The 67,883-nt window shown below is 37.1% G+C and overlaps 1 protein-coding gene across 1 annotated transcript; it reads left to right on the top strand.

The window, feature by feature from the left end:
• Positions 1–20,889: 20,889 nt before the first annotated feature.
• Positions 20,890–35,527, top strand: LOC115925133. The gene is made up of 2 exons (XM_030988417.1): positions 20,890–21,571; positions 31,066–35,527. Exon 2 carries the CDS (start codon positions 31,171–31,173, stop codon positions 32,371–32,373), a length of 1,203 nt encoding a protein of 400 aa, XP_030844277.1. The 5' UTR covers positions 20,890–21,571; positions 31,066–31,170; the 3' UTR covers positions 32,374–35,527.
• The last annotated feature ends 32,356 nt before the right edge of the window (positions 35,528–67,883 follow it).

The following is a 67,883-nucleotide window of genomic DNA, read 5'->3' as shown; positions in this document are numbered from 1 at the left end:
TTAGCTTATTGTTAGAGAAGACAAAATATTGAGAGGAAAGAATGTACGAACCTTTCTATTTGATTTCCCTCTTGCCTTTCTAGGCTTTTGGAGACCTGTGCTACATACAAACATACTCTGACGACGCCCTTGTGGAGGGTGGCTGGAGGGGTGGGTATCAAGTTGGAAACTAGAATTTTTAAAATATATTTCAGCTCATTCATTTTACAAGAATGATAGCGCAGTTTGAACTTCGTTTGTAATGAAATTAAATAATGCACCGATGGCACTTAGACATATACAAATTTGATTTATTTTTGAAATAGATCGATTTTTTGGTGACAGTTTTAATTAATAGTTCATCACAAACATCCACAGCGTGATAAATAAAAGTGGGAGAAGGAAGGCGAGTGGTGTTACTTTCCAATAATACGAAATGGAGAACATTATTTTGACGCCCTTGATGAAGAAAAAAGGTACTCAAAAAGTTTTTTATAAGAAAAGAACGAAAAGATGAAAAACATGATCTGGAAAAACGACACCAATATGGCACGCGACCACACGAGGAAGTAGATCACCGTTCGCGTGTGCTATATGCTGGACCTTTCACGGCAGACGATTGACCCCAATAACATTCATTATAATTTCTTTATGCGCACCTTACGATCTTTTTTTTTCTTCGCGCGCTTAGACACGTGGCTCTAATCTGCGATTTTGTTCTAATAAACAGACCAAAACAATACCACGGACGCGCGCGCCTAATCCCCGAGGGATTCCCGACCTAATGCCATGCCGATACCCGATGATAGAGTGGAGCGAGAGAGAGGAAATTATGAAATATGAATTTTATTAGCCAAGTGTAAGGTTAGAAAATTAAAATGGATACACCTTAAGGGTCATGGATAGGTTAGAGAAACAATGCTCCTTTCTTGCCCTCTAGGTTTGTTCTAGTATAACACGCCCGTATCAAGTGGCTTGCATAAAATTCTCACTTTAATCCAGATATTTTGTTCCTTTGATAGGTAAAGATTAAAGAAGAAATAACTGCATTTAAACTGCGAGCAATAAAACATCTTTTTACTTCACATTCCGTTGTTGCTAAGTCACTACCCATAAAACAACATTTTCGTACACCTCAAAACTATAGGCCATGCATCCATCTGCCTAGTATTATCATTTCAATTGATTCATGATACGCTTTCTTAAATCATGGTATTGATTACTCCTTTCATGGTTCACAATTTTAATCGCTATCTTATTTTTATAGTCTACATGTAAAATATAATTCTGTACTTTTTCTAAGTTTGGGTCTGTATATATATTTCGAATTCAGTTGAAGGGATAGTTGAGTTCTGTTTTCAGATCGCAAATGCCTTCAAAGTGCGTGGTTATTGCTCTTATTCTTATCTATGACATTTCTAGTGCCCTTTTAGAACCTAAAATTGCTATGAAGGTAATTTTAGACCCCAAAATGTGTGAAATTTAGCCAATACGAGCATATCAATTCAGCTCCACTTTCAAAAATACATGGTGACCGTTAATTAATTATTTAATTAAAAATAACAATACATAGGCCGGCTGGTTGTGCGTAATATAAGCAACACGAAATTGCCAACAAAAAAGCAAACATCGGCATTCGCTGAAATACGACGTAAAAGGCGTTATTTCGTTTTTTCAACGGTTTTTTTTTTCTCTCAAATTTTTCAAAATACCTAATATTTGTGGTGGTACACAAGTATTAGAAATCGTTATATTTCGATTTTGATCAAACAAAGATGATTTTGTTATTTAAATACTATGTTCTTTCAAATTTGACAGTCAGTTTTTCATTATCTTACAAAAAAAATATTTTGTGTAGCGCCCTCTGCAACAGAACTCAACTATCACTTTAAACCCGATCCTTGATCTAAAATCATGTTTGACACTGCTCGGACTAACTTCCTTTGTCACCCCCGAATATTAGCCGAGCGGTGGGTTTTACATTTTTAGTAGAATACGTACCTAAAAGTAGGCCAGCCCCCTCCTCGATCAAGGCATGTTGTTCAAGTATATATATATTTATTTTCTGTCGTTTAATGAAAGCCCTACGGACATCTGTCACAGAAATTGAGATGCAGTTCATGTTTCATATGTTTGGGGATCATTGTTTGCGTTCTACACCCGTCATTCGTAATTATATCACTTTCTATACTCTATATTCAATGAGATGTATAATTTATTGGTAGAGACGAAAGTAGATTTTAAAAGCAAGGCCGTAGTTGCCTGGTTTCGAGGATTTCACCCTTGAACATCTTGATCATATCCTTGATACATTTCTATCCTCTCTTCTAGTTTTATTGTATCATGTTGTTGGATGGTTTGGTTTTGAGCTTTTGAAGTGTATTGCAATACTAATAACACCAGGTGCTAAAGACAAGGGCAACTTGTCGAATCTAATTAGTTCTTCTCCATAAAGAGCAAGACAGTTTCATTGATTCATGCCTTTAAAAACACCATGCAGGGGCGTCGCTAGAACATTACGAATGGGGGGGGGGGGGTATTTGCGGACAAAAGGATGATTAGGTAAACTGTCAACCTTCATCTTAGAATCCACAGTTATAACATAATATGGTTTGATGAGGATTGCAAGAGAAGACATTGTGTGAAGACATAATCCCAAAGAAGGTACATGCCTAATACTAATAGAAATAAAATGGTTTTCAAAAGTTTCTGAAGCCCGATAATACATGACAAACAAACAAACCAACAAAACAAAGCAAAACAAAAAATGGGGGAGTCAGGTTTGGTAATCACGTCCAGATTCAATGCCCCCGTAACGCCGCTCCTGGTTACCCCAACACCACCATAAGCAAATCGAGAGAAGATGGGTGATTTAGTAATCCTTTTCGATCCCGTGTTTCCAACATGTGTTCTTCAGATCATGTTAATGATGTAAACAAGGATACTGAAATATAGGTTTTCTAAACAAATTGAGCACGCCTGACCTATATCAGTTCCGGTCACCACCATAATTACACCATCCAAACTTCCTCGAGAAATAGCACGATAAAATGAAAGAAAGTATAGCCCTTCCACCGATTGCCCCCCCCCCCCCAAAAAAAAAAAAAAAGAAAAGAAAAAAAAAAAAAAAAAGAAGAAGAAATAATTAAGTAACGACTTTAGTATCCAGAATTCAACGCCGCCACATAGAGCATTATGTGAAATGTTACGATGTCAGTTGTAACAAACTTGTTGTTGAAAGTCACACCAGCATGAACACAGTCATATTACGGTCCACTAGTAGAACACAACGACGTGGGAAGAAACCACACTGTGGTAAAAACTATTAAATAAAGTATTCTTTATGGTGTGGAATATCACTCTGCGGGCATATTGTAAACATAGAACACACTGTTTGTTATACAGCTGTGTATTATGCGTTCACACTCAGCATTCCTTACAGTGTGCACAGAATTGACTGTGTGAATACATGTCATGCACAGTAATTATTTAGCACACCGTAAACACACCATTTTTATATAGTTCGCTGTGGCAACTAATAATGTGACCACAATATACAGTGGTTTTGTCAGTGATGTGGAGTATTCTGTAACACATTGGTCGACCTATACTGGATTGTGTGGTACACCACAACGATCCACGTACCACACTGTGGTAAGATTATCAACACACCGTGCTCCCACGCAGTTAAGAGTTGGCTGATGTGAATACACCGTGTTAACACTGCTATTACGTATTAGCGTGCGAGAATATTACACATTTATTTAACTATTTAATAGCCTATTTGGAATAATATAATAATAAGAGATATCTCACAATAATATCTCAGAATAAATTGATTCAAGTTAACGTTATACTTCTTGCATGCCATTTAAGAAATGACTTTAAAAAGTCCTATGATCGCTAAGAAAGCAACATCTTCTGTTATATCGAGATTTAAATTTTGCTTTGATATTTAAAGAAACAATATTAAAGGTAGATAATATTCAAATAGAATTTTCGAAAACTGCTTGATAACAACAAAAATTAAGGTAGTCTGTAATATTTTTTGTCATTAGGCCCAATAATAATGTACAAGCTGAGCTGAGCTATCTAATAGGTTCCTCAAATTTCACCCTGTATAACCTTCTATTCAATACAATTAATTTCGACGTCTTTTCAAAGAATTAATTATATAATGTGACACTTTTAGTATATTTCATGTTACTAAAAGTACTATGCGTGACGTCATCAATAAAAATGAACTATTTCGATCTAGTCGGCAGGAAACGTCTTTAACAGTCAAACTATTCTTTTTCTTGTTGTGTACACACCTAATGCAGCAATCTTACGATAAGGGATATAATATACAAATATACAATGACACTCGAGGATCTAGCTGAAACTATTCGCATCGAAGGAACATCAATGTTCCTTCGATGCGAATAGTTTCAGCTAGATCCTCGAGTGTCATTGTATATTTGTATATTATGTTCTAATTTTGTCATTTATGTGCAATATTTCCCCCGTGGCTCCTAGAATTCCTAACCATAATAAAGGTGACATATAGAACCGTTCATCGCATTATATACACCAAGGGCAAGCTGGAGCAATACAAGCTAATTATTCGAGTGACTCACACAGCCTAATGATTAAAGTCTTAGAACCCTCTAACCCGGGCTGATACCACTCCGTGAACTTATAAAGGGGGTCAGGTCGATCTGAAGAGGGGCCACCGCCCAAAGATCAGATTTCAGTCGAGTCTTACCCCACAGTCTCCTCTCTAATAATCATACTTTTAATTCCATGGTAAAGTATGTTGCTTTGGAAATCATTACTGATAGATTTTTGCTGCCAATTGGGTCAGGGTTAGAAGTTTCACCTGGTTGAATGTGTATTTTACACTGTCAAATCTTGGCACAGTTAGCTCCATTGCGTTTTCAACGCTTCGCAATTAAAGCTAATACCAAAAGGTGCATTGACACCAAAGAGCATTGTTTCAACCCAATCAATTATGAAATTGCATAATTGAAGTGTATAGGGTTACACAACCTTCATGTAAAGATTCTTTTTTTTAACCATTCACATGATTTTTAATGAATAAATTTACTAATAGACTAAAGCCACAGAAATTCACAACATTGAGACCATAGGACTTTTCTTTTCCTTATCCTTGTTTTCGTCTTTATTTTTTTAAATTTTTTTAATTTGTTTTTTGTTTGCTTGTTTAGGGATATTTTTGTGCAAAAGTGAAGACAAATGTAATCGGCACATTATTTCATGCAGTTATTTCTAATAGCTTTCCTTAAGGTGATATCGGTTATTATATTTTCTATTATTATAATTGCAAACTTCCATAATCATATTTCGTCTGGCTATAATGATGGCATGTTTCGGACGTCGGATTTTACTTTTAAAACAATATTACTGCACTAAAACGACAAGGATTAGTCTTTGACGATGGGAGCAAAACCAAAAACATAGCCAATCACCAAACAAACAAATAACCATATAATCTGAACAAAAGACGAATATTTATTTTGTATATTACACAAATATATAATCATAAAGCAATAGTGCACATAATAATACGCAAAATGTTTATCAAATGAATGAGCGGTGATAGAAAACTTAATCTGTACTTTAAGTTTAAGGTCGTTCGTAGGCAATCATCAACGGTGTTTAGACAGGGTTCTGCCTCATTGATATTGAATTAAAAATTAGGTTAATTGATTGCAGGTGTCTTTCCTTATCTTTCTTTCAAATGTTGGCGTTGCTGAAACTTAATCATTAAATTCTCATCATGCTCTTGGCTAATTGAGGATAATTAGTATCTATAAAAAAAAGTATATACATTAACCTTAATTATAATATAATTAAGGTTAATATAAATTATTCATCATATTATATATATATTAAATATGATATTCCTTAAATGATAAAACGTTGTGAAATATCGTGATAAACTGCAACAGACCTCCTTTAAATCTAATAGTCCTAACTAAAGACTTTTTAAAAAAAGCATAAACTTACGTAAACAAGATTGATAAAAAATAGAAAATGAATACATAACAAGTCATCTTTAAAAAATTATTGTTTATGTTATTGCAAACAAATCATACATTTCGAGGGAACCACTCCCTATCTTGATATTTGATGTGTCTCCCGTAAAATGTGGGTTATAAAAAAAGAAGCAATTATGTTAATGAAATAAATTAATTTCTTACTAAGAAACCTGTATTACAATTTATCTCATCGCGTAGTCCCACCTACTACGATGAGTGATGGTTAACTAAATAACACGTGATGAGTACTCACCGCAACAGGCCTATAGCCTATCTTGAAACAAACTTATTTTCGAGGCTTAGCATTGCATACGTATCGCTTTCTAAAACTTAACGCAGTGTTTATGAAAAGGGATTTGCACTCATCAGACAAAGATGCATCAAATTTCTTTTTCCCGCCATAAGAGAGTGTGCCCTCGCCTTTGATGAATTAAATGCGCGCCAAATCCTCTCCGCAGACGGCTTTCCCAGGGCAGTGATTTTCAGCTTAAGATTCCCACTCAAGACGGTATGGAGGGAAGGCGGGGAGAAACTCTTACGGAATTACCCAAATCCAAAGTTTATTTTACTGATTTTGTCAAAACTAAGAACGTGGGTGAGGGTCATTCCGCAGAGATCAAGAAATTGACATTTTGAGGTAGGACTGTGATCTCAAATAATAACTTTGTGTCATCCAATTTCCCCAAACGTGATGAAAACATGTGTTTGGGGTTTGTGCAGACATGGAAAAGTAACAGTTATGATATCAGATATTCCTCTATAAAGTTTGATATATGTGTATATCTGATAGTATGTTAGCCTTTCAAAGTAAATGCTTTTTAAAATTATTTTGTTGACGTCTACTCTCTGTTATCAATATGACCGATCAAAGGCTACGAATAAAGATTTGAAATGATTAATCCATGTGTACTTGTGAATATTTGTTAAGAGTGCAAGGAAAGGTATGCTTTCAGCCTTCATCCATACGTTCTTTCAATTCAAAATTTTGACCCCTCCAACTGTTTCATAAATTATGAGGGATCAAAATTGAATAATGGAAAACAAATTTTCATCACCTGATTTGGCCTGTCGCTTCCAATAAACCAAGTTTAAGAGACATGTATTTGTAAAAGAGACCAGAATGGAAGAGATTAATTTGAGCTCGAAAATGAAAAGAATGGACTCTCAACAGTTACTGCTCTATGAACAAAGGCTAAGCGGGTGCGTATATTATGCGCATGCGCATGTGTGTGGTGTTGTGGCGTCGTTGGGCAATAGGTGTGAAATGAAAAGGATTGGAGCAACTCAGCGGGAATCTGACATGATGGCTACCACATGATGGCTACCACTTCATAATCTTGTTTTCAACAATCATGGATAATTTAAAACATTTGTGTTACTTATTGAAGATTTTTTGATATTTCGAATGTTTATATTCATGTTAATTTCGCTATTCAACCAATATCCACCAAATTCTGTGAAAACATTATTCAATAAATGAAGAAAAACACAATAATATATGGATGAACAGATGAATTAATAAGCAAATTGATGTATAAAATGAAAGAATTAATATAAACACGAACTATCATTTGAAAAAGTACATCTTCCCTCTATATAATTGTCTAGTGTGTGCTCTAGACTTGCTTACTGCGGCATACAATCTCAAGATTGTTCGCCTTTTACAATACAGCTAGATATGATAGTTTAAAGGCATTTTGTCAAAATAAAATTGTAACTCGTAAGTCTCACCCCCCCCCCCCTCCCTAACGCAACGATCACATTTACGTCATCATTATTCTCCTTCTTTATACCGGTATACACAGTTTATGTTGGTGGACCGGAAGAGACCGTTTGGGTTTTCAGACTAACCTCGGAGTAAATTATTGGCCAAATTTGGTCCACATTGGGCATCCGCCGTAGAGGCAGGATGTGAATATTACGAAGAAGTCAGCAAACAAACGAAAAGATAAAGAATTATGAGTGAAATAATAGAAATTAAAGAATTTTGTTTATGGTAGCTAACAGGACAGGATGTGGTACATGTAAGGTACTTGTTATTCAGGGTGTATGTCTTTGTTTTCGACTTGATTTCAACTCGATATTGGAAGTAATAATGTCTAAATTTTGCAATGTTTTATACGCCCGATTAATTTGCTTCTTTTAATTTGTTACGTGGTATAATTTGCTAGAAATGCTATCATTAAATGACCATAATTTGAAATCAATGTATTACGTTGTATAATAGTAATGCTATAACTGAATTAACCATTTCAAAACCAACTTTTGTAAAAAAAAAAAAATATTCATGTGGCTTTAGGAAATCAATCGCCAGTTTTAAACGAGTTTGGTATTGCTTTCTGTTGCTTTTGATGTTGCTGATGCTGCTGTTGTTGCTGTCGTTATTACGGTAATAGGCTATGTAAGTGGTACGAATTTAACGTTGTTGGTTAATAATTTTTGAAGGCTTATCACTATGAATAAATCATAACATATAGTCATCAACCATTAATGCATATCTTCCGGTTGTACCAATTACGATCAAACATTTGAAATCACCTTAATTATTATTTTTTCCCTTTCTAATTACTTCCCGCTAATCAAAAGTTTAATCCAACTCCACTGACATTGACGTATATATCCCATGTTCGTCCTTGTAAAGATGGCGGAAGAGAGGTCAGTACAAAATTTATGTTACATAATTTTCTATGAAAACTCTGAAATAGCCCTTATTTACCGGAATTGTATAATTAGATATAGTCAGCGCCCCTTGACCAATCAAGAGGTCTCAAGAATTACCTCACAAATCTATTAAAAATATATAGGCCTATAAAAGCTGTGTATGCCATATTTGGACATCTTTTTAGTTCATCTCCCGGCCCCGCCCCTTCCCCCGCCTACGACCCACAGTTAGCATTCTAGAGTATGAAACATGAAAATGCATCCCCTCCGATTTACATTCCTGTTATAAAGACGAAAGTGTCCTACATTATTTTAATATTCACCCTCTTGCACCTCACAACACACGGACTATGGTAGTTTATTGAATCTCCCATTCACCAACTCAAACAATGCGCATGCGCATCATTTAAATAATCATGAATATGTATACAAATTTCAACAGGTATGATTTGTAACACAGTGCCCTCCCCTTATTTGAGAAAATATAGTAACTTTTTTCCCTGTTTGTCAGAGCGACGAGATGGTCGATCTAACTCTGGACCTACTAATCTAACCCAACGGCTTTACTTTATTAGTTTTACAACTTTATTTCTTCTTTTTGTTTTCCGGACTGAATGATATGAATAATACCGCCCTCAAGTTAGTGAGGAGGATGTCACCATCTAAGGTAAGGATTATGGCGGAATCTTGATACAGGGCATGACAAGGGAAGAGACTGAGCAGGTTTTGGTGATAAAGCTTGGATATAAGCGATAAAAAAGATAAAATATAAGAATAAAGAGTGGGGGCGAACAAAGATAGACATAATCATGGATGACTAAAAAAAAATGACACATTTGTAAACAAGTTTATAATACAATAACAACCAGGGTGCTAAATATTCGTTTGATCGATAAATACAAAAATATCATATAAAATATAAAATATGAATAAATGAAGGAGATGAATAGATGGATTGGGAAGTGACGATACAGGGGAAGTGATAGAGAAGAAAAGAAGAGAGATAAAATGAAATAGAGTTAAAGAGAGAGAACGCGGGCAGAAGGGGGAGAGGTGAGACAACAAAACAGGGGGAGAGAGAGAGAGAATGATGAATAAAGGGTGAAGGAGGGAGAGAGACAGAGAGAGAGAGAGAGAGAGAGAGAGGGTGAGAGAGAGAAGAGAAAGAGAGGGAGAGACAGAGAGAGAGAGATTTGAAAAATTGATTTTAACGTTCGGAAAACAAGAGGGGGATTGTTGAATAGACTGATGAAGATGTCATGTAAAGGTTGATGACCTAATTCTGTTTGAAATGGCGTTCATATTCATAACCCAATGCAAAAGAAAATGCATTGAAATAATTATGAGAGAAAGGAGAGAAAAGGGGACCTCTTAAAATAAGAGGAGGAAAATGAAGAAAATAATTCTACATTAGACGAATTGGTCTAAGAACTATTAAGATAGAAAAGGAGGACTGAGAGATTGCGACAGTAACAATCGAGAAAAATCAATTTACCCTACAGTCAATGATTGGGGGGAACCGGCGACAGACCCCTCCAAGGCATGAGGCCAATTATGGACATGGACTTCCCTGCAGCCCTCCCCTAGAGCCCCTGTCTCTAGACTCCAGTGTCCGGGGGAGGAATCTGTTGGGGTACAAGTAAGTTCCGATCATCCTCTTGGAAAAAAAAAGCTGAGCTTTTGTTTTAAAATGCATATTTCTCCTCAGGGCAAAGAACCGCGTTAATTACCACCGAGTAATATTGATCTTATAGGGTAAATTTGAATTGACATGTATCATTTTGTACCAGTGTACGCTCTGTCAATCGTTTCCGAGCACATACCGATTGATGCTATGTCCGGCAAGGCTTAGTCAACGAATTAATACAAGACTGAGAAGGGCTGAAATGAAAGTTATCCTAAAAGATGGTCACAAATAGGAATAGGACAGCCCATTTGTGGGACATTCTATCAAGCAGAAAGACGGAAATTTCAAGATGGTAAAAACTACATTCATTTCATTGTTTATGATATTTAAAATGCAAATTCAGAATGATGATACCAAAGCCAATAAATCAAAAAATATTGCCAAGGGAAATAATGTTCTAAGTATATGAAAATATCTTTTGAAAAGATAATGAGTTTACTAAACCTGTGAACCTATTAAAGAAATTAAAAGGTGGTTTTGCTTGTGCGTAATTTTTGTATATAATTATTAGGCCCCTATCTTGATTAGTAATTTAATTGCCTTAGAAGTTAGACCATATCACAGCTATTTAAAATTGATTAGATGATTTTGGACCTGCAATTTAAGATCAGGTGTACCTAAATTGTGTTTATTAATTAAAACAAAAAGAAAAATCGGTGAGGTATTATATGGTTATAATATTATAATTATAAAATGTTCTTCACAATTTGCAAAATTCAGTGCTGACCTAAACAAATATAATACATAATTGCAGTTAAAAATGAGCGTTTGATTTTTCTTTTGTTCTCTAAAAATCTCAGATTATCATAAAAAAAAATAAAAAAACGTAAATAAATCGTATAATTATCTTTCTTTTTTTTTCTTCATTAATTACTCTATAAAACATTGAATGAATCAGTCCTGACTCCCATGAATTCGCATTTCATTTGCAGAGAGAAAGAACTATGGAATTATGAATAAATAATATGGCTCACGTTTTACGAATTAGAATTTAATGAACGATGATTATTCGCACGTATCACACATCCATATAAGGTAAAATGCACTTTTAACGACGAAGGTGTACACGAAATGAATGGGTGCTGATAGGTCGGTTATGCTGGCAGCATCACCTACACGGGTATTGGGAACGTAATTACTTATTTCGTCACCTATTTATCGTCTCGTCCAAAATCAATTATCAAGGGGGTGACCGTGCAACCACAAGAAAGAGATGAAGGGGAGAAAGTCAGAGGGAATAGGACAGAAAGAGAAGAAAATGACATCAACACGTGTCTGTGCGTGCTAGTCGACATCCAGCGAAAATAAGAAGCAGACAGCGTCATGTTCTATGGGGGTTGCCCCCTCCCTCTTGGGCTACTCCATCCCAGGTACTCGTCTAGTCTCCAATTAAAAACATTTTAAATCTAATGTTTGCTCTCATTTTGTTTTCTTTTATTATGATCATTAAGAACAGGACCAATATCCTGTACGATAAAAGATATATTGTACTTATCTTATACGTTTTCAAAATGGTTTAATTACTATGTGAAATATCAGAACCATCGTTTCGTTCCAATAATTTTCGAACTTCAAAATAAATAAAAAGAGAACCGAACTTTTTCCAAGTAATATTGTATATTCCGTTACCTTTCAATTATTTTAGTTCCATATTAGTTTCATATTGAAACGAATCGGAAAACAAACAACAACAAAAGAAGAAGAAAAAAGAAACATAATGGTAATATACAGTTGACGCGCGCATTTATATTTTTCTTCTTTCATTTCTTATCATGTCGCCCTATCCCATTCACATCACACTCATTTGTAACCATGCCCTATTTCTTAACAATTATGTCATTTACTCTTTCTGCAAACCAACATTATCATGACCATAGCTCCGATAAACACCGTATGCGAGAAGAAGGGCAAGGTCGCAAGAAACATAAATCCAGTGAAATATAGAAATAAATTTAATCACTTTAACAGCGAAGCCGATAATCGTTTTATATGTATACCATCGTCCATTGCCGTGCGTATTTCCTTCAAGGAAGTATTAAGTACTGTAAGTACTGACTTTCATCAATTTAATGTTTATAAAGTGCATACCTATACGGAGTTTTCGTTGAGTACCAATACTGTAAAAATGATCAAAAGCCTGCAGTTATGTTGAGATACATAACAAACAAAAAACTAATTAAAAGTGTTAAATCACGAATTGGAAGGACCGAGGAATAAGATAATTTTCAAAATGATAGAATTTGTTTTAAGAGCCATAGGAGCAATGACTTACACAAATAACACCGAATTTTTCGCCGTTCTGGCACTTACATTGTGTAGCACCTATTAACACTTTTGAAAATGGCGCTCCTTTATCATTTTAAAATGTTTCATTAGTAATATAGTTTTTAGAGAGTAAAATAGGTCTTACATTCAGTGTCTATTCGTCAAGACTAGACTATACTTCCATTTTTCTAGCATTATTGTCGATATTATCACGACATATCACATTTCCTTTGCAAAGGTTTTAGAATCCGCCAAAAATAATTACTCTGGAGCTCCCTGTCGCATTGTCACTTTCGTGTTCGGTCAATTTCACGCCGAGATGAAAGTAGATTTCTCTCGAGAGCGCGCGCGGGTTCGATGCCTTCAGAAAACTTCTGCGATTGGCGGGAGAATTTTATTCAGTTGTAACCTTTCAACTGGGAGGAGTTATGGAGCAGTTGGGAAAGTATCAGCTGAGTTAAAAACGCAGAGAACTTTAGTAGGATATTCTTCTCTGCAGGCGCGTAGCCACGGGGGGGCACGGGGGGCACGTGCCCCCCCTAAAATTTCCAGGATCGGTTGAAATTTTGTAGACCCCTTTTTTTGACCTCGATCGATTACATGTATGTGCCCCCCAAACATCAAACTCTGGCTACGCGCCTGCTTCTCTGCGAGGTCACTTTCGGTCAAACTGATTTGAAAGCGAGATATTGGTATATCTATTGGGAGATGTGGTTAATATTGAGGACAAAAGAAGGGCATGGTTCTTTTAGCTTGTGGCAGTTTTTGCACTTTCCCTTCCTACTTTTTGAGGCCTATTATGACTGAATATGACTAACAATAGAACATGACACATATTCCAATGATAATCTGACATAAAACTTGCAAGAAAATACACAAAATAACAACTTATTCAATGGTAATTAGCAACAGATAATGGTGATAATCTGGCTACCTGCACAAAAGTGCTTATCGTTTTAAAACGAGATAAATGCCAAAGGCTGATATTCCAGTAAATTTCAAATTTTCTTTACCTTTGTAAGATTTTATTCAAACCATGCAAAACTGTGAATATGTCTATGATCGTCTTCTTTTTATCTTTTAAAAGGAAATCAATTAAGATACCGATAATCTAAATTTGAAATTGATTAAAAGTTCGTTATTTCTTTTGTTATTGTTGTTGTTCATCAGTGGTGTGTATTCCATGGCATTTCAGTCTTTTTAAAACGTGAGCAGAAAGTTGCTAAGACCCAACTGGAAAACGATCGTCCCTCATGTAATATTTAGATTAGGTCTTATACTTTTCAGCTGTTGGAAACTAAAATGGGAAATCAATCGTTCTGTCTTCTCATAGGCCTATATTCACGTTTTGGAACTAATCAAATTTCCAGCGATGCGTAAATTTTCTTTTATATTGCAAATAGGTACAAACTACACAAGCGGTGTGTAATTTCTTAGTTTTTCTGTGGATCAAAACTTCTGGTTAATTTCAGGACAAGAGATGTACTAAAATGTGAATAGTAAACAAGTGCCTAATGTTTACGGTTTATATAAACATATAGCTGCTGGTAGCTTGGCGTGATAAGATGTGTCTATTGAGTGTGAAAACAATAGATGTGGGTGATTAACTTAGCGGGGTATCGCCTTGATCTATCGGGGAAATCACGGGTAAGTTGTTTCCTTGTTCTCGATGGCTCGCTTTCTTCTTCCTGGTGTACATATTCGATGATGGCTTCCAGAAGCGAGGGTGTCAATCAATACGATCTAGGAGGAAATAAACAAAAATAGCTCTATTAAAGTTCAGAGAAGGGGCGGGGGGGGGGGGCATACCCATGAAATCAGACTGGGTCTACTTCAAAACATGTTTAAATTACAGGTCTAGTTATAACCTGTACATTATTGTCGTTATCAGAATTATTATTTTATTAGTAGTATTATTATCCTTATTTTCGTTATTATCATTTGATAATAATACAAGTAATCATAAGAATAATTTGTTATTATCATCATCAAAATCATTATTATTATTATTAATATTATCATTATTAATATTATCATTACAATAAACTAAATCTTGTCCGTATTAACTCTAGATCAGCGTTTTAAACGGTGCGCTGCGGCACACTATAGGGGTGCCGCGAGAGAAATTCAATCGCATCAGAAGAAAACAAAATTGGAATAACATCTCACTAGTGAATTTCGTGGAACACCAAATATTAGAAACCGTTTGAGTAGGGCCTATGTAATTTCATGGGGGAATAGCATTATAAGATTTTTTTTTTTTTTTTTTTTGCTCGCTCGTATTATTTAGTAACAGTGTGATTTCAGCATGGACCAACTAAGTTCTTTTTTAATTTCTGACCCCCCCCCCACAACCATGACAACCATAAAATAAAAGGAGAAGGGCAAGGGCAGGGTGAAAGGGGGGCAGGGAGAGACACAGAGAGAGAGAGAGAGAGAGAGAGAGAGAGAGAGAGAGAGAGAGAGAGAGAGATGGAAAGATGCGGGGTATGTGTTTTGCGGGATGCAGACCAAGAATCAGCTGTTTTGGTACAAACACCGCCCGCCCCGCGTGACGTCATGACTTGTATCGGAATAGGAAACGTCTCATTACGCCATTATTATCACGATGCTTGTTAACTAATAGGCATCATTATAAAGTATTACAAAGTAGTATAAAGTACAGCTGGCTGAACCATTCTTCTACTCTGTGAAAGGATCTCTAAAGCAATCACAGAGGACATGTTTGCATGTGAGACAAGTAGCGTCAGGTGTCCAACTTTGTGTAGCAGTTCATTTTAGGTTGTTTTTCCAGCGCAACTTCAACAAATTTAAAAAGAAAACTTGAAGTTCATTATTTATCATTCTCACATTGAACTTTACTTAACCTTCCCTAGTCTCATTAAAGGAGGACACATTGTTGTAGGTTCTACCCCAAGAAATCTAATCTCAATACTGATAGTAAGTCAATAACATTTCGTTTTTAACATTTAGGTCATCTTTTTAGCTTTTTGGAAGGGAATCTGATGGAGAGGCTAACACTTAATATTCTTTAATGTTATAAAGTTAAATTGTTCGATTCCAGTCTACAAATAGGCCTACGTCTACAAAAGAGGTCACAATTTTATTGCTTCATAATGTCAAAATCGGATTTATATGTTTTTAACTTAGTATGGAACGGCATAATTTTAACCATTAGAGTCAACATTTTTTTGAAAATATATTGGATTAAAATGAATACCGGGCATACAAATTTAGCTATGGGACAGAAACCATACATAATGTTGATGGGAACATTGGGTCTCATGCGACATAAAAGAAGACCTTTTTTTCGGAACTTTGGGAAAATGCCCCCGTCGTCGCCACCCCCCTAATTTCCCCTTACTATCAGATATTTCGACACCACAATATGGTGTGCGCGTGTTCTTTTATTGATTTACATGGAGTGATGCCGTGAAGATAACATTGGAGTTCTTCCTATTTTTAGCTCTACCTCATTAAACCAAGAGGTCAATCTGCGTACATTAATAAAATGCTTCCATGCTTTGAATTAAAATGAAGCAGGTTTATATCAACCCTAAACTTGTAAACATCCGCCCTCGATTTCCGGCATAAACAAGTGTCTCTGACGTAAGTTCAGCCACCAATTTAATAACTGAGAGGTCAGCCATGTTTTATTGTACCCAATACATCGAATGCTTCATGTCAACCCAAACGGGAGACTACCTATTGACCCCGCGACCCCTGCACGGGATGTGACGTCAGTAAGGGGCTTTCGTGGCCGCAGTGGTTCTATTTTTAGTACCTCGTTAGGGTCGCTCGTGTCTCGTCGGATTTTTTTTTTTAAGTTTGTCTATTCTACTTTCTCTTTGGTGTACTCTCGCGATTTCAAGGTCTTCGGGATTCTAAAAATAGAGGCGTTTTGTCCGCTGGGAAAGAAGAGGAAACGTAACTTTTTCATTTGTTGTATAGATAGTTCTTTCTTCTCATGTAAGTTCTATGAATCCAAACTGGGTTACGATATGATTTAGTTATACAATTATGTTCCCGTCTTGGTATGATATGAAACAAAATTGTGAATAGTATCTTTATTGATTAAGATAATACCTTTCCTTCGTTATACTAAAGGTATAGTCTTAATCAATTATTCATGCCCTAAAAGAAAGATCCCACATTAAAACAACGAATTGAAATCATAGTCAAGAATTGTTTTTTTCAGAAGTACATAATTTGGTGTGCATTTTTAATTGATTTACCCGTCTTCGCTAAATTGGCAAGAGCTTATTCGCCTTCTTGGTCGTGTATATTATACAAAGATAAAGTTCGTTTTGCTCTAATAGGGCTGAAAATCAAATTAACTAGAAAATAGCAGAGCATGTTGAAATGTGCTCGGCGACAGCCAGAGCAGAGCGCCAATGTCAATGGCTGTCCAGATTTAGCCGTCGGACACAACTATATGTTGGCGATTTAGATCGATTTGATATACATCAATAAGGAAAACACAACTTTAAAAAATCCATAAAATTGACCAACATGATTGTGCATTAACTCAACGTGAAAAATAAATTAATATGATGATGATGCAAACTAAAAGTAAAAGTAATAATCAGGGGCGAATCATGACTGTCGTTTTGAGGAGAAAATGATGTTGCATTTATAACCACATTTATTTTACAATTAGATGTCGTTCTCTAATGAAGAAAATGCGCTTCTAAAATCTGCCATCACTGATTAAACGCGAATCCATGGATTAAGGGAAAGGGATTAAAATGGATTTAGAGTCACGTGACGATTGCCAATTGGGTCGCGACGGACTTTCACCAGACGGTTTGGCGGGAAACAAATATTTTTATCGAGCAATTATTTTCGCTGTCATTATTATTGAAAGAGTATTGGTATGTGTTTTCGCTGTCCCAAATAAGTTAGTTTATAGCCATATAATATTAATAATAATGATGGTACAGTGCATATTGTTAGAGTGAAATAAGTAAATAAAAAAAATTATACCTGGAATTCGTATTTTAACTCAGGAAATATGGGACAAAATATAGGGCAGAATGATCTTTCATTTGCTTTGTTCCTATAACGGAACTTTAATGTCAGTCAATTTTCTTTGACAGTCGTGTTTGGAAAAATGGTGGATTACCTTAAGCACGATGGTTGAACAAAGAGAGAGGTTAATGTAATAATATACCCATTTTCTAATGTGTTTCCAAAATATTTATCTGTTCCTATAAGGAGTCATGCCACAGCTACAGATCTAATAAGAATATTGGTTTCTTTCAATATGTTTATTTCATCAGCATTGCTTTGGGACTCTGGACAGTGGACATAACTCACCAAGAAAAGAATACACAGCACCCTCCCCTCCTCTCAATAAAATACATTCTTCCATTTTCTTTAAACTTGCGGGGCGACTCACCCAGGACTACCATCCCGGACAACTCCCCCCCCCCCCCGGGACAATTATTATCTCTCAGAAAAATTACTCTTTACTTAGAAATTACCTCCATATCAAACCAACCTCGGACAACTTAGATTGCAATGAGAGAATATAGCGGTAGTGTTCCGGGGATAACTGTCCGGGCAGTTTTGCAATATGGTGCATTATTCCGAGGGTATTGTCCGGGGTTGCAGAGGCAGTTGTCCTATGGAATAATTTGTCGGGTGTTCCTATCTGAGAGGATGTTGTCTTAAGTACTTGTATAGCGCATATCACATTATACAACGTCTCTATGCGCTTCCAAAGAGCTTTGGAAATTATTACCCTAACTTTAGCTTCGGCAGCCTTATTAGCGCACATGCACAGTGCATTTCAAGGAATAATCCTACCAGGTCCCATTTACCTCACCTGGGTCGAGTGTGGCGAATGAAGATCAATGTCTTGCCTATAGTGCCGCGGCGGGACTCGAACCGCGGACCTTTTGACATATCCACTCGGCCACCACAGCTCTAGTAAATGTCCTATACAAATATTTTTTTCCGGGAGTAGTTGTCCGGGGTGATCGCCCTGGGGTTAGTTGCCCTTGTTTCACAAATCCAAACATCATCAACTACCAGTCCATACCAGTCCATACTTGCAGGTGAATATTCCACTATGATAAATGCCTAGGGACCACGTGTACTATGTCAATTATCGGCCGCAGCTAATGGTTAGCGCACGTCGATCATTAAAAAGAACTTAATGAAATTAAAGCTTATATTTCAACTCTGCACGTTTTTCTGTTATTTCGAAGGTCGACAAACTATGAAATCTATCAGCGAAATGACAAATGTCACCCTGGCTACAGCGTACTCCATGTCATTAACTCGGCCAGACGTCGATTCAATGAATAAGGGTTTAATTAATGGTATGAAAATCGGAGATGGGGTTTTAATTTGTGCACCCTAACTGGCCAATGGGTAAACCTTTGGGGTGTGTTAAGTGGTAGGGTTTGGAAGTCTCAAAGATCAATCTTTCAACGCCTCAGAGACCAATGCCGGTAAACATAATTATTCCCGTATTGAGAGAAAGTTTGTTTTTAATGTACATTTTAATAGCAATAACAAATACGGAAAAATAAGTTTAATAGACTTATTACTGAATGATAGGGTTAAAAAAAAGGGGGATGTTAAGTGTCTGGAGAGAAAAAGAGGAGAAGAAGAAGAAGAAGAAGAAGAGAGAGAGAGAGAGAGAGAGAGAAAGAGAGCGAGAGCGGGGTTAAATTTGATAGCGAGAAAATGAAGAATATTTGATAATAAAGAACGAATTTAATGAACACTTGTAGTAATTTCTGATCAATCAAATGGATGGGTCACACCCCTTCAAAGTAATAATGACAATAATTGTGTATCAAAGAAAGAAAAAGTAAAGAAACACGGGTTCTCAAGTGTCGGCAGGAAGAACTTCTTGATATCCAGCTGCTGCCCTCTACCTTCAATCTGGTTTTAATAATGCAATTTTCACGCTGTTTGATTGCAGCCTATCTGTAATAATGATATTATATACTACAAACAATAATTATTGTTATTCATTCGTTTTACAATTTCGATAAACTCAAAGCTTTTAACAGTTTATGTTTAAGATCCTATTTGAAAAAGAGATTTATTATTTAGAGGTGAAAATCGTTTAATGATTTGTTTTAACTTTCATGGAAGCAAAGGGTTCCAAAAAGCTAAAGGGAGCAAAATAATCTTGGTCGTGACAACAGTTTGGATTTTCTTTAAAAATATTTACGAGTTTTAGCTGGTTATTCTTAAAGGGAACGGAAAAAATGTTATCAGCAATCAGCAATAAAATGAAATCTATTCTCATCTCCCTGGTAAAACTAAAATTGAGACAAATTACTGCTTTGACAAAATATATCAAATTGTACTCAAGCCTATATGTACATCAAACTAAAAAAACATCAACATTCTAAATCATATTTCTGTAACCTTGTTCACATGGTGTACATTGATTTCTTCTTTCATTTTTTGTTTGTATCCAGTGTCATAGAATGTTACAATAAAACACTAAAGTCCCTTGTCTAATGTAGCAGACACGCTGTACTCCGCTTTGCTCTTTATGTATTTTCATAGGAACTAAATCCGTGTACCACTATAAAACGCTAAATAAGGGGGAAATGTAGGGGGTGATGAAAACATAAACGACCCCCGAATAATCTGGGTAATATAGTAAAGTTTTAAGATATTAGGACACATTGGGTAAAGTAATAAAGTAATCGGGATTCAGAATGAGAAACCCTTAATTGCAAAAACTTATGTTGTCCAAGGGACGTGTTGTTACACGTTCTATAAATAGTCGGAAAAAGAAGGAAAAACATGGAAGGCAGATGGGAAAATGGAGAGAAGGGGGAGGGAATGTGGAGGTGGGATTACTATCAATGTTTCATAATACCTGGGAACATTCTCGTTTTTACTTCCCTGTACCTTTCTTTTTTTTTCTTGAAGAGTTTTCTACCATGGACCTATCAGGTTGGTGTCGGTAGGGTCATGCAAGGGTGTAAGCTCACGCGACTCCAACCAATAAGCGCGCTGGAGCTGTACCAAACAGCTGAGCAGCGCCAACTCGGTTGCGAGTTGGAGAAAAGTCCCGCACTCGACCGACGTTACCGCCTCGCTGATTGGCCCAAAGCGCCCGAGTCTTGGACGAGTTGATTGACACAGCAGCTGATCGGGCACGCGTACGTCGTGAGCTCCGCCCCCTCAGCCCGCTGATACTACGACTCCTACCAGCAGCTGAATGGGACGGTATCGGGGGGATTAGCAGGCAAGCGACTGATATAAAACTCTGGTCGAGGTTGTGCGTAACAGGTAGAAGTCAAACCGAAGTCAAACTGAAGCGTGCGCGGCTCTGAAGCAACAAGTTGTCGTCTGCCAAAACGACTCGCGCGAACAGCACGCGACTAAATACCCCACGACATTCCGAAACAACACATTCCAGTGTACTGTACTGTAATCTGACGAGGAGAGCCGAGTTGGCAAAAATCCACCTTATCTAGTGGAACGATACAAGACTTCGTGATACATGAATGGTGAATACACCTCAACATCCATAGCATCGGAGGACTTGGAACTAACGTATCTTTCAGAACTGAGTTATTCGGGGCAAATGGTCCTGATTTCAGTTAACATTTAAAACACATCTTCAAGGTTATATAACTGGTATCATTATACACCGCACTCGGATTTCGCTGCCTCAGTGTTAGGACCAGAAACCACTTGTTGATACCAACGACTGGAAGAACTTCAGGAAACAAATCCTTGACGAGGACGCGGATGATAGTGTACATTAATTTTGCCTTACCGTAAAAGTAGAGGCAAGTCTCATCTCGTTTTGAATTAGAAGATGCTTCACGTGTTGGGAGTCGAATCTGTGAACAATCTGTGTATTACGGAACGAATCGCTTGAGGAATAACTTCATAAGACCAACGACGCGAGGATCATATTCTCACCTTTATACAGATGATAATGGTATGTACAATTTCATCTTCTGTAATTGAACAGTCTTAATTTTCTTGACAACTTTTTCATACACTTTCTAGCACAAGTAGAGATTTAATCCACATTTAACAAATACTGCAGCTGTAATAAACAGCTGAGGTGAGGGCACAACACGAGCTAACCTGCATCACGGTTATTTTCTCGATTAGTTTTCATGTTCTCTCTCTCCCATGTATAGTGCGATAGTTGTATTCTTAAACTGGATGTAGTTTGTAGTGTGGGTAAACAGTAAGTGATAGTTTTTTTGCCTTTTTTGTTCCAAGTTGGAATGTGTGGTGATGCAGTAAAATTATCATTGGAGTCAATTAAAATCATGCAGTGTATAATAATTATTTCGTCAACACTGTGGATTGATTTACTGAATTATTTGAAAAACTGAGTTACTCCCGAAATGGAATACAATTTGGAAACACTATCAGACACCTGCTTCTGTATGTAACAATTATTGTGACCACCATGACCCTAATAGTATTATATAACTCAACTTTGATGTACAGTAAATAATTGAATAAATTACCATACACTTGATACACTGCTGGAGTATTGCCTAAAAATTTGAAATACTCTCAACACACTTCCCCGGAATGTCGAGAGTCTTATTTCTATCATTAAACTGCCGGTTTAATGAATGCGATTCGCCTCCTATTGATTGTATTACATCGTTATTTAAAATTTCAATAGGTTGAAATATGGAGGGGATTTATAAGTTGCTAAGGGTTTTCTGTCTGGTGTATTAAGATGATGTAATGATGTAGTCTGTAAACTAAAATACTATTCAGTTGTAGCTATGGTGAGGTATCACCTGCATGCAGAATTCAAGCGCATTGTCGTGATGCCTACGCCATGTACAAGGAGGCCATGAAGGCCACCTGTGGGGACATTATACATAAAAATGTCTTCTTCAAACATGAACCTCTTCCAATATCAACAGAGTACATGGTAAAGAAGTAAAGGATCATAAGGGGGTCATGTTGCCCCCTTCCTGGTTATGCAAGAGTGCACCATACAATGTGTTGTCTATATCACTTGTGTGATGTTTTCTGCAACATCCATCTTGCATTGTATTGAAGGTTTCCTTTTTTCTGAGCAGTCAGTACCTTGCGTTTATACGGGGAATAATCTCCTTAAATTAAGATGGGTGCCGGTATTGCCTCTCACCCCCTCCCTCACTCCACATTCTCCTTGGAAACCCTAAACACGTTGTACGACAGAGAAACAGGTGGTTAAGAGTGCCTCCTTCCGATGATGCTGTCTGAAGTGATATGGCATTGAACCTGATGAATCTTCAAGCAGATGCCGCTAATTCTGTTGTTTGTGGTCTCTTGACCTCTTAATAATAACGCTACAAATTGAATCCGTCAATGAGACGAGAGAGGTAGTTGAATGCCCCCTCAATCAAGGAGGCAAAGATGCTGAAGTCCTTTCTTTTAATTTGGGTAACCTTCTTGAAGTTGTCTGGGGCTAAAGAGGTGAAGATGTTTCTGGTGGAGTTGAAGTTTCAGTGAAGGTCGGTTTCTTGAAGGACACATACAGACTTCGACTTACTTGGTGAGGGCAGGACTGGGTTCAAGAACCTAACGTCTTGGATGGTATAGAGACTGACAGGTGGTAGAACAATCGGTTGCCTTCTCGGGCACAACAACGTCATGATGCAGTTGGTAGAGCACAGGATACAGACTTGGAACAGGTGACTTTATGAGATAGTTCAATGTGATCATTGTGAAATGGCGTAAGTTATATCAATCCATTACGAATATTCTTAGTTACATAAATAGTATGGCTGTATTAAATCATGGTCAAAAAACAGTCAACCTATTTGGCAACTAAATTTATATTTCCATGTTCCTGATCGGCTAGACATTTATAAGTCATCTTTGTAGAACAATGCAATATTTCCTTTTTATAAGATCTGTCTCTCTTTCTCTCTCTCTCTCTCTCTCTCTCCCTTTTTTCTTTTTCTTAACATTTTTTTTCTTCATCGTTTTCTTTGCGCAATTCCCGACACAGGAAGAGATCGACAAGTGTTTAGTGACCCCTGGCTCCTTTTCACAGATTTAATGGCCATTACAACATCCCTAAGTCATTATCATACTCAAACATAGGTAGAACAAAACAATTACAAATATGAGTAAAAATAACTTGCACAATCGTATGTAATCTAGGCAAATATTATTACTTCAAGTTCAGTAGAGTGGAAACACGTCGAACAGGCCATACCTGAAGACATGTCAGTCATAATAATTTCAACATGCAGGGGTACTGTTACGATGACAAGTCTTTGATTTCAACATGCGTGTTCGACGAAAATAATAAAAACATCGTTGGTGTCATCGTTATAGTGATGTGCATTGTTATAAGAAATAGGACTCCAGTTGCATGGACCAGACTATTTGATGATCTTTGAAGCATAAATTTGCAATTCTTTACTTGCTCCGATGAAAGTGGAAAGGTCTCGTCAACCGAGGAATGGTAGTGCTGTAACTGTTGTGCTTCATACCCGTTCCTCTTTGCTGTTGCCATGGTTATGCAAGTCATGATCACCGGATTTGACCTTTGACTTCACATGATATCACTCCATCTTTCTCAGGAAAGTCGTAATTACATCTCTTCTTTGAAAACTCTGATCAAATGCAGAAAAAGACAACATAAAACTGTCAGCTTCACCGGAGATGGTATGAATTATTGGTAGCGTCAAATTCAACACTTCAAAGAGAATTCAACATTCATGATAAATGTCCTTGTTTTAGCCCAGTCCAATGCAGGTGAAAAAATAGAACTTGTGATTAATATGTTACATCTTATAATATATGCTAATATCTTACATCTTATAATATATGTTAATATCATCAAATCATAATTATAAAGGCCTAAGCAATACATGAATATTTAGGTTGAAATTATGGTAGCGTAAGTTGGAAGTAGCATTACGTCTGCGCTTAAAATATACAGAGGAATATCAGAGTGTCTTGCATCAATCTAGATCCTCTCATGTCTCAGTTTGTCTGGAAGGAATCCGAAATGACATATATTGCCTGCTGGTAAACATTCGATGTCTACGCTGGAGTTTCTAAAAATGACTTGATTCTTTTCACTTCATAGCATCATGTGTCTTACACTGTAATTACATAATGATGTTGATACCACAATGATGTGCTGTTCACGACAGGTTTTTTTTTCTTCAAATGTATTTTTATCTGTAATTCTATAAGTGCAGCAAGTCCCGTCACTCCTTTCGATCCACTGAATGTTTTTCTAAGAATCAGTTATGTAAACCGATTTTATCTTTATCACTGATACTGGTGACTCCATCACATTTAGGAAAACATTTCTGTCCGTCTGTCCTATTTGAAAATGTGATTTACTGCCTGGTAGAACATTTTTCCTAGATCTGTTTGATTTCTCAAGTGGGGTTGACTACCGTGATAATCGAAGGAGACACGCCGACTCCAGCCGGCTGGACCTTCCCCACGGGAGCGCTGAATCAAAAGCTGTTTTTTTTTTTAAAGAAGTAGAGAACCCTTGCATAGTTCCTGTTCTGTGATTTCTTGTTCATGAATCAATTATCACTTCAGTTGCAGTTTCATTCTTACTTTTGATTAGTAATTAATTATCATTATATTAATTGGGATACTTTGACTTGATTTTCTCGTAAATAATGTTTTACTTCAAATTTCTAATACAATAGTCCTTCTCTCCTCTAAACTCTACCAATGATTTCTAAATGATAAAGCATTATTTGAATAATACATCACTTTATCACACTGAAGTAGATATCTGAAGTACATTATTTTGTTCAGAATGTCTGATTTTGATACAAATTTTGGCAAGCTTTTTGTTGTTGCGATTTCTAATTTTTTCTCTTTATGTATGATAATAGTGATTGGTGATAAAGCATTTTGAAAGAGTATAAAGAGTTTTCAAAGCTCCCTGATATAGCATTCATTATAAGAAATCTTTTCTCAATAATGTGAAACATCAGTATTTCATCATTTGTGGCAGAGCTTACATATAAAATCGGCATAACTGGTAAAACAGGTGATGACATTTAAATGGCCCTTTGTAGGGGAACAGTGGTCACTAGTGGCCTTACAATCGCAATAAAACGGTTGAAATGTTACAATTATCATCGTGAAATTCTTCCAGAGCGCGTGCTGGTTCCAATTCGATTATTCGTCTCTCGTGGTTTAAGATGTAGTAAATCAGTACATGATGAAGATCGTTACAGGGAATGCTGGAAGGGTGTACATCTGCGCCCAGGCCCCTCTCCATAATGACCGGCATGCGATGACAATCAAAAGGGATTAAATGAAATAGGTAGGCAGATAATCGTGCCGCCTTTGAATGGACATAACTTTTACGACTGATGGGATACCTTGTAATGGTTGGTGAATTTGCGAATTATTTTCATTTATGGAACATGGCCTCTGCGCCATGTGGATATAACATCATTTTCAAAGAATTTCCAAGATTTTGTCAGAACTGTATTGAGCATTGTCACAATGCACAAATAGATATAATATGGGATCTTCTGATATTAGAAGCCTCGATGTGGAGCACAGGGATTGGTAAAAAAAAATGAATTACTTGGCAAAAACATGAAAATAATTGCTTTGTTACTTCCATTTGTATTGTTATAGCAAGTTGTCAAGAATGCGATACACATAGGGTGATCATCAACACAAAACAGCTATGTATAGACAATGGCAATTAAACTAATTCCCTCTAATTAGATTAATTAAACGCGACAATTGCTTCATGTTAATGCATTGTAGGCCCGTCTGATTACTGTACGGTTATTAACAATGTCTCTCCCGCTTTCATTTTTGGCGCGGAAATTGTCGCAAGTTTTCGGAAGAGGCCTTGATTAGGGGGACTAATCTCATAGCCGACCGTTTGTCTTTGGTGGGTAATGACTTAATGAAGAATGAAGGTGACAATTGTTCGCCCTCAACTCAACAAATTTGTCGCGCCAAAAATGAAGTGAGGGAGACCATTATTGCACGCGTTGTCTCACTGAAACAATCGAAATTCCAGATAGCCATTGAAATTGGACGACCCTTCTGTAAATTTTGTTTTTATAATGTTTTGTTCATTATGAAGTGTAATGAAAAAACGAAAACCTCCGGAATCATTCCCCTTTGAAAATCAACTTAAGTTGAAAAGGTAATCCACCCCACATGTTGAACTAAATAAATTTAAAAAAATATAGGCCTATATATATATTTTTTTTTCAAATCAAATTTTTGTTCTACTGTGTATACGTGAACTATTCGATTCCATCTGTAAAAAAGGAAAGCACTGAGTTTGGATGATTTGCAGGATATGGGATGGGCTATTCTGTATCAATATAAAGCTATTATATTCCCTGACATGTTCATTCAAGTGTACATGCTGTATTCATTGCATCCTATCCTCTGTCGCGAGTTAAATGAACGAAACTTCCAGGATCGCAGTCAAGACGGATACGTAGGTTCTAGCATGGACCTATATACGTCCATGGATCTCTAGCATGAGAGAAAATGTAAATAATCGTGTATTGCACACATAATTATATATCCCTACTTCCAACTAGAATTCAATGATTAGTCAATAGTGCTTATAGTATATTTTGTGTATTTGACCTATTATTTTACCGTTTTCACTATAAATACTATGAAGTATTACATTCTGCATCATTGCAATTCATCCAAATTTCATGCCATTTTAAGTGCAGCATATTTAGATACAAGAGAAATTTAATCAATTTATTACATATGAATAGGCCTATGATTATATACATTTTTGTCCTTGTGTGTGTGTGTGGGGGGGGGGGTTCATAACAATCCATCATTAATGTATATATGCATTCTAAAAATTATATATATTTGTTCACAATAATAATGATGATAATTCTTATTTATCAGCATTGATATTTATTCATCCCGAGTGCCCTGCAATTACTTGGAACCCATTCCATACACCTGGGTCGAGAGGTACAAAAAGTGGGGAAAATACCCTTTTTGAAGGGTGTAAGCACCAAGCAAGGTGCTATAATAATTAGCACGTATACATACATTATTCGCACACGTAGAGGCACGTATATACCAACCAATTATACCGTTATCACTGTCCATGGGTATACCAGGGATAGTATGTACGTGGATTAACCATGTATCTATACATGTTTCTCGTGATTCGAAGGACCTGGTGGTAACACACCAGGCACTACCAGCGAATAGCCAAGGCAAGCTCAAATTTGGGGGAAGGAGGAAATGGACATTGTGCTCCCGGATGCAACGAGTTTCCGCCATAGTGACCCGGCTATGTGGTTTTCAGCCGACCCCATAAACCCCCCCCCCCCTCCATCATCGTCTTTTCTTTTGAGTCAATGGTAATTAGAAAGTGTTAGTTTGAAGCAGTCATGATTGATTGCTATAACACGACTCAGGTTCATGTTTATGTTGGTTGAAATAGAAACGAAATTGTCATTAAATGATCGTTATCAGAGACGTGTGTGAAACCGTTTCCATGCTGACAAAATCACATATTAGAAAAAGAGTAAAACTGTGATAAACTTGAATTTTGTTTAAACAATTCAAAGTCAATATTTTTACCACAGTTGGAATCGATAAAACATGAATTATTTAGGCCCTCAGATAGTTTCAATATCTATCGACTGGACGTAGTTTATAGTTTGCTTGACGAGAGTATATGGATTTTAGAATATGGTGGCATCAGTTAGTAGAGAGTTTGGCTTTTGAAAATGAACATTGAGGAAATTCTATTCTAGCATTTTAATTAAAACGAGGCAAGATACACATAATTTGGAGGACGGACAGTACCTCGAATAATGTTCCGTGAGAAAAAAGAAGAATAGAAAATAGTGAACTTGCCAAATGTGCAATTCTTACTTATTTTGATCCATTTTAATTCAAAGAAAATAAACAGTATAGCTGGTGGGATTTGTAGCGGGATTGCCAGGGATGAGACGCGCTGCCGACGCATTGATCTCCGTTTAGTCCATGGTTGTAGCAATGGTGTCCGAACGACACACCTGAATGGAAAATTTGATGATAGCAGGGATGGTTTTGAGCATTAATACCCCTTATTCTGATAAAGATATTTGACTGCGTGTTTGTGTCTGTGTGTCTGCTAGGGGAGGGGGGGGGGGGGGTGTAGTACCGCTTCTCATTTTTGCTTTAAATTTTGTTGCCCACTATTTGATTTTAAATTTGGTACGATCATGCATAGACTACATGGAACGAGCTCTGATCTTTACCCAGAACCATGATGCCAAACACTCAAGATATCACCATAAATGATTTCGGAATATCAGCTTCCAATTATGATTTATCAGCACAATCAACCGTTACCAGCAAACCGCAAACAAGGTGTTACTGAGGTAATCGAGTAAAACTAATTCGGACCCAGACTCTTTGATCAGGTTGTTTTTGAGGAGAACATCCCTGCCGCCAGCTGGCCTGATAATCCCTTATCCGCTAGAGTCCGTCTGATATCCACCAAGATTCGGGAGCGGATAAGCTCTTGCATCGAAGCGAAAATGGACCCTTCGTGAATACGGTCCTTTGCGACTTGTTAGCTGGAAAAATAGAAAAAGGGGAAAATGCATGTAGAGTATTGAGGGATATTCATTATTCAGCATTTGGAATCATTACAAACTGTCGAGGACAGATATTTGTGAAGCTTTTTGATGGAGATGGTAAACAAGGTTACCTTGATTTAACAGAAGTGTTGTTTGGATGGGTTAAGAGGGATATGAATTTGTTACGCTCGGCTCGACAAAGACATAACATGTTTCATGATCCAGGGTTGGATTGATCCAGTAGACGCTCTAAATAGGGTGTGTTGGTTTTCTTTTCAAATACATACAGTCATGTTGAACAAGAATCATAATTGTGGACATGTCATTTTTTTTTAAATTATTTTAAAAAAAACCTCTTGGGTAATTTCAGTGACATTCCTCTTAGCAAGCTCTGCATGTGGAAAATATAAGAGGGTATTGTATTGTATTGGTAATACTCATGTTAAGTTGGTTTATTGGTTTACCTGACTGCTAAGAAAGCATATGCTTGTTAATAAGTAACCAAGGGACCGACATCTCTCGGGCACAAAGCGCATCAAAGTAGTTTCGAACCCGGGACCTCCCGGTTACGAGACCACCGCTCTACCACTGCGCCATCGCGCACCACTATTGGTCGTTGGTCTAATCATGTAGGTCCATGGTCTTATGGTCGTTGGTGGTTGGTGTTTATTGATAGGGGATGTGCATAGTTGTTGTATTTCACGATAAGCTCTTCTACAAATGTTTTTCAGCGTGGTTAGAATAATATCCTTTGTACATTTGTACTTTCACGTTCAAATAAAACTACATTGTTGGTCAATGTACTGATGCCTAACAGCTGATTTTTGATCGATTCTGTGAGGTTCGGAAACGACCAAGTCAATGAACTCCTATACGTTTTCAAAGAAAACGACGGAATAGTGTCTGTGAAAACTTGCTTGTTTTGAAAGTCAATACGTTGATTCAGTTTGATAGAAAGTATAGGTCTACTACAAGCTGGGGCGGGCACGCGATTGTGTTTGTTTTCCTGTTAACATCGCATGCTATCATGGTCTGCTTTAATGATCTAATCTAATGTGACTGTCGTGGTAACACAAGTTGATACCATGTCCAAGAGCTTCGAATCCATGTAGGGGACCGGAGTTGGGGTGAGGGTGCTGGAGGGGATGAAGGGGCATCTGAAAAGTGCACTTCATGGGATAAATACACAATAACTGTGTGTGTGTGTGTGGGGGGGGGGGGTGGGGTCATTAATGTGAAGAAGGCATTTTTTGTCCAAAATAGATTCTCCCAAAAGCGTTACTCAGACACTTGGAGTTGAATCTCTTTAGAATACAATCGCTTTCATTTGTATAAGTGTTCGTTTCTGAAAAAGCAGGGTTTTCCAATTTTTTGCGAATTCTCAGTATGAATCGTTAAATGGCATTTATGTCCGCCTCCTTGTGGCATATTCCATTTGTCTTTAAGAAAGCACATTATGCCATAGTTTGTACAAGTGTCGTTGTTTTTTTCTTCTGTCGTCTGGTTATTATTCTCGGGTAATAGCAAGACTTGAGAATCATTGTGGTGTAGGGTTATTATTACAGAGTTTCATGTCGGTTTGTAAACTATATTTTGAAGCAGTATTGTCTCATCTTTGTCTTTTTGAGAAGGAAAGTCTTTGCACATAAACGTATAGCTAGTTTATGAAATACTGATTAACAATAAGATAATTTCGTTAAAAAAAAAAAAAAAAGATTTTAAATGTTTCCTATATAGGCACTGAAGAAAAATTGTTTTCATAATTGTTAAAATTTGAGGTCAGAAACAAGCAGGACCAAATGGTTCGGGTCATATTTAAAGTTTGATCTGGTAACACCACTAATTATTTCTTTTCTTTCTTTCTTTTTGCTCCTCCTTACAGATGTCATAACCCTTCATCGGTTCTCAGTCGTCATCATCGCCAACGACCGGAACAATCGGACCAATCGCACTTCTCCTGACCCGTGACGTCATACCCGTTATCACAATGATTGACATGGCAGCCCCGCCCACCCAGCTTCACACCAGTCACTTCGTTGATATGGCCCCCATGCTGTCGCTTAAACTCGGTCACACCAACTCGGGCTTTTCCGCGATCAGCTCATCGACAGACGTGGATGCTGTAGCGAGATTCAATCCTCTGCCAACCACCAAGGTGCCTAAGCCTCGACCACCTCACATCACCCTCTCTCATCCCGGGAACGTCCCAGCTCGTTTCGATACAACCATGGCCCCGACTCCGAGATGTAACCTAGCCAGCCCTATCGTCCACAGCCCAACGCTACCGGCATCTGATCGAGTCCAAATCAAAATCGACACATCTGATGTCGAGGACTCGCTCTCTCCGACAATCATTGCCGCTCCTCAGATGATGCTAGGCGGTGCCAATCCCGACATGAAGCCAGACATCACCGCAGAGATCGGCTCAACAAATGCCGCTCAGCGAAATCACTTTTCGCCGCAAGTAACATGGACCTTCCCCACTGCGGTGAACCCCGCCTTGGCCAGCCAAGGGCTCTCTGAGCTTCAGCAACAACCTCAGCCCCACCAAGCACCAACCAACCCACATCAGCAGACATTCACCGTACATCCTCGAAGCCAGAAAGTATTTCACCTGCCTCGTCAAGCCATGCACGCACCGGTGCTGGAGCGGGTAGGCTCGGGTAAAGTCGTACGCCGAATCTTCACCAATAGCAGAGAGCGATGGCGGCAGCAGAATGTTAACTCTGCATTTTCCGAGCTTCGCAAGCTTCTACCCTGCCATCCTGTCGACAAGAAATTGAGTAAGAACGAGATCCTTCGCCTCACTATCCGGTATATCAACTTCCTGATGGAGCTCCGTGACGACCAGAGTGACGGCGATGTCGAAGAGCCAGAAGCAGTAGCGGCACCCATGGAGATTTACGAGAACATCGAACCGATGCCGACGATGGTGAAGACCGAACCCGATCCCAACTCACCAATCGAAGTCATGGGGTACCCTCCGATGACATGCGAGCCCGTCCGAAACCGAGCGAGGAGCAGCCGAAGTTCGTCCGAGAGTGGGATCGGCGATTCGGAAAGCATTTGTGGCAGCACGGGAAGCATGTGCGGAAGCGCGAACAGCGTTTATTTTAGCGATGACAACCTCTGTTCCGGTGACACCAGCCCGCCGTGGTACTCATCACCAGCAAGCGATGAGAGCCTTTAAGATACAACCATCTCTTTTGACAGATGAACTTACTAGAACTGAACTTTGTCAGATAATCACACTTGCCTTATGGTTGTTTTGAGATGGTGACGAAAGAAACTGGAAACTTGTAAATTGTGAACATTTATGTATGCATGTTGATTCAGACATTCCTATTCTTCATTCCATATTGTATTAATCTTATTCTGAGGGCGCCGTCGTAGACTTTGAAACAATTGGAGAGACTCGAGTTTTGAAAGATGATAAAAGGAGCTGAAAAATGTAGAAGTTACGATAAAAGTTACGCGCCCTTGCAGTTTTCGACGTAAAGCTGCAAATTATTCTTGTGCGATTGATTGGATATTTTGCTACATCAGCGGACCGTGGGAGGGGGACGTAGCAAACTATTTCCTCTTTGAGACGGGAAACTTCCCGGTGTAATTGACATATTACACCGCCTGGTCTGCTGAGTTAAGGTGACCTGAACAAAAAGGAAGAGGAAAAAGTGATTGAACTCTCTCCCGATTCGCCATAATCCAATCATTTTTCGCCCTCTATCAAGGAGATCATTCCAATCTTCATTCCTTCTTTCTTCTCTCATTCCATTCGTTTTGACGTGATAGAATTCCATCTGGGAATTGCCATTCCAGCGCGCATGCGTAGTAATAACCAGACGGTTACATTCCAAGCTGCCAATCAGCGGCTAGACGTAGTGATGGCAACTATCGAATAATTAAGAAAATTGCATTAAAGCGTGTCACATATTTGTGAAAATGTATAGCGGTAAAGTGTAAGCATCAATTAATGCAAATGTGTTGATATATTTCATGTATAGTCTAATGCTGCCAAGCCGTTCTAAATACGAACGTGTTTTTACATTTCCCTGTTGTTTTAGCCGCAAAGATTATATATTCAGTGCTCTTATGTTCTTTAAAATAAATCAAGATAATGACGATTACAGATGTATTATGTTGACGATGCACTTGATTTATCTTCTGCATTGACTTTACTTTACTTACCTGGTGATAAAATTAACACACAGTCTTTGTTTGATATATTTGCGGCATCAACATCCGGGTAATTAAAATAGAATCCAATTTGTTGTACCACTTTTATCAAAAGATGTCATAATGACTATGAACGTAGAACAGCGGCTTTATTTTAGTATTGTCTCAAATTTGAAACCCCCTTGTTTCGATGGATTCGATAGTTGAATTTGTTTGGAAGTCTATTTCAGAGGTTTATAGAATATTTGTATTCAAATTATTCAAACAAATATTATTCGCTCTGTCCTTTGTGGCATTATTCTTGATTTGGAAATAAGTTATGATTCAAATGATTTATGTTTAAAAAAATCTTTATGTGGCACTTGCAAAATTGATCTGATTACGATATATGTAGTCGGAATATTCCTGGATTTATAAAAATAAATCTTTTTTCTATTCTTTTATGGGTAGTTAAATTCAATACCTCCCATAAAAACATAGAAATCACATTTTCTCTGTGACAAGATTATATTTATATACTTATTGTTATATTCTCATTTCACATAAAAAGTTGTTAGATTGATATGACTGCGTGTAGTCAGCGCTGAATATAAATGCATATTACTATAAGTTGCACAATGTTAAACTGACTTTCTATACAAATATATGAGGCGATCTATTATCTGCCTTTCATTGTAAAACCAACCACTGCGCTTTAGCTGCTGTATTATGGTTTATACCTGTTATAGCGGGATGAAATTATTTGTAACTTCAAAACATTCTATTTTGTATAATCTGAATAATTCCATTAAATCATTGTTACACATTCCTATGTCCAGAAGTCATGGAAATTTGCTGAGAAAATGTATAATAGATAAGATTGATGGGTTATTGAAAAACCTAACATCACTTAACATAATGTGTAATCTTGATCTCTTCACGATAATAATATTTTGAAATAACTTTACTTTGTCTTCTGTCTGTTGGGAACTCACTAAAAGTAATTTTCGCGAACAGTTATTAAAATGATTCTTAAAATCTTCGACAGTGATATACACACCCCCTAAGAAATCTCAAATTTTCTTGTCAAGGTCATTCCATTTCTAATTTGTATGCCTATTTTTTTCGGAGCCAGCACTAAAAACCAAGGTGGACTTACAAACAGGTGGCTTGCCAGAACATCACAGCCGCTAAAGCCAGACAAAAATGGCATAAACAATCCAGCAAAATTGGCTGCTCTGGAGGAGTAAGCAGGTTCAGTGTCTGTACCTTGCCTATTTTAATGTCTGTCATTTTGTTTATTAACGAGTCGAATTTGAAATTGGGGTCAAAATTAAGAATACGAGGTGTTGTACCATATTTTGTACCACTCAACAACAGTCTAGCTATAATTGAAGCTAAAAATCGCATTACGTGGGCCAAATTTCTAAACAGACATAAACATGTTTTGTAACTTGTTACCCAGACTGTTTGAAACTAGAAATTTACAAGTTCAGTCGCACAAATGGCCTACTTTAACAATATTTCTAGTAATGTATTGGGGGAAACGTCTTCCATGTCAATACAGTTTTTAGGAACGGCAATATGACCTATTATGGCATGACATTTAAGCGGATGATTTTAGACATCAATTAGAAGATGTCCATGATGGAAGGTCCTGTTTCACCAATGACGATTGGTGGATCACATTAATTGAGGTAATCATGAATCATTATGTTTCAATAGTGAGTTCCCTTCTCATAACGGTGTTAAAGTTGTATGCATAGTAGCCAGCAGTTACATTCCAAACTATTCATATTTTTCTAATAATTTGACGACTGTTTCTCAAACTGTCTACGAATGCTAAGTTTAACCAAAGAGATACTAATATCTCTTTGGTTTAACACGGGATTTTCAATCATTCCGATATGCTTCTATCATTCTACAAAAATCTAAAAGCATTCCAGTCTCATCAGCTGTAAAAGTGAAAATCAAGTTCTTTTAATCGTTGGGTGGGATGTTGCTGTGTAACGAAATTCACAAAACTTAAACAGTGAGCGGTTCGCTTTTGGAACACTATCATCGTCATAGATCATGTGAATCATTGAGCAAGTAGTGATGTAATTTTATACACGCATGTTCACAAAGTTAAATAGATTGTTCATCCTAGCATTCTTATCATTTGCGGTGGTAAATCATAGAGATATAAAAAGTAGGGGTAATGATGTTCCCCTTTCGGTCCACCACGCCCCCTACATCCCTCTGGTATTGAATCAATGGACTACCCCGAACGCTTGCTCTTTGCTGTTTCAGGGGGTAGTTCTATAATAATTCGTACATCATTAGGAAAAAGGGGGCTCAAAAGGTTTTGATTTACAGACTTTCTATGTTAGAAGGAGGAAAAATATCTGTGATACTCGTAATGTTTCAATACGTACATTTCGATATGTATGCGATATATAAATAATTGAGAAACATATTGATCTGATACATGGGAGAATGGGGGCATACAAATTCATTTCTTGGAATAATAACATTGATTATTCCTTCCAAACGTTATATCAACAGTTCAACTATATTGTTATGTGTATTCAATTATATCTGATTTGTATCTTATTTGCCTTTAGATTGTTTTGCGACTGCTGTATTTGAATCAATTATTAGTTTATAGAAGAGGAAAATTATTCCCTTGTTGATATCCGAGCATTTATTTGAAAGCACAAACCGAAACAAGGTCGTCTAGCCACACTTTACCCGATCTGTCGCGATATTATGTTTATATATAGTTCTACAATTTTATGTTTGTATATTCGTTGTGTTGAAGTTTTATTTTCTATGGTTTGCTGTGACGCGGCTGGTACCGCAATTTTCTTTTCTATTTTGTTTATTTCAGCTACAAGAAGAATTAAATATATTATAAAATTGTCTAGCTGTTTGACACGAAATGAAGGCTGGACGAAAGTTACAAATATTCATTCCTATAACTATTTGCGAAAAGTGTTTATATTATTGTACATTCCTGCTATTATGCTTGCTATTTTGTGTAAAGTAGAAAATATTTTTGCACGTTTTATAATCTATTTAGATAAAAAAAAATGACTAAAGGCAATGACTCGATGAATAGAATATAAGGTCCTTTCACACGGCGAATTTGATATGTAAATCTACCTGCATGTAAAGCTCACGTGTGAAGGGGACCAAACGTGCATGGGAGCAATGCAATTGGCAAGGCAAGTAGATTCAGCGAGCGAAGTTTTCATATCATGTTTTGTAGACTTATGAGAAGATTCCACGTACGTACATTCCTATATTTTCATGTCATAAAAAAGAGAGTGTAAAATATAATAATAAAAAAGATAAATCATTCAAATTGACAGTCTTAGCATTACTGATTCTTTTACAGTAGATAAAATGTTGATGGATGGAGAATGGTCGATGAGAACAAGAGGCTGACGAGTGATAAAATTTAAGAAAGAAAAAAAGCTTAAATAACATATATTAAATAACGATGATAATAATGATTATAACAGAGTTTATCATTATGATGATGATTAATGTTGATAGTGATGATGATGCTGATAATATATTTATATATAATACTGATGGGGAGGATGATTATGATAGAGATGATAATGTTGTTAATGATGACGATGACAGTGTTGGGTTATTGGTAATGATGGAGATGATGATGTTAAGATGCAAACGATGAAGATGGTAATGTTGGTGGTGATGGTTTTGACGATGATGGTGATGATTATGATGACGATGATTATGATGATGATGATGGTTATGACGATGATGATGATGATGATGATGATGATGATGACGATGATGAATCCGGTAATATTGGTGATGATAATAAGGATGGTGATGGTGATGGCCCAAATCTCGACACCTCTGGATGACCGTGAAATGTCCAAATCTCGTCACCACTGGGTGACCGTGAAAGGTCCAAATCTCGTCACCACTATTGGACGAAGCACGGCCCAAATCTCGTCACCCTTGGGTGATGGTTAATTACCCAAATCTCGTCACAACTGAATGATGATGAAAGTCCCATATCTCGTCACCACTGGGTGACGGTGAAAGACCCAAATCTCGTCACAACTAGGGTATAATCAAAAGACCGAGTCTCGTCACCACATTGTGACGGTAAAAGGCCCAAATCTCGTCACCCTTGGGTGATGGCGAAAGATCCAAGATCTCGTCACTACTGACTGATGGTGAAAGGTCCATATCTCGACGCTACTGGGTAACGGTAAAATGCCTATATCTCGTAACCATTGGTTGACATTGAAAGGCCCAAATCTCGTCACCACTAGGGGAGGATCAAAAGACCGAATCTCGTCACCACATGGTGACGGTAAAAGGTCCAATCTCGTCACCACTAGGGAAAGAAGAAAGGCCCATATTTCGACGCGATTGATTAACGTTAAAATGCTAATATCTCGTCACCATTGGTTGACGTTGAAAGGCCCAAATCTGGTCACCACTAGTGGACGAAAAAAGTCCAATATCTCGATGCCATCTCGTGAAGATGAAGGGTCCGATCTTGACACCTAAGAGTGACGGTAAAAGCCCCAAGTTTCGTCACTATTGCATTACGGTGATAGGCCCATATATCGTCAACACTGAAGGCCCAAACGCTCGACACCAGACATCAAAAGTCACCTTAATTGTCTATGGGCTTACTCGACAGCAAGAACTGGTCAGTTCCATAAAAACATATGAAACTAAAAAGTTCCATAACCATTTTAGTCAAAGGCCTCAATATGACTATGCAAGCCGTTTATTGTAGTAACATTTCAAGGAAATTATCACGATTCTTTAAATAGAGCCCGTTGTTTTCATCGACACCCTCATGTCACAGAACAATATATTTCAAAGAATAACAAGTTTTGAAAAATAAAACGTTGACTACTAAGTGAGGCGTTGAACGTTTAAAGGAGTAAACGTACGAGTCTATTCGAATGCTAAGCCGAGCTCAATTGTAAAATCAGGTGACACGACTTGACTCCTTTATCCACTTTTACACCTATGATCCATCTGGAATCAGTCGCAAAAAGAAATATATACAGGTTCTCTTTCGACACCTTCGATTAGTCCGACAACCCCTGAGATTCCAGGTAACGAACTCTTTCCTTTAAAGCGAGGATAGACATGATCTTTTGAAGCTAGAAGTAGAACAAGGAGAAGAGACTGATAGTGAAAGGGATAGCGAATCTTCACCTCGTATTTTACAATGACTTCCTGTATTGCTATACACGACGAATGCTATTTTAATACTGAATTTACAACTTCTTATAGTATGATAGGATATTAATTCATGCTGCAACTGTGACTATTACGTATGCTACTGCTACTAGTACTTAGTACTAATATTTCTGCTGTTGCTGCTGCTGCTTCTACTGCTACTACTACTAAAGAGATAAAGAGAGAGAGAGAGAGAGAGAGAGAGAGAGAGAGAGAGAGAGAGAGAGAGAGAGAGAGAGAGAGAGAGAGAGAGTCAGTTTTTATGACGTCATTGATACGCTTCAATGAAAGTCTTGTGATCTTACTCCTGCATGAACGAAGTCCATGTACATTCTCGATCAAGATCAAAAGGAGGGAACTATTAATACGTCTAACACGTTTCTGCACAAGTCAGAAATGGTTAAATATTATTCCAAGAAATAATTCAATCTTTGCTGAAATAGGACTAAAATAATTGAACGCATGAATGTATATATACAGTCATTATTATTGTCATTATTAATAGTATTATTGCTATTATCATTATCATCATTATTATTATTATCATTATTATCATTATTATTATTACCAAAAGTTTACCTTAATATTATGCAATTTAGAGATAAAATATACATTGGTATACACAACACGCCAATCTTGTTAACGATGTCTCTTCGCTAAAATACTTTAAAGAAACGCTTTTTATTATATAAAAAATGGTTATTAAATCAAATCCCCCCTCTTTCCCCATCTTACTATTATTCATTATGATGCCCATAATTACTCCTCTCCAAAGTAAGACATCGGGAAAGGTCACCAATGAAAGACGATACTTTTGCTCTCGTGATAGGGATATTATCTTCTCCTCGTTAGATGGTAGTAGCAAAATAGTTTGGTTTGTCTACGGTCGTCATTATAAGCACGTGATGGGAAGATAAACGTTCTATTTTCTTGAGGCGAAGACGTTTTTACTTTTTACTTCAGGTAATTACTTAGATTTATCTTTTGAGATGAAGGATGCTAGCGGCACTCATTAATTTCGTCGACGAGAGTCTTGTGAGTGTACTAAAGGGACGGGAATGGATATCCAAGGGAGAGTGAGAGAGGGGCAAGCTAGGAAAAGTCAGGAGAAGTCAGGAGAAGTTCAAAACCCAAGAAGCTCCTCTTACCTCTTTTCAAAACCTTAGAAGCTTGGACATGATGAGGAAATTAAGAGATTTTGTCGAAATAATGAATAGTTAAGAAATAGAGAGGGAGACCGATAGAGAAAGACAAATGCAGAGAAATAAACGTTGGGGTATCGACGTAGAGAGAGGGGAGAGGTAGAGAGAGTTAGGGAGTGAAAGATAGAGCGAGAGAGAGAGAGAGAAAAAGAGAGAGATAGAGAGAGAGGGGGAGAGTGAGTGTGTGAAAAAGGAGGAGGGGTGGCCGGCCGGCGGGGGCGGATTTGACGGAGAAAGGGGGGAAATATAAATAATGCTATAATACGATGGGGGAGATAGAACCCGAGGGCTGTAGTCACAATATGAGAGAGAAAGAAGGAAAAAAAAGAAAGAGAGGGAGATAGAGAGAGAGAGAGAGAGAGAGAGAGAGAGAGAGAGAGAGAGAGAGAGAGAGAGAGAGAATAATCATAAGTCGAAAGAGATTGGTTTCAAATCGCAGAACTCTCATCCAATTTCACACGCCTCTACCCACTACTGCATCTACACCAAATATGAACTGGGTACGTCTGCATTCGATTGGAAATCCAACAGCCTACTAGCTAGAGTATAGATATCGTAATTCATATAAAGCTTATATAATTGTGTTAAGCGGTCTACTCGGTATTGAGATATCCGAGCAGACAGTTGATTTATAAGCCCAAATTGCATTTCAGTTTTCGGAGGAATTTCCTGGAAATTTTATAACATCCGGGACTCTGCGAATCATCGCCACCTGTTTAGCAAATCATTCTGGTTCTTGATCTTTCGCACCAAGATTTCTTTTTTATGGTTTTTTCTTATTTGGAATAGAAAAAATAGCTATAAAGCAAAGGTCAGTCCCCAAAATTGAAAAAACGGGATGTAATTTTCCTTACTCTACTGTAACACTAAAATACCATTATGTTATGAATCTCTTATATTTTATTAATCAATAAAGGGAGTACAATAATTATATGGAAATATAATTGTTTATAATGGAGTAAAGGTAACAGTTAATAACTTTTTAAAGTGTACGTTAATTTAGGTATAATGATGTTCTAACATAGAATTGATAATCATATTTCATGATATAGTTTAATTCATTGATATAGTCTTTCGTTTGTATTGTGTATCTAGTAGGGATGAAGTCATATTAAAGATCATTGGCTTTGGAGTCGAATCCACTCCTAACTATATTGCAATCCACTATAGATTAGAGTGAACTCCACTATCTGTAGCATGGGTTTCCACTCCAAATTAACTGATTCCTAATATGCAGTTTGGAGGGGATGGGGCGGGCTAACTACTGGTCTAGGTGTGTTTTTGTGTTTTTCTAGATGTCTTCCTTTTTACGACTATAAATAGAATTGCTATGATTTTTGTAATGTACTTTATCATTTCATCCAATTTGCAGCACCCAAAATTAAGAACAGTTTTGTCACGTTAACAAAGCAGAGGGGGGGGGGGGGGGGCTATCGATGTTATGATATGTACTTCGTATTGTTTAGTGTTTTGTGTTTGTGAGTTGGAAAATAAAAACCATACCATACCATGACCATGACTACCCCAAAGTAGATTTCCACGCATGCGCATTATGAGTGAACCTGTTTGAAATAGGACTGTTCCGACTGTAGTCATGAACGAACTCAATAAACACGAGTGGAGTTACTACGCTACGTGAGGTCAAAGACTGATATTGAACCCGCTTTAAAGATGAGCTTAGAAAATATTTCCCCGAGATCCAGCTCCAGAAACGGATTACTTGTCGAGGGCAGTTAAACAATTTAGCAACCCTCGTGAAGTCATGTGGATCTTTGAAGAACATGGAAAAGTCATGGACTATTTTTAGATCCCCAAGGGTCGGAGTCATTTGATCTGAAATACTTTCTAATTTACTCGAGAAAGATAGCGAACCGTAAAAAGGAAAAGAAAAAGCATCCTTTACTCTACAAACAACCCGTCTTAGTCGCAAATAAGAAAGGGAGAGGCGTATGAATTATCATTACATTTTGATTGGACACGTGTGGGTGATGACGTCACGTTATACATGTAGTAAACTTCGTCATGAATAAATCAACAATCATATTTCAATAAGTGCTGTTGCTGTTGAGAGAGGTGGATTATAACTTTTATGATGGGGGAGGTGTCACTATAATAGTTGCAGTAAAATTCGTTATGAAAGACTAAAAAGTCGTATTTCAATTGTTTTCTGCTTGTCACTGAAATTTAAAAATGGAGTCTCATTAGATAACAAATAATTTTTGATAAAGTTGGAAGGATACGAAGAAATAACTGGCGTTATCAAGAGGGGAGGGGAAGGGGGGAGTATTATCTAAGCATCCCTGAGTAGCACATACCCATTGTAGATTTTCCAGGGCATCCAGTCGTGGATGTATTGTTCATCGGCTTTGCTTTCATATTATCCCATTACCATTATCCCCATATTTATGAAGTGCCTAATGCTTGTGAAAAGGGAAAATGAAGACAAAAAACATTAAAAATCTATTTTTAATCTTGCAATGAAGCCTGCTAGTATAATCATTGCCTTTCCTTACATAGGAAAAACAAGACATGGTTGTAAACATTATTCGTTCATGGTAAACCGATCATCAAGATCAAAGTTATATCCGAAGAGCTCCCAACTCTCTCTCTCTCTCTCTCTCTCCCTCACTCACTCTTTCTCTCTCTCTTTCCCTATACCTATCTTTGTCTATCTCTCCCTCCATCCCCCTCTCCCGTTTCCTCTCCTCTATCTCTCTCCTTTTCCAGATATCTTTTCTACTTCTTTTCCAGATATCTTTTCTACTTCTGCTTTAAATAAACGTTTTTAAAAATTGTATTTAATTTGAAAATTCCATTCACCTATTTCTTGTAAATGATCAAGGATGATTCTTGAATGATCAGTTATTTCAAGGGGATACCAATTAATTTGTATTTTACCTGTTTACATGCTTGTGTATTTATCTATTTTGTTTTTGATGATGTTATTTGTTTTTATTATTACCAAACAGGGCATCATGGAAGACCACCAAATTGGTGATATGTGCCACACTGTATAAATATCAGAAATAAATAAATAAATAAATGATAATAATTTACCCATGGTAGACACATCAGTGTCTCTCTCTCCTTTTCTCTTGCGGGTTCCGCAATTATTAATACCTGGGCATTGCCAGGTATTAATTTAGTACACCTGTGCGCATGGAGATGGAGAAATGTGGGCAAAACACCTTGTCTAAGGATGTAAGCACCGATGGAGGATCGAACCGGGGAATTTTAGTATGATAGAGCCAAGAGCCTTCATCAATATATCAAAGTGCTCTCCCCTTGCACCTTCTACACCCCCTCTTTTCTATCTCTCTCTCTCCTTCTCTCTATCTCTCTCTCTCCTTTTCTCTCTGTCTCTGTCTGTCTCTCTCTCTCTCTCTCTCTCTCTGTCTTTCTATCCCTCTCTCTACTACTCTGAATACAGAACGAAACAGCTTTACTGACAGTGAGAGTCCTGGCAAGTTATTACCATTTTTACTTATTGATTAGTGACTCCAAGTAAACAGGATGTCAGCATGGGCTCACTGCCGCGGTAGTTGAACCAGACGAGAGCCAACAAACTTTAATTAGACATATTCTATATCAAGTATCTTTAAGGATAATTCGGAGTTGGCCAAGGACAGAGATTTGGTTAAATCGTGATTTTCTTAGTGCTTCTAGATGTTCAAATATTTGATTGGCAATACGTTTTTCTTAAAATAGCCTTGAAAAATAAAGCGCACCAAGACGGTACAAACATGGTTTTGAAATTGTCCCCGTTTTTGGATTCAAATGGTGGAGATGCCATCTTAGTTACTATGGTAACAGTTCCCAGACATAATGCAACATCTTAGAATTAATTCAAATCCAAGCCTATCATGTCTGAGCCCGGCAAATCGAAAGAAGCATCATCAGTAGCCCTTAAGATCATTCCATCGTTCATCAAAGTCACTTCGATCCTTCCAGCTGTCCAAATGTTACATCCATAGGTATACATTTTCCTTGCACGTGTCTCTTATTACCCTCTCAAGATATCTCCCCCATCCGATCACTACGCGGAGCTTTCCGCCAAAGTTAAAGACGCCACATTTTAAAGAGAAGGTGGCTTTATTGTAGCCCACGGATGAAACAATAATAATTTGTCCGCTTTCTCATTCTTTACATGTGACTTTTGAAGAAAAAAAATCTATTGAGAATGTTGAAGGGTGCGCTCCAATTGATACGACATGAAATACCGAAACATCTTTGGCCAAACTTTCGTTCCTCGTGTGTGTAGTCCCATCTACTCATTTCTGTGTGCATTGACCATGACTTTCACCAAGAATGAGTCAATTTCTTTTGACGTTGATGATACCAAAACCTCACAGTATACACCGATTCGTATGTCTTATAATCATGGAAATCAGACATTCCCAGTTTCTTCTAGACAACTTTCGTTCACAAAAAGAAATTGCTTGATTACTCTATCAGAGCTACGCTTTATTCTTAAAGAACCAAACTCAACGAGTAGCTCATTAGATAACTGAAGTCTGGGATTTGTGTTGTTTAGTGGATCGAGCTTCGATGAGTCTAAAAACCTTGGATAATATTTCACTTTCCTACTCTAGATTGAGATCCACAGGGCTTCATCGGTTAAGATCCTTCCGCATTCTTATGCTACGGTATACGATTCGGAAGTCTTCCGAATTTCCTAGCATACATTCTGCGAGTTTGACTTTTCAAAGTCATTTTTTAAAGGCGTTTCTAAGGATCTTTATGAAACGCTGCGTTGAAAGGATTACAATGATCCAATGATGTAACAGGTATTTTTGGAATGTCATATTTGAATAATTTCTTTGTATATTGATGGACCATAAATATTATACTTTTCTGTTACCTTACGTTGTGGATTTCGCCCAAGATATGACTATAATCGAACTTGACATATTCACTGTGTTTCGAGGTTAGAGTCAACGTGTAATCTATGAAATTGATAAAGATTAAAATAACAATTAGCTAGCATCACATTGAATATGATAAAAGGTAAAGTTTCAGTCACAGCTGGAGAAAATTTTATTCAGCATAGTTTACTTCATTATTGTTATTTGTTCGTTTGACTACGGACATATAGCATTATTGACATGTATAGGCTATTTATATAAATCTACATATGTAACTGGATAAAATTAAAAATTCAATTCATGATTCTGTTTTTGGATATAGAGTATATTTGAAATCCACTAATTTTAAGATTGACAGAGATTACCAAACAACAGAATTACAAAACATTTTTTTTAAACAGACGATTTTACTCCCACTCGATCTCTAATTTTTACCAGCAAATTAGGGCTTCGTTTCAGATTTAACGAAATCTGGCAAACAGATTTGGGGTGCTTTTCTATGTTTGAATCTGATCGGAAAACTTGTACAAATCAGCAAAGCTAATCTTAATTACAAATGTATTAATTACTTCTAGAACTAGCAGGTGTTTCACGTCTGTCCAATACTTCACACCTGATCAAACCTCACAAACCTCTAACGACCATCACCATGACAACGTAAACCTAGTTTCTGCAACATCGCAAGGCGCGAACATGACTGTCGCAATAGGGCGGACACGTCTTTGGCAACACTCTAATTCGCTACTGTCGTCATCACGTCTTCGAGTTTGCTCAAGAAAAGAAATAAAAACCACCAGAAATTGAGATTAAAACAATGTGTTGCCCGCCAAAGATGATTCGGTTAGAGTGAGGGCGTGATGTACGCAAACAGGTGAAAGGCATGGGCTAGATGAAACCCATGTGTCTTGAGAAGGTGTTGGTTTATTGAAACTGAAATATTTGGTACTTGGGGATGGTCCGCGTAAGGGTGCCAGCATTGCTGACTCATTGAGCGTTCATACACTCGAGGGGAAAAGAAAAGGCGATGTTCCACAGCAATTTCATAAATGATTGTTCCCTTTCCACATCCGACAGGGTGCTCTGAAGGGCAGTATTGTCACACATTATGTTCAGGTTTGACAGCATTTATAGGGCAAAACAATAACCATGGGAAGTTCATAATGGACTATGATCGACTGAAACTCTTGTTCTGATTAGTTAAGATAATAAAGAAGATATAAATCATTGCTCTTATACCTTAACCGAATTTTAGAATAGACATACTCAAAAAAGTAAAACAATCATAACGGATTTTAAATTAAAAAGATAAAGAATGAGAACTCGTTCTCATGAAAATTGGAATACTTGGAAAATCCACTATCATAATGTAACAAAGTGTAAAAAGGACGAATGTTACTTTTTTAAATTCTACGAGTATGGTTGATTTGATGAACTCAAAGTCGTTTTTATTTCTTTATTAAGAGAGTATTGACATATGGAGACCGAATAATTACAAAATGAGCTGCACAAAATAGCGAAAATAGCGAGGGACTTTTAGTCAACCGAAAGTAACACACCCACTCGGCATACCTCAGATTACGTGTATATGATTATGAACATGTTCTTTTCATTATAAACGAACATCAAAATATTTAGTAAAACTTATCTGCACCCCACAGCAATTAAGGTGTTATTCGAAACCGTTTATGTTAAAACAATAATCTAAACTTCATCTACCTTTTCATAAACTGACCAATACATGATTTTGCCTAATTCACCTTTTTCGATGAACATTTTTAACGTTATATTGAAGCTCCAGGCTCTCCCGACAATAGACCGAACAAATACTCCTAAAAGCAAGCCCAAGATTTAGTCAATCATAGTTTGATTTGCGATTTGTTCGGCAGAGTGGCTGAGGTATCACAGTGTTAAAACATTGAAATATTGTTAATATAAATGGCGAGAAGGCATTACTTGATAAAGATGTTCACTTAAAAGTGGGAATGAGTTTCTTGAACTTTAAGAACTGAGGGCAAAAGTTGCTGCTTTTAACAATTTGAAACGTTTCTTTGGCTGTACTTTTCATTCCTGTAATTAAGATAAATTGAAACGAAGTGATATCGGAAATTGAGGGTGATACGAATTGTCCCGATTCAAATATTCGGGTGTGTTCGGTCCCTTCCGGCTCGCGCCAAGCTGTCTTGTTCGTCAGCTGAATCGACCTGATTCTTCGACATTTCCGAGGGTTTCCGAGGGCTTCAGGGGGTCTCATCTCAACAAATATTTGTGATAGGAAGAGATGGAAAGAGTCAGAGAAAGGATAAATTGAGGGAGGTTTGGGATATTTACCGAGCAGCAGTTGCAATAGTAATGACAGATTAAATTATGTTCTCGATGGTATATCAGGTTGATTTGTAGAAGAAAATTACGTGAAGTTAAAAGTTAGCATGAAAAGGAGATATAAAGGGATAGAGAGAAAGAGAAAGAGAAAGAGAGAGAGAGAGAGGGGGAAAGGGGGAGAAAGAAAGAGAACGAGGGAAAGAAAGCAAGAGGGGTGGGAGAAGGGGGCGGGGTATCGACATAGGTTTTGTGTTGTTAAAAGAGAGATAAAACGTAAGCAAGCGTATGCATGACAAAATTACCTTAAACAGTTTAACGAAAAAAATTATTAACAAACCTTTGGTCGGTCGATCTGCTCGCTCGAAATTCTTAATTTTTTGTTGTTGGGGGAGGCATAATTCCCTTGGAAGGCTGTGCCCGAACGCCCATAAGAAGATAAAGGGTGTTGAAAGCGTCAATATGACTTTCTAAGCATCATTCGTAAAGAGTATTGGCTGGTCAGGAATATATGTGACAACAACGAACAAAAGAGAAAATTGAGATGCACAAGAAGAACGGAAGAAGAGATTGGAGATTAGTAAAGCATGATTGTTAGAATACAAGTAACGAAAATCAAGAACATTTAGGAAAGAACTTGCGTTTCCCTGACCTTTCATGAGACTTTGTTTTAATTGGACACGAACCTGATAAAAGGAGAACATTTGCAGGAACTATTTTGGGATTGATGGAGTATATTGGTTGTGACATGAAGAGGTATAAGCCCAACTTCGAGGAGAGAGGGATAAAGAGGAAGGCCGTCGACCTTCTTAACATGCCATAATATCGCTCCCTGTCACATGACTTGCTTTTAAATTATAATAACGGTCACATTTGTATATCAAACACTTATTACTAAGCTTCTATAGCACTTTAAATTGTAGTTTTTATTACCCCGGTCATTGGATTAAATTTCTAATCCGTACATGAAAGTGCACACGCTCCACTCCCTGGGGAGTATTCCGGTCATGCAAATCTAACAATATTTTAATCGTATACCAGGTACCCATAAAACGCCTGGATGGAGAGCGACACATGAAAATTAACGTCTTGCCAACGGAAAGACTCGAACCGCGAACCACGTAGGCCTATAGTCTTCACATTCTCTTTTAAAAACTTACACATGTAGTTACGTCTCTGGCATGATATGATTGTTTATTTTAATTTTAATTGCGATTCCCGAATCATTCTCATTCATCGCGTTGGTATCTGGTGGTATTTTTTCTCTATTTATATTCTATGTATAATGATTTTATCGTAGTAACCATTATTCGTTCATGTACGTTTATATTGTTCAGAGAAAGCCTTCCGATAAAACGGCCTTTCGGAAAGTTTTAAAGAGAGGGTAAAGAATAAGTATCTGAAAAAAAATCGATATGATTGCCTTTACGTTTCAAGCTCAAAGTTTATATTATGTCGTGTAGTGTGATGATGATTGTAATCTTCTGTTATATAAGTGCTGTATTGTCTTATCAATTAAATTATAACTGAAATAAAAAGTCAATTTGGTATTTATTCCTTGCCGTTAGAACTCTCACAATTTCCCTATTGATATCAGATCGCCGATGTCGAATCGGACTTAATGTCATACTGCAAGCAATATGAACATAGCATGCATCATTATGACCCTGCGCCATGGATTATTATTAAATAAACAGCGAATTATTTCTCCTTCTAATCATAAACTTGCCTTTCCAGTTAAATTTTCATTCTAGACTTTACAGGATTGACCTTTTTAACTCAACATAATTCACATTTCATATATCAACTATAACCTACACCCTTGCTCACGGAATCTGCGGGACTCTGTTTCTAAGTCTCCCCCGAGAGTTGGGGGTTGTGACTATGTGTAAGGGTTGCTGGCAAGAGCTGACACTAAGGCGGGATTTCCGCGACACAATATACGCTGTCGCATCACTCAACTAATTATCTTGAGAAAATTAAAATGACATGTGGTGTTGCTAGAATTTCTTTTCTTAAGGTTGGTGTTAGAAAACGAGACCCCTCTCACTGGTCGTTATTATCCTTTGAAGGTCATTGAGGTATCCATAGGCCTATTATACTCTCTTCACGTAACATGATGGAATTATATCAAAAAGTATTTTATTTGAGATGGTTGTAACGAATGAACTTATTTTCAACTTTCAAATTGAAAATGAACTTCCTTTTTTTAATGATCGGTAGGGTATTGTTTTCTTTTTGAAAATAAAAAGAAACGGTACTCTGTGAACTTAATGCATAAACAATTTGCTTATTTGAGAATCTCAAACAGTCATACTTTGTCAAATAAGAAATAAAATTCACAATCCACAATTAAAATTGTGCGTGGTTGTAAGTTGACATGTGCAGAAATTGGACTAATTTTCAAATCTAAAATTAGGTATCTAGGTCTGATAAAATCAATTCTTATACACTCTTATGTATTCTGTACTCACGAAACACGTGTGATTTAATCATTCCCGTGAACTTTATGAAAGCGACGATAAGAAAATCAAAATCGAATGATTTTCCTAACTTTCTACAGTCGGATCAAATTTCATTTCGCATTAGAGTATGTAAACCGGAAGTAAACTCACACGTCCGATGGGAACGCCGAGTAACCGCAGTAAGACTTGAAGGGTGAAATAGAAAATAGACATTCGCTCGAGTTCAATGTTTACCACGCCCATGCTAGCCACTTGCTTCTGTCTATTATCTAGCCAATTAACGAAAGGACATACTGACCCTAGCCTTTGTCTTGTCGGTAAGGACAATGAACGTTCTAAATAGGATTAAAGGGACACTTCAGTAGGGACGTGATGAAAAGAGAAAATTGTTGATTTATTTTAGGTGCTTGGCATGTTGGATAACGTTTTACAAATTACGTAAGTCTTATATTAAAAGTGCAACATTCAACTTGTTTGACGGGATTTTTCATAGGGTTGAATTACATTTATAATAAGGTCAAATATGAAATAATGTAATCACAATTTTATGTATTATAATATAATTTTTAAACAAATCAATTTACTTAGTAGTATATAAGCCTTCCTTTTATTTTTGTTCTATATTCAATACATGTTTGTATTTCGCAGTTTGCATTGCTGGCAATATAAAAGTTGTACCGTTTCGACTTGTATCATTGAGCTGTAATGCTAAGTATTACATTCTGCATCCCGTGGTAATACTATAGGACCGTGGGTTGAAGACATATCTTTAAAGTTTAAATCAAAGGAAAACTGAATACACGTACTCATATGCCTTCTTAGGCCAGCCGTCTGACGGATGTGATTTTTTAATAAAGAAAACAACTAAACTAAACTGTACATTGACCGAACGAAAGGTAAATACTAACTTACCCAGAAAAACGGAAAATGAAAAATAGTATTTAGGAGGAAAAGTAAAGTCACAATACGCTGCTTCCCTTCGGTCTTATTTGCATACTGACGTGCACAGACTGATTATCTAGGTTGTACATCAGCGAATTGGATCCTCCAAGGGTTTGGTAAGAGTGAAAGTAAAAGGTGAGATGGATGTATAAATGAGAGAGATAAGAGTATTACACAACTACAATGAATGAGTCACGTCGAACAGAACATGATAATAATAGATTATCATTATCATTGCTTGATTTTACGTTATTATTCTACGTTAATATTGAATTTCATATTGCCTTTTATTTGTTCAATTTCATTTCCTTTTTTCTTTTCTCAACTTTTACGGGGTTGACAATCATAAGGCTAATTGCCCTTTTTGTTAACCCCACATTCCCATAAAATTTTGTTTGCTTCAGACCTTCCCTTTGTATTTTTCTTTTAATCGATCTTTTTCGTATATCATGCATGTCATGTTTGTATGTTAAATGTTTTTTCATGGAGAATGAAAGAAAGAAATGAAATGAACTATTGAATTGATTTTCTTCTGCAACATATTACAAATCAAATTTACATTTCAGCAATACAACATATTGAATTGAATTGAATCGATAAGGTTTATTGATAAAATTAAAAGTCTCAGCTAAAAGCGACACATCTTGAATTAACAAATAAAACTGCAACATATAGAATACATGGAAACAGTACAATGTAAAATAGGCAAATGTGGAATTAATACATTCAGTAATTTAATTGATATGGTAAAATGAACAAAAAGAGAAAGGAGACCAAAAACAAACAAAAAATGAAGAAAGAAATGAAAGAAAAAAAGAGGAAGAGAATATGATTGTTAGTCAAATAAGAGTTTACAATTGATGTTCATATCCAAAATATAATAAATATTTTGAACGTTTACACAATATAATAATGATACATTACGATTTTAAATCAAAATGAAACTGATAAATAAATGCCAAGAATTATTCATTAACTAATTAGGTGTTGCGGTAGAGTGGTTTATTCACGTGACTTTCAATCCAAGAGTTAAGGTTACGAATCCTGGTACTAATTTCATTTGGCGAGTAACTCACACTCTATTTCAAATGGGTACCTGGGAATTGCTGGGGTAGTAATAATTGCATGGCCAGCACGAAGAGTAGTATTAATACTGATATGGCTATGCTGGGTTAACAAAACACAATGATAATAGCTATGTAATGTGTGTAGGTGTTGTATAGTCAAGCCTCACCTGGCCGCGCCGCTCCTGCAGGCCTGACGTTCTTGCGTGTATCCAGTCAGTTTGGCGGCTTGTCAAGAATGTTTCAAAATATGTGCTGAAGACTGTACTTCAATGGTAATAAAAATAACAAATATACTAGCATTAATAATGAATATGAAGTATATAATTACCTTGTATTATTTAGATCAATTTGTTATAAAAATGGATATTATGTTAAAACTACTCAGTAATATATTTTTGTAGAATTATTCCTTATACGTTCTTTCTCTCATTGAAATTGACAACACGATTCTAAAAATCAAGATATATGCTGGAAAAGTGGCTTCCGTGAAGAATGAAAAGCAGAAGAGAATTGTAAAAAAGGAGACTCAAGATGAAAATGTGAAGAGAAGATATTAAAAGAAAATTGTCGTTATATCAGCCTGAAGAAGAAAACAAATATAGATAATTTCAATGTATTTTATGATGTCTGCATTAATAACCTGATTATAAAGTATTAAGAGCAGATAGTGACAAGGCGAATATAAGAACATAAAATCACTTAAGCTTCTCAAATATATTTAGGAATATGAAACTAACAGACTTTTCTAAAGCTTATACTTAAAGAAAATGGTAAATAAAGTATATCAGGTAGGTTATGTATATATAGATAATACAATTATGAGGTAAACAAAATGTTGGTCAAAGTTTTATTAAATTTGTTTTATCGTGTGGCGTCTGTCTGCCAAGTGCATGAAAATAAAAAAGCTATCCTTCAAAAATACTCAAGAGAAATATACTTCTCACTCCTTCCCCCTAACCTCTTCTACCAAAAAGAGACTAGAACGTATATCTTTAAAAATAAACACAAATTACCACCAGACTAATTTAGCGCATTAGTATGAGGACACGAAGAAAAACGAATGGGTGAATTTAAGGAAAGTCAACTTGTGTAAGGTGCAAAATGAAACCAGGGAGTTGATCAACTCCCCTGCTGAAACACTGCAATTTTCTCTCCCAAACATAATCCTAGCCGCGTAATTAGCACCAGGTACTGTGCTGAGAGACAGGAGCATATAAACCGTGGAGGCGCCGGGGCGGGCGGTGTGAGAGATACAGAACAGACGACCAAGCGCGGAAACGTAACCAAATTTTGTTGGCGCCAAATCCCGTCGAATTCCCGCCTTAAATATGTCATCAGTGCGTGGTCTCACCAAATCTCTTTCCTCTTTTTGCTTCATTTTCTCTTGAAATGACAAGAAAAATGAGAAATCCATGAAATAATTTCGCCAGGGGCCTAATCAGTGATACCCAGAGATTCGAGGGATTTCTGTTTGAACTCTTTAGTTTGTTTGTTTTTTGCTTAATCCAGAGTAGATAACAGTTTATAAATAGGTATTTCTTCTTATTTCTGCTCAGTCGTTCTGTGGCCAGAAATAGTAAAGCAATCACGGTGAAGATTTGAAAGGGCCGTATATTCAACTCGGTAAATAATTCAGTTACCGACTGACATGGAAGGCTGAGTTGTTTAATCATTTATTTTAAGATCAATGTTTTAACATCGAAATGGCTAAACTTCTGATCATTGACATTATGTTAAAGTGTCACCTATATCATGACTGTCTATGTCGAAGTAGCAAGGTTATGGTGAAAAGGATTGCCCAATAAAGAGAAGGGTAAACACTCCCTTTTGTACTGAGTATATTTCTAATATATTCTTCCAAGAATTATATAATACCTTTCTCTCTCTCTCTCTCTCTCTCTCTCTCTCTCTCTCTCTCTCTCTCTCTCTCTTTCTGACTTGCCCTTTTCACTCTCTATAACGCACACACGGAAACTCACACACAACATACACCCACACATATATTTACTCCAAACTACAGGCCCACCCACCCACGTATTCACTCTTTAGTATTGCAAAATGATTTCCTATCTGACAAGCCATTTAGATTCTATAAATATTAATACTCACACAGGCTTGACTAGATCGTGTGGAGTGTGAAAAACAATATTATTTAAAGAATACACGTTCCGCATAGTTTGAGGGTATATGTAGTTTTTGTTTATTAAAACATGATATTTCGAATTTCATGAGTATAACCAACAAGCTTTTATTTTACCTCAGGCTCCTTTACATCGTCATTTCCAATGTTGGCTTTAATTTACAAGTTTCTACAAGCTAACATAAAATGAATTTTATATATTTACGTCATTGCGGTTATTAAAAAAAAACTGTATTATCAGTATCATTATATTTCTGGTTCGAAATGTGACAAAATTCTAACGTAAAAATAATGTATTAAATACAAAATAAACTGAACAGGTATAACTGAACTATTATAAAGTGCATTAATAATATGATTAAAACAGATTAAAATGTGTAGCTTCCTCCCAGTGAACTCGACCTACTTTCACCTGTATTTATGATAGTATATATTCCCTTGAAACTCACATGAAAGGTTTGCATGGTAAGAGGTGTGTACAGACAATCATGCTACAGCGGAAATCCCCATGGCAACTTTGCCAACTGTTCAGGAAAGCAATCATAAAACAAATGCTTTTCTGAAGGTAATATTACTCCTGTAACCAGAACATGAACTTGGTCCCTGCCACATTAAACTCGCTGTAGCCCAGTAATTGTATGCATAATGATTTTTCAAGCCTTTCTTTTGGCGCCTATTGTGTATCCCTTTACACATCATTAAACTGATTGTTTAGCTATTTATGTTGCTATTTAAAGCCCATCAGCCTAATTCGAAAACAGGAGGTTTGCATTTGTAAACTATTATAACCAAATAACGCTTGGTCTAATATTGCACGTTTTGTCAGAAAGTATTTTATTTGAGTTTCGTTGTCCATAGCACTCCCCGCACGCCCCCAAATTGCTTTATTACTTCATTGTGTAATAACAGGATAAAACAAAAGAAAGTAAACGAACAAACAATTGACATTTTCTTGCGTAAATGTGTATCAAAGTTATGCTGCCGAATGTTTACTTTTAATCTATACTTATTTTTCATACAAATTGATTGTTATCCCTTCGTACTAAAATGATACCTAAAATATGGACACTTTGAGTTCATCAGGCTGTATCGTACATTTTATTTGTATCGAAGTAGCATTTCTTTTTATTGTTCAAGGATCCAAATTTACAATTAATTTTCCGTTACCTGTTCATTTAAAGTTTTTCATTTTCTACTTTGCTAATCCTCTCCAGCCCTTTTCACTCCACCCAAACATGAATTTAAATGCATATCTTGCCTTTTCTTTACCGGCTCTTTTCGATGACGTTCACGATCGGACGCTCTCGGAGTTCTCATATCAACATTCGTTATTCTCCGGAAGGTCTCGATCATCTCCGGAAGGTTTCGATCATCTCGGCTGGGTTCCGAACCATCTTCGTCACACATCTCGACACTGATACCCCCTCTCTATGTATGATGTATCAGTGGTGAATGACATGCTTATTGGTGCGTGTAACGCCATGTTGTCGCAGCCTATACCCGTGTTCCTGTATCCTGCCTTTATCATTACATCCCACTTTGCCCAAGGCTGGTTTTAACTTACCTTAACACTTAACTTGGTTTGGTTTGCATTTCCTTAAGAAAAGAAGAAGGAGGTTTTAAAAGCCCTAATACGTCACCTATCAATATTTTAAACCTAATCCTTGAACTTGGTGGGGTGGGGTGGGGTGGGGGTGGTTCTTAAGATAAAAAAGAAGGTTAGTTATAAAACAACCCCTCCCATTCTCAAAAGAGGTTCTTTTAACTTATTAACCTTAACTTGGTTTGTATTGCAAGAAAAAGGTTTTAAAAATCCTCTACACCCCTTCAGCTATCAAATACTAATTTGGTTTAAATTCCCGAAATAAAGAGGTGAGGTGAAGAGCGATCTCAAAACACCCATCTCCTTTACCGAAGAAGAATTATTTTAAAAAGATTCAACCATCTTTAGCTTTCAAACTTAAAATTTGTATTTTTTTTTTTAAAGAAAAGGAGGAGAATAAAAGAGTGCTCTTGAAACAGAGTTATCCCATATCTGAAGAAGGCTATCTCCAAATACCTTATCCATCCTAAACTATCAAAACCGAGTTCTTTTTTACCTCAACAAAAGAGGAAGGGTATAAAGAATGGTCTCTTAAAACAACAATCTCTTCACCGGAGAAGAGTTTCTTGAAAGTACGTCATCCGTCTTAGCTAATAAATCTTAACTTGGTTTGATTTACTCTACTACAGGAAGAATGAAGACCCATATAAGGATATCTTTAGATACGTCACCCATCTTCAGGCAACTTTTTCCATAGTTTTCAAAAAAGGAAAAAACATCTAATCTACATTTTGGTTATTTCGTTTTGTGCTCTTTTCATTCTTTCATCCCCCTGGTTATTTATTCAACTATTTAGTCAGTGGCTTATTCATTTACCAATTCCTTGCTTCAGTCATCTACCAATATTCGTTCATTCCTAAAAAAATCACCACAATCATTTATTCATTCATTCATTCACTTTAAACAAAAAAAAAAAATCGTCTGGAGAACGGCCAACTTGTATCAGTTGATGTACTGTCCCTGAAGTTCCGAAGCAAACTGCGAGAAGAGACCCTCACATTTATTTCCCTCTGAGAAATTCGCCCCTCCCGACAACCATCTCCCCCCTCCCCATTTTCCATTAAACCTCTGGCGGTTTTACCAGTCATCCGTGCAACCAGAACCAAAGGGGATTGTAAGAAAGAATGAGCAATCGTTTCTCTTCTTTCAACCACGTACTTCTGCTGACAGACGACACTGCAAACCTCGTTACGCCTAACCTGTTATTTCGCGCCATTTTCAGATATGGTTTGTGATCCTTGGCGGGAAAGATGGCACCCTCTGTGAACATCTCCCGTGAAATTGAGGTTGTCACACCGTCACGGCTCTAGATAACACGTAACTATGTTATATCGGTTGATACTCATTTGGTCTAATGTAAGTTCGTCTAGTCGTCATCTCGTCTAATCCCACTTCATCTGCACCCAAGATCATTTTGCACGATTACAATGACCAAGGAGATTTTACAATCGCCTTGCAATTACTATCCACTTGACAAGCCTGATCTTTTATAATTTAATCTCTATCAACATCATCTATTGTTGGTCTAAACGTCAATTTCTCTAATTTCTATATAGTCCAGCAATCACTTATGACCAGTTGAGCTACTAAATGTTTCTTGTATTTCTTTTTTCGGTTTATTGTCAGGTCAGCCTGCGACAGAGATCTGTTTGGTGAATATTAGGATATCTATCTGGGACCATGTAAACGAGTATTAGATCAAGAAGGTTAGCGAACAAACGGGCATTAGACCAAATTTTGGCTTTAATGGCTTATAGTCAAGAGACGGACTGACAAGTAGGCGATGTGAAAAGTAGACTAAGTGATCATGAGACAAAATGCGACAAGACGAATTGAAAACTGGACGAATTGACATTGGACCGAATGACAATTTGCCGTTTATTAGCAATGCTGGAGGTGAGGGAGGGCTGGGAGGCTGTCTGACTGGTGGATGGGACATGCATACACCGAAATGAATTCGGATAGGGATCAGGATATTTAGGCGTTTCCTCTCCGACTCATCTTCGTTATCTTCTCACGGTCACGGTTGATCTACGGGTATCAATGGAGCATTTGGTGAGCCTATTCTGAGAGACACGTGGAGAGATATATTTATAGAAATGTATCGCATATATATATATATATATATAGAGAGAGAGAGAGAGAGAGAGAGAGAGAGCGAGACAGAGACAGAGAGAGACACAAACACATACAGAGTCAGAGAGAGAGAGAGAGAGAGAGGGAGAGAGAGAGAGAGGTGAATGACTCTGAACATCCTAAACAGACTAAACACAGACGAGATTTAAAAAAAGTGGGTGAAATGAATGAATGTACTGAATGAGTGGGAAGTTGTAGACTAATGAATGCTAGGCCATAATATATTTTAAGAAATGTATATCAAAGCAAGGATAAGGTTGGCTTTTTAGCTTTATTGTCCTTCAACAATGTTAATCAACTACTAGCAGGTTATGAAAATGCAGAATTGTGATTTCACTGTCATGTTTGCAATCATTTTTGTCATCTCAGTTTAAAAATATCCTTTATTTGAATCACTTATACGTTATTGGAACTCTTTGAATTTCAATTCCAGCCACAAATCTCTACGTATAATTAAGTTATAGCTAATTCACAGGTTTTGATATGACATGATATATGATTAACTTAATTTGTGTGGTTCAACTATGGATATTTTCTTTTTCTTTGTAACCCATGTACATGGATTATGTATACGACATGTTATTTTTGTTACCCACTTGAATACATTTTGTAACATTGTGTTATGTTGTTGTTGTTAATAAATTCAAATTCAAATTCAATTTTACGTTATAAAGTATATCAGTGGCGGATCCAGGGGGGGGTTGGGGGGTTGCAACCCCCCCCCCTTGGGCGGCCCAAAAAAAAAAAAAAAAAAAAAAAAAGGAAAAAAAAAGAAAAAAAGAAAGAAAAAAAGAAAGAAAAAAGAACGCACGCTGGAGAGAAACCCTTTCAAGTGCAAATATTGTGAGAAGATATTCAACTCATCAGGTAACTTAACCAAACACATGATAACTCTGGATATAACTGTGTATTTAACTGTTACTTGATTTAAAAAGACGTTATCATGCACTGCTTTTTATGGTCTCCATTGTGTTAATAGATGCCAGGAAAACATCACTTACGGGGTTCAAATAAACACCCCAAAAAAAATCGGCTCGCCGCTTCGCGGCTCGTGGACGATGCTCCGCATCGTCATTATTTTGGTCAACCCCCCCCCTTAGCAAAAAGCTAGATCCGCCCCTGTATATTACTACAAAAGTAGAACTACCGTAGCAACGAAGGGAAAAGAGACAAAGTGACAGAAAGATAAACGATAAATATTGGCCAATAATATCATGTTCTTACGACATAATGGTTAGTAAGTGAATTCCAAACTAACTTAACTGGTTTATTCATGTTCCCACCTCTATGGTGCTATATGCATAAGGATAAACCATAAACCATAGAATTGAATATCGTTGACAAGACCATCAGCGAATCAGCGACAGCTTTGCTTCTCTTCACCCTGTAAAGGTCAATATTAATTTCTTGGAAGAGTATTAAAATGAATCTGTCGCAGCTCATCAAATCTTGACAAACTTTGACATGTGCTACGATTGGCCTTGCTCAACATTTTTTGCTCTATCATCTCTCACGTCTAATCGAATCTGATTTTGGCTTGATTACAATAGACAACACGCCGGTGGTTTGTCCATAAAATGTGATGGTCGTCATGGAACAACGGTAACCAAGGCTATAATTTTATGTCGAAAGAATTTGATAGGTGCTTATGACATGTCATACAAATTATGGCAATTCTAATGTTCATTTGACTTCACCGTCAATACTAAATCACGTTTCAAACTTTCTACATTATTGGCCTTTAATATTTTATATATGATATCATGCTCATTACAAGTTTGTAAATGATCGAAATCACTAAATGTGTACTCTCATCGCTACCCGTCAACATAATCATTTCTAACCCTAATATTACATTAAACTATACGTCTTCACATGTTTTAAGCCAGTAGACCTACCTTTGTCTACCCCATCTCCAAAATCATGTACATCTATCCACCAACACGAGCAATTTAATAATTAACATTATTTGTATTAATCCGACTGTTTTAGATTCATCTCATTATCACAAAACAAAACATACAATGTATCCATCAAACATAATTATTCCTTACATTACCATACATCAGCGTAATATCTCCCTTTAAATAGAAATAGTCGTACATACACCCTTGTACTGGTGACACTGACCTAGACCACTGTGGTAAATGACAACCGTCCAAGGGGAATTCCCCCGTAGTCCTTAGGGGGAAACTCCCTTACCCACAAGCCATTGCGACCAGAACAGCCAGTCCCGTGTGTCTGTCAACAATGCTCTGGCCGGGAGTCATCCCTTGTGCGAACTGCATGATGTATGCCTATCAACATTGTGTTGTGGTGTGTTTGTTAATGTATGTTATGATTATTTTAAATACATCCAATACTAAAAGCAACTGAGTAAATATGAGTAAGAAAAGGCCCTTTGTGGCGTCAACAATAGCAGATAAAAGGAAGGGGAGCGGGCTTACGATTACGATTACGTTGCGAAAGAAAGTGATTGAAAACAATTAGGAAAGCTATAGATGAGCACAAATATATAGTCACTGTAAAGTTTTGGAATGAAATAAAATAGAGATAAATTATCTCAATATTGCTGAAATATCATATGCACTATACGCAGAAGTGGGTATATGGGATTACACACACAGGTGACGTGAAAGTTTGGTCAAAACTTTTCAAATATTTCTCATATTTTGGGGTTCAATATACGAAGATTGAAAATCAAGTCACTTCAGGGAACAATTGACGATCATATTCTTCCAAAGCGACCTACAAAGAATGAGAAGGATCGCAAATTATTTTGCACCCTTTCCAGAACTTTAGCACTTTCTCACATTAGGGTAGATTTTCTTCTGTAAATGAGTAACCAGCCTGTTACGTGTCAGAAAATGGACACACCTACATCTCTTAACGAAACAACTCTGATGTTTACAAACAGGTGTCTGGATGAATGGAAAAGGAGGAAACAATAAATGTTAGTTTGAATTAAGTCTCGATGCTATTGTTCTGTTTTGGTTAAGATTTATGAAGTTGATCAAACGCATGACAGGTGAGGGTGAGGGAGTAACCAACGTGAAGGAAAATCAATCATAAGGGAACCCGAAGGAAAGTGGAGCATGGGGAGCAAGGGCGCCACTGGGAAGGAAGGGGAGGAGGGGGAGGAGGGGGAGGAGGGGGTGTGGGGTGTGACACCTCCAGAAATTACATCTGTCGGTAAGTTAGGAAATATTGGAACCTTGTCGGCAAATCAGCAACAACAAAAAAACAAACAAAAAAAGGACAACTAGTTTTACCCTTGTCTACGAATATGAAAAATGCCAAGATCAGTCTTACACTTGTCGCCAAATTTGAAGCTGGGATGACCCCCTTTTTACCTAATAATTTTAAAACTTGGTCCGACATCACCCCCCCCCCTCCCCCTCACACACACACACACACACACACACACACGCACACACGCTCACACGCTTTACAGTTCCACAATTGAGTCTGGCGCCGCCCCGCCTAGTAGACACACAGCAGTGCGTAGTCGAGAGAGGGGGGGGGGGGGGGCTCTTGTTCAACCATTAGCGGGATTATACTGTTCAAAGCAGAATTTGGCCTGATCACGATGGAATTATTATCGGAAACATTTATTGACCCACGAACCCGATTTGTGCCAATCTTAATTGTACCAGTGCTCCAAACACGTTTTCAGACACTATCAGTCCTATTTGATGCAATGTAAACACCCTATTGTTGTCTGTATGTTACAATACAATCGTTATTGGCTATTGTGATGTAATATTACCAAATTTCAATGGGCGATATACTTGGTTGTCTTGAAACTGGCCATTGTCACTTGAAATAAGCTGTTAAAATGCGAGATACATTGTTTCTTCTATTCAAAAGAGAATATTCTATATTGGTTACTAGCTGCTTTATTTTGATGCAACTATGGGAACCGACGAACCAACATAGCCATTACCAGAATAATTATACAATTTGAAAATATGACGTCGACATTGTTCAACATCAGGGTAATTTTGTGCCTGACCGACTTTCTGGCAATTAGATGACCAACTGAGCGATTTTTCCTCGATTTGGAGTGAAAGGTGATCGTGATTGGACGAAAAATTAACCAAGTTGGGCATAACATTGTCTAAACTTGGTCGGACACAATTAACCGTTCTATTATTCAGTTTTTCACCCAACCTTTTTTCTTTTACAGAAAGTGATTTTTTCTTTTCACCCACCCGTTCGGTCGTCGAGGAAATGAACTCTAATTGTCAAGATCAACTGCACGCTGGGAAATGTTAGCCAACATGGCCATCATCCAAAACATTCTCCTGTGTGTACCCCTCCGTCCGATGATGACAGGAGTAACATGGGTACACTGTGGTAAGGAGGGCGGGGGCGAAGAGCTAGGGAAGGGGGATCTTTTACCCTTCACTTCACAAATTCTAGCATAGGAGCCCACAACGCAATACATGGAATCAAAGAATTTACTATATCCAAACTTTGTACCAAAATCCAAGGTGACGAACTGCGTATAACATAAATTAACTTTTACTATGTTGTACGAATCGCGGGAAAGTAGTTTGAGTTAAGTATTCATAACATTTTCAATCCCGACATTAAGCGTTTTAAGCTTTAACTGATTATGATATCTCTCCATAAAGATGATGATGTTGGCTAATATCTATATTTTGAAGAAGGCATGGGTAAAGTGAAACTTTAAAGTAAAATAACCGACAGATAATAAAATCTATATCATTTGTGTAGGTAATGGCATAAAGAATCCCTCACGCAAATTCTAAGAAATGAAGTCAAGTAGACGACAGGTACCTTTGAGGTTGTATCCCTACAGTGCTTTTAAAGGCAGGTGAAATGTCGTGACAAAATATTTGGGCATAGCCTTGAATTAGCCCCCTCCTCGGGTTTTGACGTAACTTAGCTCGGAGCAAGGTATACGTTTCGTCAATGCCTGCACGAAAGCCCAATTCGGCGTGAAGTACACCGTAACTGTATGCAAAAGGTGGAGTAATTTTTCTTACATCTTCTCATAAAATCATTGTGACAGTAAAATTATAGTTTATTCTTGATAGGCCTATATAAAATGTATATTTTCCCAGAATGTTATTGATCAATCTCTTGCATTTCTAAGACTCTTTATATTGACTAAGCAGGTTCTGGGAAGATATAAACTTTTTATATAAAGAATACACAATTATTGGCACAATCACTTCATTAAAAGGGATACGAAAAAAACATTCCGACACTGTGGGCAAAATTACCGTTTATATGAAGTTGTACATCAAAATTTAGATAAGACAATTACCGTACTGGTACATCCATTTCAAGCTCTTTCTTTCATAGATAATTAATAATCATTTCAGGAATTATCATGGCATCGTGCATAGGAAAATTGCATATGCTGTACATTCGTTATCTATCTATTTAGTGATCATACATTTTAACTTTCGATGGTCCAATTCAAATGATTATTTCAAAGTAATTCCCGCACACCAGTTTGTACTCAACATATCTCAAAATGGAATAAAAGTATCTCTGTTTTTGTTCTAGAAAACACTTCATCTTTCCATATCTGCTGTAGATATGAGTTGATTATTGTCTTGTATAAACTTGCTTACTCTTCTATTTTATCAGACAATTTTTTTTTAAATCACTTTTCATCTAATACTCATCGTCTGGAAAACTAAACTGATGTCTTGAAAATTTGAGTATGACGAGCAAAGAACGCATTGTTTTTTTTCACCACCTAATCAGCTATATAGTGTAACTCGATCAGCGTCTCTCAGTTTTGCATCTGAAATGGATTAAAAACATACAAAATAAAAGGAGATTTATGAACATGGCTTTCGTTTTGTCTGGTGTTAACTCTCCCTCGAAGCTCTTATGACTTATCTCGATATCATAACTCATAAATCAAATAATCACGAGTCCCGAAAGTTTAGTATTTGGGGGAATGGTCTAGATTTCAAAGGCACGTGGCAGAAAGCTTGAAAAACAGTTGAAGGGCATATACATACACAATAGAAGTTATAAATATATTTGAGACGGAAATCATGATGTATAAAACAGACTTTCCTCCTCGCCATATACAAGTTTCATTTGTTGTTTTTCAATGGTTTCACTTCGTTGTGTATTTTTATTGACATGATTGTATTAAAACAAAATAAAGACGGGTATGCCAATGTAAAGCGCGTTAGGACAACTATACCCACTATTGCCGGGCAGGTATTCGTCGGGAAAATGGGCTTTGCGGAGGAAAGATAGTTTAGGTGAATAAGAAAAAATAATCTTTACCAAATTACTGACGATCCCATCAATAAACATGTTTTTTTTTAACGGTTTACACATTTACGTGCATGTTTATTAGTTTAAAAGTCCCGATGCATACAATGTAAACAGTATTGACAATGAGGGGGCAACACCACCCCCCCCCTCCCCCTTCTAGCGACGCCAATGAGCTATTCTAGCGACGCATCGGTAGATGATTTATATTTCATCCTGCAAGCTGAACAATGGTACATTTGAGATCAGAACTTAATTATCCAGAGGGACCTTTCAACAAAATTGTCAAACCGAAAAATTAAGCAGTATTATAACCATGTTAATATCTCTACGTTTCTGGCAGGTTAAACGATTTATACTTGTTGTCTTGCAGAATCGACACCTATAAATATCTCCAAGCTGTCAACAAAAATTATCCATTTTAAACTGAAGGTCGTAGATTTGATAGGTCTTTTGTGTCCATCAATTTGCCTCGACTTTTTAGCCGGTAAAGTAGTCCAGTGGGCAGCCAAAGATCCTGACCTTTCACGAAGAATTGGTAACAAATCACGATTTTAGTCAACTGAGGGAGAAAACGAATTTGGTTAAGACGAGGTATCAGTTAGATCGATTTAGGACACGCAACTGTTCAAATGCTAGATGTCCGTATTTTACGGAGTATTAAAAGTAGCAAGTTTTTTGACTCGCAGCAAGATTTATTGCATTCGCGATTGACCGATATTGATGATTTGTGACCTTTGTTTTTAAGGAAGATCAGTGCGCGGAAAAGGCGCCAAATCTAAATAAAATCCGAAGCGATTGCTCTACTGCAATACTGTGAGCAAATCGCGCGACCCACAATTACTCTGCCATTATGATTTAATTGTAATACTTTTTTGAAAATTGACTGAAAATTGACCTTTCCCTAAAGGACTGTAGTAATAGAGTACTACTGAATGAATTCAATTATTTGTAATATCTATTAAAGGTAATACAAAGTTTTGGGAATTTTTGAAAATTGGGTGGATAGTCATTCTATACAATTTTGATATATTTGGATGCGCCTGTGGATGTATTATAAGCACTATAAAATTTAGCCCCTAAAATACTTCTGCTTTCGAGATAAATTGAATATAAAAATTTACCGGTGCTCCCGGTAAATTTTGATGAATATCAAAAAGCGCCTACAGCCGTACAAATGGTAGCTGCGACCATGAAAATCTCAGAATATGTAGTTGTGATATATAATTTCCAAACGGGAATAGCTAATCGGTCGATTTTAGTCGAGAAACATTGTTTTATAGCTTAATTAATATCTTGACCTTGAGAGGCAGCTATACAATATAAAGTGTTTATTATGTCAGTTTCAAAACTTCAGACTCGATTTCAACCGCGACAACGATCGCTGAATAATGTAAGATCGCATATATGCTTCCAATATGTCCATTTGAACCAAATTCATGACTTCATACCAAAACTTTGTAATACCTTTAATGCCTAGTGAACGTATTGTAAGTGATTGGGTAAAGGGACCCCTTTTTCTCACTAATTATGAAGCGAAATTGTCGATTTCTGTTTTTGTAATCCGAAGATTTCGTATGAACTATGGTTTAGTTCCTGAGCAAGTTAAGATGGTCGTTATAATTCCTATAGCATTGGCCTGGGAACTTAGGAGAAAATCATGTAGCGACTATAGTCACTATACCGCTTTCCTGCGAAATGCTGTTATAGCAATAAGGTTATAAAATATCATATCCGTCAAATCCACACATATTTGCATACTAAACGTACCGGTTTTGGTTCCCAAGCTTGCTAACATCAATTGCAACGAGTGGGATCAATGTGATTCAAGACGGAAGATGGTGGTCAGATACCATGTAACGCCCCAGCATGCCTGCCGATGTGACGGGGTACCGGTGAGCTATTTACACCATCACATAGATCAGGGCCAGGGGTTAACGCGATGGGACCCCGATTACAGGACCAAATCACTACCACGTGCCACCAATTGCACCCTATTTATTCGGCTTTATACCCGTTCTAAGTGGGGAATTTACCACTCGTGGAGAGGCGCGTAGAGGAAAGTAACCGAAAACCTAATTTATTCTATTTACAGGGATGATAAAAGCAAGATGTTCTGAACCTAAATTAACATCTTCCCGGGACTCCAGAATGTCAAAAAATGGAGAAACTGGGACATAATGACAGAACAGCGTCATAAGCAGCTGCAGAGGCGTCGGAACAATCCCCATTTGCCAAACAATTTTTTTTTTTTTTTTTTTTTTTTTTGGGGGGGGGGGGGAAGTATGATAATCTAGTGCTGATCGAGTAACCATTTTGTGAGCTCTTGTGCGATATAATGTAAATGTGTACGTCCTTTGGCCAGACGTTGATCTACATTTGCCGCTCCATACCCAGGAGAGAATGGGAACATGGTAGGATGACGAAAGCATTGGTGATAGAAATTGCCATATGCCCTCACGGATTATGGTAGGAATACGCCCCAAGTGGAGAGCGTGTACATAGTGAAACCGATAACCGGGGTAATAAGAATATAATGTAGAGCGTTTAGACTTAGAGACGGTATATCAATCCAGATCTCTCATACAGTGCATGTTTATTTTAAAATACATTTTTTTTTGCGTTGTATATATCGCATTGCTTCTTCGCCAGTAAAGCGATGGCCATTCCCTCCCCAAATCAAAAGATCCTGCTGTACTACTACTTACTGGATCTGAAACCAAGCAATCGGGCAAGCAATACGAAAATGGAGGAAGACCCGCATAATAAAAAAGAGATTGAAAGAATAACATTTAAAATGCATGATCATTTTTCCGGGAGACTTATGCAAGGGGTAATGAGGTCTACACTGCATGCGGATCGATAGCCCACTTCTTCTTTCGCTCTGTATCATAGCTCGTGATTCTGGCCAGTATTATGTCTTATCTCACTTCATCATAACATTATTACAAACCACCATGTGCAGAATTTGATTTCTTTTTAGTCTGGTCCTCTAGCTAGCTCCTACCGATGTAGCGATGTAAACTGTATAAAGAATACCCTATCCTACCTTTTTCCTCAGTCTCAGAAATATACCTTTACATTTCGCTTTTCCAATTTAGTTTGAACTAAGCATTTTTTCTTGCTTTCCTATTTAACCCGTTGACCTATATTTTCGCCGTAAACATGTCCAGACGATCACAAACAAGTAAACAAACAGGTGGTCTCAGTAGCCCACGTGGTTTATCAATCATTGCCATGGCCACACGAGTCGATCGCAGACAGAACGAGCCGACAGACTACTCTTGCGCGGTAATCACTTCCAAAACAAGCCACTCGTCATTCTGAAAACGCCACCTGGCTGGATTTAGGGGGAAACGTATATTGGCGATTTTATTTCGTAAAATATATTCATTGCATTGATGGGAGGTCAGGGTTTAGTAATAGAGCAACGAATGAATGACAAGTAATTCAGCCGAGACTGAGAAAGGTAGGGGAAATTGTTTATAATTTTTTTTTTACTCCCTTATGATTGTATAATTCATTGCTCTTTGTGTCATGATTGTTTCGCAAATCCCAATCATTTGTTATTTGGCGATGTAAAATAATCACAAATCACCGTATACAATGATTTAATTTCGTTTTCGTTCGTATACCTTAAGAGTGTTGTGATGAAAGCCTCTGGCCCTAAATGTGAAACAAATACTCTTGAGTTTGCTACCAAAGCAGCGGCTTATCTTTTACTTATTGTTATGAATTATAATGTAGGCCTGAAAAAGGGAACAAGTAGACACATTCTTCCATAGAATAACAAGAGGACACCTACAAACGTTTGATTCTATGTCTTAAAAAATTAAGAAAACCAGTCACTCTACTATAGCTGAATAGTACGACTAGCGCTTGGAACAACAGGTTGTTCCACAAGAAATCGCCCAAATTGGCGATTTAATCGCAGCATCTCCACCGTCTTCTTACCGTCTTCTTGTCGTCTGCAAGAGGCTGTTATTGAGTAAACGCGTTTCTTGGAATAAGAAGAGCCCAGGTCGGGGTCATGCCACACGATGACCTGTTGATGGAGGGAGGTGAATGACAATTTAATGGATTAAATTTTAGAACTTGGGTGCAGTTGATTGTAAGTCTTGTTAAATCATTAAACCATGGTCGCTACTCAGCGGTAAGTTGGAATGACAGACTCAATTTGTGTCTGAAAGTCTGCAACTGAGACTATCTATAGGGGATAAAAATGAGGATAGGTTTTTCTCATTAAAGCTATCTTTTAGCATACCACTGTACATATTTAGCTATCATTGAAGGAATAAATA

Source organism: Strongylocentrotus purpuratus, unplaced genomic scaffold (genome assembly GCF_000002235.5).
Source record: "Strongylocentrotus purpuratus isolate Spur 01 unplaced genomic scaffold, Spur_5.0 spur5_contig_840, whole genome shotgun sequence".
In the NCBI taxonomy this organism is placed as follows: domain Eukaryota; kingdom Metazoa; phylum Echinodermata; class Echinoidea; order Camarodonta; family Strongylocentrotidae; genus Strongylocentrotus; species Strongylocentrotus purpuratus.
Note: the sequence above shows the minus strand (reverse complement) of the source record. Positions and strands in the feature narration are given on the sequence as shown.

Coding starts and splice junctions, on each gene's coding strand:
- LOC115925133 (XM_030988417.1), top strand. CDS start 31,171: ATGATTGACATGGCAGCCCCGCCCACCCAGCTTCACACCAGTCACTTC.